The 72,089-nt window shown below is 38.1% G+C and overlaps 1 protein-coding gene and 3 pseudogenes across 1 annotated transcript; all 4 read left to right on the top strand.

The window, feature by feature from the left end:
• Positions 1–15,264: 15,264 nt before the first annotated feature.
• LOC142606019 (protein NRT1/ PTR FAMILY 2.6-like) lies at positions 15,265–18,944 on the top strand (annotated as a pseudogene).
• Positions 18,945–29,153: 10,209 nt separating this feature from the next.
• Positions 29,154–36,482, top strand: LOC142606757 (protein NRT1/ PTR FAMILY 2.3-like; annotated as a pseudogene).
• A 7,850-nt stretch (positions 36,483–44,332) lies between these two features.
• On the top strand, positions 44,333–49,774 carry LOC142606821 (protein NRT1/ PTR FAMILY 2.7-like). Its single transcript, XM_075778171.1, has 4 exons — positions 44,333–44,909; positions 45,132–45,349; positions 47,492–48,030; positions 48,784–49,774. The coding sequence occupies exons 1-4, from the start codon at positions 44,855–44,857 to the stop codon at positions 49,610–49,612; spliced, it is 1,641 nt and encodes a 546-aa protein (XP_075634286.1). The 5' UTR covers positions 44,333–44,854; the 3' UTR covers positions 49,613–49,774.
• Positions 49,679–51,623, top strand: LOC142606018 (protein NRT1/ PTR FAMILY 2.6-like; annotated as a pseudogene).
• Positions 51,624–72,089: the final 20,466 nt, after the last annotated feature.

Genomic DNA, 72,089 nt, shown 5'->3' with positions numbered 1-72,089 from the left:
GACACTTAACCAAGTTTCTGTTTGATTCTTAAGAACAATAGCCTCAAATGTTAATTTCCCCAAAGTAGGAGGTCCGAGGACCCGGCATAACTAAGGTTCTGTTTAACAAATGACAAGATATCAATTTCCACAAGGTTTATGGTCCGAGGACGACACTTAACCAAGTTTCTGTTTGATTCTTAAGGATTGTAACTGCATGCGTAAGAGGTACTCATAACTTTGAAATGTTAACTGACGAAAGTACATTTTATTAATAATAATACCTTTTAAGATTATTTACATTCCATGGGCGTGGTACAATTCTTTCATCTAGGTCGGTTAGCCGATATGACCCTATGCCTGCTACTGAAACAATGCGATAGGGGCCTTCCCAGTTGGGTCCTAGTTTACCCCAAGCTGGGTTCTTAGAGGTGCCCACAACTTTTCTTAGCACAAGATCACCAGGTGCAAGTGGCCTTAGCTTCACGTGGGCATCATATCCTCGTTTTAGCTTCTGTTGATAATAAGCCATTTGGACCATAGCTGCTTCGCGTCGTTCCTCGAGTAAATCAAGACCTTTCTCCAAGAGTCCATTGTTATTCTCCGGGCTAAAGGAGCTCGTCTTTAGGGTGGGAAAACCAGATTCCAGAGGTATCACCGCCTCAGCTCCATAAGTCATAGAGAATGGCGTTTCTCCCATGGACCTGCGCGGTGTGGTCCGATACGTCCATAGAACATGAGGGAGCTCTTCTACCCACCTGCCCTTCGCATCGTCCAACCTTTTCTTAAGCCCACTGACTATGACCTTGTTAACAGCCTCGGCTTGCCCATTTTCCTGAGGATAAGCTGGGGTGGAGTATCTGTTTATGATACCCATGTCACCACAATATTGCCTAAAGGCCTTGCTATCAAATTGAACGCCACTGTTGGAGATAAGTGTGTGTGGTATACCGAATCTAGTGACAATATTTTTCCAGACAAACTTCTTGGAATCAATATCCCTGATATTTGCTAAGGGCTCGACCTCAACCCATTTGGTGAAATAGTCTGTTCCCACAAGAAGCCATCTTTTATTTCCTAATGCTCTCGAAAATGGCCCCACTATGTCCAATCCCCATTTCGTAAAAGGCCAAGAACTGGAGAGAGGGTTAAGAACCCCACCAGGTTGATGAATATTAGGGGCGAACCTCTGGCATTGATCACATTTCCTGGCATAGTCTTGGGCCTCTCTCTGCATGTTGGGCCACCAATAACCCTGAGTTAGAGCTCTATGGGCTAAGGATCTTCCCCCAGTGTGGCTCCCACAAATTCCCTCATGCAATTCCTCCAGTAACGCTTCCGTTGATTCAGGGTGCACACACAATAAGTACGGTCCTGAAAAGGATCGTTTATACAGCTTCTGATCCTCGGATAGCCAAAAACGTGGCGCCTTTCGACGCACCTTCTCTGCTTCAGACTTGTCCTCAGGGAGGATGTCGTTCTTAAGAAAAGATACGACTGGGTCCATCCAACTAGGTCCAAACCTTATTAGATGGACGTGAGCCGCCCTGGCGGGGACAAGAGTTGGCTCCAGCAGATCCTCCACAAGGATAATCCTGGGCAAGTCCTGAGCCGAGGACGTTGCTAACGTAGCCAAGGAATCGGCATGAGTGTTCCCACTCCTAGGGATATGAGCCAAGACAAAGGAGTCAAACTCTGCTTGCTGACGCTTGACCTGGGCCAGATATTCTTGCATTCTTGTATCCTTGGCCTCCATAGTCCCCATGACCTGGCCGACCACTAACTGAGAGTTCGAGAACGCATGGACTTCCTTTCCACCCATCTTATGTAACATGTTCATGCCTACTAGAACTGCTTCGTATTCGACTTCATTATTAGTGGCCGAGAATGATAACCTTAGAGATTTTTCAAAGATAATTCCATCCAGGGATATCAGAACAAGTCCCACAGACCTCTCCGATTAGCCGCCCCATCCACATACATTTTTCCAAGGCGAAGGCCCCGCGGCCGTGATCACACCAATCGATTTTCCATCCATGCGTGCTTCTTTTGAGTCTCTTCGCCAATGGTTCAAGAAACTCGCCACCAAGTCAGCCGAGGACCCGGCCCTTCACCGAGGTGCGAGGTTTGTATTTAACGTCAAAAGCTCCTAAAATGGTTCCCCACTTGCTACCCTACCGAGTGTAGTCGGCGCCGCGTAACACCGCCGAGAGGCAATCGGGTCGAACCACCACAAGATGAGACTCGAAAATAATGAGGGAGCTTCGCGTGGCATGAACTATGGCCGAAGCGCTTTCTCCAAGAGCAAGTAGCGCACCTCGGCCTCATTCAAAGACTTGCTAACGTAATAGACCGGTCTTTGCACCCCACTTTCATTCCCCGATAAGGACCGGCCGACCGCGTGCACGGCCACCGCTGGATAAGCAAACAAGACCTCGTCCGCCTTGGGCGAGATAAAATAGGTGGCCGAGAAAGATATTGTTTAAGCCGCCGGAAAGCTAACACGCAAATTCTCGGTCCATTGAAACCCTTTCCACTTATTCAACAATTGGAAGAAAGGGACGACATCGGTCCGCCTGACCGAGAGATAAACCTATTCAATGCGGCAATCATCCCGTCAATTTCGGACTTCTTTTGGGTTGCGAGGAGGCTGCAAGTCCCGAATAGCTTTCACCTATGCCGTTTACCTCTATGCCTCTAAGTGATCATGTACCCCAAAACTTTCCGAGACCCAACGCCGAAAGAGCATTTTGAGGCATTAAGGCGCAGCTTGTGCTTTCTTAACACCCGAAAGGTGTCGAGGTTGTCTCTCACGTGCGAAGGTATCGTTTTGCTCTTTACCACCATATCGTCTACATACACCTCAATAGTCTTCCCCAACCGCTGTTCGAACATCCCGGTCATCATTCTTTGGTAAGAGTCTCCGCATTTTTTCAAACCAAATGGCATAACTTTATAATGATAGTTCTCGGTTGGAGTAATGAAAGCAGTCTTCTCTTGGTCCTCCCATGCCAAGGGAATCTGGTGGTAACCTTGGAAAGTGTCCAAAAAACTCATCCGAGGATGTCCGATGCTGGCATCCACCGCTGATCAATACGCATCGGGAACGAATCTTTGGGACAGCCTTGTTCCAGATCGCAAAGTCACACATACCCTCCACGTTCCATTCTTCTTTTAACAACGATCGTATTGGGCCAACCACTCGGGTAGAAAACTTCTTTGATAGCTCCTCTGAGTTTAAGCACCTCTTCCCTTCACAGCCTCGGAATGTTCTCTCGGAAGAGCGCCGAGGTGGCTGCCTTCTTGGAACAATAGCCGGGTTGACATTTAAATGATGACAAATGAAGCTCGGATCGACGCCCGGAGCTTCGTAAGGATCCCACGCAAAAACATCAATATTGTCCTTCGTAAATTCTAACAATTCGATCTTCTTCTTGGTGTGGCAAAAGTATGCCAACTGGAAGAACCTCTCTCGGATTATGGCTACTCGGAAACTTCTCTAACTCCTCGCAATGTGTCTCCTCTCCCCGTCACCATCCCGATGAACCAGGAGCCGTTAACTGCTATAAGTCTTTGGTGATTAAAGCCGAAGACTCGACTTCCGTCGATGCGAGTATGCACCGGCCCGGCTACCGAGGATTTCCTCAACACATTTCCCCGAGGGGAATTTAACTTTAACATGTAAGGTAAAGGAGACGGCTTCAAGCGCGTGCAAGCAAGGCTCTGCGAGGATGGCCGTATATGGAGAGTACGCGTCAACCACAATAAAATCGACCTCAACCGTGTCTGAGCCGGATTGATCGGGCAATCTGATGTGTCCCTTCGGCAGAACGGCTCTCACCTCAAAGATTAGTAGAGGCGATTCATAAGGAGTAAGATCTTCTAACTTCAACCTTAAACCCTTAAATAGATCAGGGTACATGATATCTGCACCGCTGCCCTGATCTATCATCACCTTCTTCACATCATAATTCCCTATCCTAAGCGTAACTACAAGGGCATCGCCGGGGCTGGATAGTCCCCGTTTTATCCTCCTCGAAAATCCCAAGACGGCAAATCGAGCTTCAACCTCTTCGGCCTGCAGCCGTATCCTCGACCCGAGAATGAGAAACTCGCCATCACCCTAGCGGGAGCCGAACCGGTCCCGCTGTGTGCAGCAAAAATAACATTAATTGTTCCTAAAGCCGGCCGAGATGAATTATTCCTCCGATTATTTGAACCGCATTGACCGCCCGCCCGCTAGGTTGGCACTGTGCTGCCACAGCTTTCCTTCAATCGACAAGCCGCTCCAAGTGGTTCCAAAGTGGTCCGACTTCTCGCAGTATGGCCCACATCCCGGTGGCACGGCAAAAGAGGTTCTCGATTCCTCTTCGCAGGTCTCCCGCCATCTTATCGTGCCATTTAAAGAAGGGTTCCTTACGAACTTTCTCCGCCTGATGTGGTTCCCGAATACGTTGTTCACGGCTCGAGGTGTTGCCGAGGCGACCGTCCGACGTAATCTCTCCTCGGCCTGCGTTATTGTGTATCCGTCCGACCCGAAATCCCTTCTCTCCCCAGGATAACCTTCTCCTTTCCCTTTCCTTGTTGGTCTTCCTCCACTCTCTTATACTCGTCAATACGGTCCATGAGGCGACGTACACTCGCGAACAGGCTTTTTAGTCAAAGACTTTCTCAGGTCGTGATCAGTAGGGAGGCCTACCTTAAAGGTATTAAGCACCACCTCATCAAAGTCGCCATCTATTTCATTAAACATCTCCCAGTAACGGTCGGAGTATGCTTTCAACGTCTCCCCTTCCCTCATGGTCATGGATAACAGCGAGTCCAATGGCCGAGGTACTCTGCCACACGTAATGAACCGCGAAGCGAATGCTCTAGTAAGCTCCCCAAACGAACTTATGGACCCCGATTTAAGGCCATTGAACCACCTCATAGCGACAGGTCCCAGGCTAGAGGGGAAAACTTTACACATCAGAGTCTCGTTGTGAGAGTGCATCGCCATCCTCTGGTTAAAGTGACTCACATGCTCCACCGGATCAGTCCGGCCATTATAGATGGTGAAAGTGGGCTGGGTAAACCTTCTGGGAAGCCTTCCTTTCTCAATCCTCCGTGTAAATGGAGATTTGGAGAGTTGGTGTAACGCCCTACTCATAGCATCGTTGCCTAAGCCCCTAGAATGAGGCTTCTTACGCCTGCGAGTTGGCTAGTGGTCCTTCTCACCGGAGGATGTTGCACTGGTGGGAGAGCACGACCTTGAGCTGTAGCCACCTCCCCTATCCTCCTCTGAGGAAGAATTAGATGAGGACGGTGAAAACCTACGCTTAGCACGGCGTAACCTTCTCTTCAAACGATTGATTTCCTTCTGCATGGATTTAGAACCCTCATCGTGGGTGGTGCTACCCCCCTCCTGAATATGGCTAGCCCCTGGGTATTCTGTATGGACACTTCCCTCACGATCCCTTCGATGTTCAAGACGTTCGAAATGATCTTCCGGCTGTGATCCCTGTGACTCTGCATGGTGAGCACCTAAGCCTGCCATAGTATCCCTACCTCTTCTAGACTAGATTCCCCACAGACGGCGCCAATTGTAAGTACACAATTGCACCTAGACCCAAAGACAATCAGGGGCTCAGGTCCAATGAGCCTTAAAAAATAAGATTTGTAGAGTGTGGGCTTTAAACCTATGTTAGAAATGCTGTGATCTTGATAACAGGCTTTTATAAGCAAACGCAAGTAAATAAAGAACGATAATGACAAATGGGTCTCCTCGGACTCAAGCCGAGAACTATTTCTTTATTATTTCTCTTTCTTCCTTCAAAATTACAAGTTCTTAATTTCTTTCTTAGTTTTCCGATCCCCCTTTTCTTTGGCCTTTACCCCCCTTTTATACTGCCTTCCCTGATACTTTTTGAACAGTGACTAGAAGTTTCCACCTCACTGTTCAGGGGTCACCTCCCCATTAATGCGGCCAGGGAGGTAGGTGCAGAGCCTTTAATGCGGAGGTGGCAGCCTTTATTCTTGATATTTTCTTTAATACTGGTGCATCTAGAAGATTCAGGATGTCCCCGTTTAACCACTGGTCTCTCCAGAGTTGTACTTTGACCTTCATAATAAAATTTTGAGTTCTCTTGGATCTGTCCGAGGTGAAACTCTCCCTCGGCTGTATCCCCGGACCCTCGGCGTATGGGCCGACTCATAGAGTTTGATCCTGGAGCAAGTCAGCCCTCCATGTTACAGCCCAAAGGCCTATATGCCCACTTGGACCCTTTTACTCCCCACAATATTAATATTAGTTGTGCTAAAATTATTTTCTAACAAATGACCTCTGCTTACTATTTTGTTGATATCTCTCAGAATATTTCGAATATGTGAATGAGGTTAATTTTCCCAGAACTAGATAGCTAGGGCTTCAACTTGAGTATAAGAACGAGACAATTTCGATCAGAATTGAGTAAAATATGATTTTTTTTTTTTAATTTGGCTCCGTAGGCTATTACAGTATTTACGGAAAAATCAAATTTTGCTTGCTCCTCACTCCTACCAATCTCTACATTTAATGCACTAGATTTTTCCAAAGTCTAAAAATAAGGTTTAGGTTCATGATTCTTTTTTATCCTTTGTCAACCCTCATTTAATGATCTTCTATTCATATTTTCTCCACTACTACTATATAAACCTTTCATCCCCTCCATTCCAAAGCACACAAAACCCCCCTCTCTTCTCCCCTCTCGAGTTCTAGTGAAGTAGAGTAGTCTTGTCATATCTTGGTCTTCTTGAGACTCAAGGTATTGAGTAAGATTCACTCTCCCTCTCCTAGTTCTTCTTTTCTCCTCCACCCTTAGGACTTCCATCAAGAGCCTCCTTCTCCTCCGTTTGGATCTTGCATGCAAGTATAATCTCTATCCTTAACTCGTTTTTCATGTTGCTATAATGGTAATTTAAGATTAGAGCATGCTAGTGTTTATTTAAATTCCTTGAATATGTTTGAATATTCTTAAATGTTCTTATGTGTTCTTCACATATTCTTGGTTGTTCATCACATGTTCATGAATAACACTAATTTTGATCTTAAATTCACATAAAAAACATTAAAAAAAAGTTTGTTTAATAATTCTTTCAAATCCTTGAATCTAGGATATCACCATCCACACACATTCACTAGAATTTATTTTTCAATCCAAATGAAATGCTTAATAAATTGGATTAGGGTTTATCACATGCACACACATTAAATTCAACATGCAAATTGATTGATAACATATTGGATTGTGTGATATGAATGTTGCCCATCATAGTTTAGAAGGCCGGTTTCACCAGGCAAGGTGGGTGCCTATCACCTTTCCACCTCGTAACATAGCCTCTGAGCTTAGATTAAGGGTTGATAGATCAATGCTTATCTTTGTAATTTTCAATTTCTAGATTATAACTAGGAAACAAAGTCATGTACTTTATCTTAGATTGTATTTAGGACCAAAACCATGTAATTTTCTATGATCAATGTAAATTCAATTTCAAATTAATAAAATGATGAATTCTTCAATTATGATTTTCTTATTTTTTCTAATAATTAAATAAGTGACGACTCCATTGTAAAACCCTTAATCTAAAGGAGAAAATATAATCAGTTGAACCTCCATTTTGAGAGGTAATAACACGACTCCACCCATTCACTTAGGTTTAGCCCAACACAAAAAAAGGGCCGGGGGCACGGTCTCTCACAATGTGTCTTGTATAGGAGGATTTTCATTGATTTGTTCATAATCAAACTCTGTCACTTCATTTTCATCTTGCTCATTTTCAATGATCATGTTATAGAGAATTATGCATGCTTTCATGATGTCTTGGAGTGTTTTAGGATAGAAAAATCTTACAAATCCAAGTACAATTGTGAATCTTGCTTGAAGCACTCCAAATGTACGCTCTACATCCTTCCTATTCACCTCTTGGGTTTTTGCAAATAATTGTCTTTTTTGTCTTTGTGTCCCATTGTATAGTCATTACTATTGATTGAGTAATTAATTACAGGAGCATGTCCTTATGCAAGCTCAGAAAACATAGGAGATTGCTGTAATAAATTAATGATACTATTTGACCCAGGTAACCCAAAAAACGCATGTCATATCTAAATATCATATGATGCCATTGCTTTCTAAATAATAGTTCGTTCACGAATATGATCACAATAATGACATTTCCATGTAGCTGAACAATTTTTCCATTTCCAATTCATGCAATCAATGCTCCCTAGCATCCTTGGAAATCTACGTCTTTGACCATGGGCTAACAATTTAGCAATGTCTTGGTTGTTTGGGGACCTCAACTATTCATTAGAGAAAATATCAACCATTGTTACAACAAATTAAAAAAAAAAAAAATTATTGTAGTGGTTTCTCCAATCTGCACACATTCGTCCATAAAATCAGCTATTACTCCATACGCAAGCATCTTAAGTAGTCAAAATTTTTGTTCCACTCTCCTTGCTCCACTACTCCATAAATAATATTTTGACACATGTCTACCTATTTAATTATATGCTAATTTTTTGCTTTTTTGTATTCCAAACATTCAGTTTCCTAAAAAAGATAAAATAAAAAACCAACACATGTTCATCAGCCACCATTAGCCATCCACAATCACCGCCACATCCACACCTCAGTGGGCTAGCCAGTTGCCAAAAAACCAAACCCAACACATCTTCATCAATCACCACCACTAAACAAACCATAAAAAATTTACCAGATACTCAACCCCAAAATGTTCATTAAATGTAGCCTTGATTGCCTTCGTCGAAGCCCAATGAGCTACCAATGACATTCATCAAAATGAAAACTTTTTCGGAGGTCTCAGTGTGGTCACACCATTTAAAGCCAGCCCATTATCTACCAATACATCACTCACATCTTCTCTAATCCGTTATTGTCCACTGAACAAACCTGAACCCAGGCATACCAATTAGGATTCTCTCACAATGGAACTTTATAGATCTGCTAAAGTCATTGGCTTTTCAATCTAATACTTTTTGTGTGGTTGTTTGGTGGTAGACCGGTGGTGGCGGGTTTAAGTTATTTATTTATTTTTGGAAACAAGAAAAGGAAAAAAAATTGGCATCTAATTAAATAGGTGGACATGTATCAAATTATTATTTGTGAAGCACAGAGTGGAGTAGGGTGAGTGAGACAGAAGATTTAGACACTCCTAAGTGTAGTTATCATCTTTTGAAGGGAAGATAAACCAAGTCTTTAGGATTTTTTTTTTTTTTTTTTATTAAAGTAGGGTTCATAAGCTTCTACCTTAAATTGGATAGAAAGAAAAAGAGAACGATTCGTCGAAAATCTCCTCCAAAATAAATTGGGAGGATCAATAGGTGAGTTGGCAAAATAGTTGAGATAAAGTCTTTTATGACTTGCCAAATGATTACATCTAATATAGTAATATACCGATGACATTTATGTTGTGATGTTGAACCCGTAAGAAGTTGCCTCATTATCTCATCCTTATATGAGTCATCAAAAGCAATTTATGAAAAAGAGAGTGACCCTTGGGGACAACCTTGAAGACAACATTGTTAGGAAATTATCACTATAGATAAAAGCAACATAAGCAAAACTAATTCTGTAATATATGTTTAGGGGGCAAAGAAACAAATTACTATATAAAATATGAGACAACCTTGAAGAAAACATTGTTAAGAAATTATCACTGTAGATGAAAGGAACATAAGTAAAATAAGTTCAAAACAAGACATAAATGTAGAAGATATGATATCAAACATAGGAAATACCCAAGTATTTTATATAAGCTAAAATATTGTGATTATATAAGTGCCATAAGATAACAAAATAACAAATTATTGCCATGACCTACTGCCAAAATAAGGTTGGAACAATACATCATTTACATGTGCCAAACCTAAGCCTAAAATAAGCCACTACCAAAATAAGGTCAAAACAAGATATCATCTATATATGGCAAACCCCAAGCTTAAAATAAGTTATTACCAAAATAAGGTACAAACAAGATATCATCTCCACGTGCCAAATCTAACTATTTACTATAATTTTTGTCTTGCAAGGATTTGATCCCAGAGATTTTCAAAAAAAAAAAAAAAAAATCTTTGTTTTTCAGACATGCAACTTGAATCCCATCATTATTCTTTCATCCTCTTTAGTAATTTTAAGATGAAGCCTTTCCTTTTCAATATTAATTCTTTGCTCAACCACTCGAACATTTTCCGCTTTGATATTAAGAGCCTCTTTTTCTTGTTCATGTGATTCCTGAATATATTGCAATTTCTTCGTCAAATATTCCCTAAAATCTTTCTGAACATTGTTTCTCTTTTGATTAGCCTTTTCGGCTTTTCTACCAATTAGTCTCTCAAGCACCATTGTGTCATCATCATTACTACTAACTTAATCTATTGAACTCAAAGTTTGAGGTAACCCTTTTAATCTTTCCTTAGGCATACTCCACTTTGGTTGGTTCTTCAACACAGGCTAACAATATTCAAATGGTAAAACTACATTTTTTGGATGATGCTTTATATAAAGCCTTTGCTTCGTCCAACTATTTAAAAAAAAAAAAAAGAACATAATTAGTATCTTCAAACTATTGCTAAATTAATATTGTGACACCATTGCAATATAATTTATACCTTCGTTTGGTTAGTCGCACCACTTTGATTTTGGGCTTCAACTTTAGCCATGAACCTAGCAAATTTACTTGTCTCCCTATTAATTGTTCCCCATTGACTTGATAGGGAGGAAAAAGAATGTATGGTTTCGAAGGTATTTTCCTTGCAAAAGTATTGCTAAACTTTCTCATGAAATATCTCTTACTTTTGCTCATTGCCATGCATGGCATCCATGCTAGTGGTAAGCCATGCAAAGACAAGGAGGTTGTCTTCAGCTACACTAAAGTTGCCACCTCGTTTTGTACTTTCGGTAAAGAATCTTGGATGGGCATTGAAGTATTTTGAGACCCACTTAAAAATGGTGCCACGAAATTGGAATCCCCTTATAAGATATTAGCAAATAGTGATGTGTCTTCTTGTGAATCCATCCCTTTTAAATAGGCAACGTAAATAATAACACAACCTACTTAAAGACACTCTACAAAGCACCCAAATCACCAAGAATATAAGATGATAAAATAAGAGAACCAACTTAATCGAGCATTTAGAGTTTCTCCCACAATTCCCAAATGTAAATAAGACAACCAAAAGCGAAGAGGTCACAATACAATTGGAACTTGGAAGAAATACATAGAGAATGGAGTTTATCAATGGTGTATGGAGTTTTAACAAAACTAGATTCAAGAATCCCCCGTAAACAACAAGAGGCCATGTTTAAGATAGCATTCTTAAAAAGAGCTATGTTAACATCACGAGCTCTAATTAACTTCCCATTTACTGAGTTGCAAGCTTTCCTATGTTTTAAGCCGACCTTGTGGGGTAAAAGAAAAATCTTACTGTAGTGCTGTCATTCTTAAGATTTGGTATTCAAATTATAGCTTGAAAACTTTAAAGATTGATAATGGGGGGAGTGTGTGAAAGCAATGTAAATGTTCTGGTAGGCTAATAAGAACTAGAACTAGATAAAGTGTGAAAATCAAGGTTCAAGTCTATATGATCTCTCTCTCAAAAGGTATATTTAGCGAAAAATAGAAACTTAGTGTGTTAATCATTACAGAATTAGGTCCCACGTATCCTTGGCCAAATGGGTCATGATTATTTTGCAACCTGATTTTGTCGTATTCGATTTTGTCTTAGCTACAGGTTTTAGATCAATTAAGGGAATTCGGTAATGTAGCGTTTGGTACGGGAGAATTCACATTACTCTTGGCATCCAGATTCCTAGAAATGTGATTCTTAGGAATCACATTCCTCGGAATATAGCTATTCCTATGTTTGGTTTCATTGAGAGATTCCTAAGAATGTGAGATAATAATTTTTGGTGTATTTCTAGGAATTTTAAATGAATTATTTATTTTTCCCATTATATCCTTAAATTTGAATGTGAACTACCAAGTCCTTTAAAAAAAAATCTTTCTCTAAATAAATAATGGAAAAAATACAGTATAAACTATTAATTAGTCCTTTAAAAAAAACATCTTCCTCTAAATAAATAATGAAAAACAAAATATAAACTATTAACAGTCTCCTTCGAACTTTTTTTTCCACACGTAATATCTAAATAAAACTTTGTTAAAAAATATATTAACAGAGTTGTTTATCTGTTTATATTGTTTTGGCGGGAAAAGATAAAGACAAGAGAGAAGATATTGATAATTTATTTTATATTTTATCTTAATTGCTTAAATGATAAGGAAAAAAGGGTTAAAATTGTCAATTTATAAAAAATACAATTTCTTTTAAGCTTGGAAATCTGGATTCCTACCTGTTTTAAAGGGAATCCACATTCATACTGAGAGGGGTTTAAGGGGGGAATCTAGATTCCCCTGGTATCTGATTCCCTAGCGTAATTTGCAACAAAACATGAGAATCTTTAAACATTCCTAGGAATCCTAAAACATTACCCTGTACCAAACGGCACAAATGGTTTAAAACTAAACATTCGGATTGATGCTAAACAAATCTATGCAATTACAATGAATTTCAATAACACAAATTCTGGCTAAACATTAATTCTACCTATCCCATACAAATAGGAATAAAATTAACCCCACTACTACAAGCCCCTTCATGAAAACCAATGCTCCTACAATTAGTCTAATAGACCCACAATCCTAAATACAGTATCAATCAACTAAAAGTTATGGATAGAGATACTAATGGTAATTGAAGATGAATATGTGGACAAACTTTCTAAATCAAATAATTGGTGACCACTCGAAGCGTCCAATCTCGTGACAGAGAGTGACAACCCACTGTGATGAAGTTGAAATACATAACCCCACTGACCCAAATGATTGATGACCGTAACGGTGAAAGACAGTCACATCACCAAGAGGACCTAAACAAAACCCCTAACACCGATGGAGTTTCGGTTTGTGATGACCCAAATGAAACCTTGACTCAAACCCAAAAACCCTTGAATCTTCTGTCCAAAGAGAGAGCAATCAAATGAAACCTTAACCCAAAACTAAAATCCTTGAATCTTCAGTCTTAAGAGAGAGTTATAGAGCGATAGAGTGAAGAGAAAATGAGTAGAGGGATAGTGTGATAAAGTGCTGGGTTGAGTGGCATGGAGAGCGAGAGTGATTAACAGAGGTATAAGAGAAAAAGAGAGAGTAGCTTGGTGAGTTTTGTTGAGAGAGAGGAGATGAGAAACTAAAGAGAGAGAAAGAGGTAGATATTTTAGGAGGATGGGAATGAAAAATATTATTTTATGTTTGGAACGTTGCTACAATATGTTCTAAATTTAGGATGGCATTATCGCTAAGTTGTAAATTTTTTTTTTCTTTGCAATTAGCCTCTTGGGTAATGCATCCATTTAGTGGTTTGATGCTAAAATTTAGCATATTTGGAGTTTCAACGTCCTAGATACAAATGCTCTAAGCCATGCTTGGATTTTTTTAAATGATTTTTTTTGACAAGGAATGAAGGTTTAGTACTACAGGAATCTGAAAATTATTCATATGGTTTTGTTGGCATATATCATTAAGTTGCATAAGTCAACTATCATTGGTGAAATAGAAGATGCATATATTGAATTCATAAGATATATAATTATTGCATCATGAGAATTTTGAACGAATTTTTTTGTTTTAAGAAATAGTACACTAAATGGATCATCGCTATGTCCATATAGCGTTTTATTATTAAATGAACTCTATTTTTTTAATAAGATAACCACTAACCCACTTGTATTTCCATAACGCTTAAACAATGATATTAGAAATTTTTAACTAAATGGGCCCTTGAATTCTCAAGTTTCATAATTTATTTGATGTAATGAACCCATTTTGGATAGGTTGTTGCAACAATGGTGTTCAAGGAAAATGGGTACATCTTTCAATTTTAAATTTTTTTAAAACGCAACTTCTTAAAAACGGTCCGGCCGAATATATGTTTTTTTTTTTTTTTTTTTGGGTCTAAAAATATGCATTTGCCCAGCTCAAACACCCAACCAAACGGGTTCACTAAGAGTATTCACATTCCAAAATTCTATCACATCCTATGTTACCATTCCAAAAAACTACTTTATCAATTACACCATACCATTTTACAATACTCTCAGTATCCCAACTTTTATTTTACAATACAACACATTAAAATAATATTTCTACACAATAAAATAATATATCTCAAAATCCAAATAAAAAAAAGCCCCAAAAGCTCTTGAGAGAGAGAGAGAGAGGAATTACACTGTAGCATTATTGCAATTTTTTTTGCAATAGTTTAGTTTTACAAGTTCGGATGCTAGGCTTGTTTGGTGCATTAATACTAAAATTCTCTTATATATAACATGTGCAATACCAATATGAATGTTCTAATAGTACAGTAGACATTTTATATGCTAAAACTTTATTCGATTAACGAAAGCTACACAAACACTCTCAATTGACGCAGGTTCCTCAATCATGCCGCACTTAAAACAAAAGGAGATGCTGGATTAGATGGTTCAATCGTAAAACCTTGGAGGATACTTGGCATCTCTCTGCCTCTCCGTTTGGATTTTGTTGAAAATTGCCAAGAACAGTGCGGATATCGGGCTTGTAGTTCAAAAGGAAAGAAGAATGAAGAAGACACAAAAACGATGTCGTTCTATGATAAGGATCCAAAGCTACATTACACGACGTCGTCTGACTAAAATGAATTTAAGTGAAGCACGTGTTGAAGAGAAAACGTTGTCGTTTTGGTTCTTTTCGAAGCACATAGGTTGCTCACGATTTATTTTATTTTATTTTGTAACAAACTTTCTCCACCTGTATTTATATAATTGGTCAAGTTAAAATTCTAGTTTTGCTGGATTAGGCGGATATGCTCTGTTCTAGATATAAATAGCAGTGCATTCCCATTTTGTTAATATTCATTATACTGAGCAGTTATAGTTTGTTTATTTTTGAGTGAGAGAGTATATTTAACAATATCATGGCCAAATCAAATTCTATCAAGGGCAAGCGTGCTTCATTTGCACCGATAAACTATAAGATTCCAAGACATTGATAATCACTCCTGATTTTCCCAGTTTAAGAAGTCCACGGTAGGTTAGTACTAGAGAAATCTGAAAATTATTAATGCAGTTTTGTTAATTACATATAACATTCACAAGTAGCATAAATCGACCATCACTTGGAACCAAAAGTTAGTCAGCAATATGGATGGTCATGGTAGAGAAACCCAATTATCGAGCTCCGGTAACAAACGTAGTGGTTGGATCACCTTTCCATTCATCATTGGTCAACCTCTCTCTCGCACTCTCTCTCCCTCCTGATATCGAACCTGATTGTATATCTAATTCAGGTGTTCAATTTGAGAAACATAAATGTTGCTAGATCTTGATTTTTAGATTTAGATTTTTATGTTTTTGTTATGGTTTTTGTTTTTTTAACGGTGAAAGTACAAAGATAGATTATGGAAGTTTAACAGAGTAAATCTAAAGTGGGCAAAGTGATAACTTTAAACCTCAGGTTGCCCACAGACAAAATAGTAACGGTTGCACTAATGAGGGCATTAGTGATGTGGTGTAGGTGATGGTGGTGGCGATAGTGGTGTAGGTGGTGTGATGATGTTGGTGATTGTGGTGTGGTGTGGAGTACCTAGAGGCGGTGATGATGGAGGTGTTGCAGGTGGTGTGTAGAATTGTGGGCCTTGTGGCTAAAGGCCCGCTTGAGACAATGATGATGGTGTTATACTAATTGATAGGATTGGAGTGCTTGTTGTAAAAGTCTTTAGTTTCCTTTCCATTTACGATTAACTACTCAATTTGTAAATTATTTTATACTATAGAGTGTTTTTTCAGCAAAAATATTTCATCGATATTTTTTATTTATTTGTTCAGACATAACTTTTTAAATTTGTAAATTATTTCATCAATTTGTAAATTATTTTATACTATAGAGTATTTATTTTTTCAAGATAATGTAAGTTGGAAATGAGGATTTGGCCTAGGTGCAATTATTAACTTCATTGGCTTGGCCTTTCTCTTATTGGGAAACCGTTTCTACATTCATGATAAGCCACAAGGGAGCCCATTCACAGGCATAGTTCGTGTTATTGTTGCCAGTATTTAGAAATGGACGGTGCAGCACTTATCCAAAATCGAAGATTACTATTACCAGGGACGGACCCAGGATTTCAAGTTAGGGAGGCCGGAGATAAGCAAAAAAATATTTCAAATACGCATCCATATAGTATTAATAAACTATCAACCAAATAAATACCCAAAAATCATTGTTTCTTAATATATTAAGATACAATTATCTACCAATAAAAATAAAAGACACAAAACACTATTGTTCCTTAATACAATCATCTATAAAAAGGGAACTCGATACTCTTTCAAATCTTTAAAATCATCTACGATTGAATTCAAACTAAATGTCGAAGTTATATCATTTTCAATGTATAATATTAAAGAGTTCGTCAAAAAATCATTTTACAGTTTGTTTTGAAGGTTAGTTTTGACTAATGTTCATTTCGGTGCTCATTTCGGTTTGTCTATTGAAATGGAATATTTCAGTATCAGATTGGTACTGGGTTGTCTCAGCAAACTGTTTCGGAGTTACCTTTTTTGTACTTTTTTTTAATTTATAATTTTATGTACTTATATTTCCTTTTCCTTATATATTATTGGTCAAAATCCATATAATTTATTGAGTCTTAAAACTATAAGTCCATATTTTAGCTAATATATCAATTTCAAGTCTAAAACTCTACCCAATAATTATAATAATCTTATTGATTCTCAAAAAAAAAAATATATATATATATATATATTAAAATAATTTTACTATTAAAATATTCTAAAATAATTACTATTAAAAAACCAAAATATAAAAGCTCAAGTTAAATATTAAAATAGTTTTATTATTTATATATTACGTGTGGACCCACATAAACAAAGCCTACAACTTTTTGTCAAGTCTCTTTGTCATTTCCAACACCTAGTCACGTGCTAGGTTCACAAAACAAGAAAGAAAATACAAAACAAGACAATGAAAATTCAAAATAGAATTGAAGAAGGACCAGCGGAGGAAAAGAAAGAAGAAGAAGAAGAAGAAGAAGAAGAAGAAAAAGAAGATGAAGCATTAGTAGTAGCGGTCTCGCCTCGGCCTCTCTATCTCTCTGTGACTCTGTCTCACCTCTCCTAAGTTTCCTTTCTTTTATTTTTTTATTTTTTTTATTTACATGGGTCATGGGCTCAATTTTCAACATATGTGTAAATATATGGGCTGTAAATATACTTCATGAGGGGGGCCGGTTGGGCTAGGAATTCATTAGGGGGCCTGAGCTAACAACTAAGGGGGCCAAGCTTCTTTTTTTTTTTCGAAAAATTTAAGCTGCTAAATTTTTTTTTTTGGGGGCCTAGGGGGCCTGCCCCCCTTAGGCCCCCACCTGGGTCCATCCCTGACTACTACAGACATACCAGAATCATATAAATAACTGCGACTGCAGCACCCGAAAAAAGCTTGAGGTAGGAAGTTGATTCGTTCCATATTTTTTTGGGATGAATTGAAATTTACTTATTGTTATTTGAAAACTTGGTCACTTTACAATCATTGACATTACATATAACTACCTCTAATACTTGACATGTGCAATAGGGGGAAAGAATCTTGTTCATGTATGTATACATCCAAGTCTAATAGTTTATAGATCTCACGTGAATATAGGGTTCATATACTCTGAAATGGAAGATGCATCTATTGAATTGAATGCATAAGACATATAATTATTGCAACATGAAAATTTTGAACGAAATTTAGTATTCTTAGTATTGAACACCATATCCATTAGTGTTCTATTTTTAATGAACTCTATTTTTTTCTTAATCTTCTTATGATGACCACTTGTATTTTGAAATATAAATTTGTATCCATATGGAGATCATTGAATTCTCACGTATGATAATTCATTTCAGATAATGATAGTCTGACAAACATTTTATAAGCCAAAATTTTATTCAACTAACAAAACTACTTAAACAAACTTTTGATGCAGGTTCCTTAATCGTGCCGCACTTAAAACAGATGGAGATATTGGATCGGATGGTTTAATAGCAAAACCTTGGAAAATATGCACAGTACAGCAAGTAGAAGATCTCAAATCCCTTTTTAGGATTTTCTTTCCCATTTTGGTCATCAAGTATATTTCTAGGTACCCCAATAGGAGTTCAAGCCAGTTTGATAGTAATCCAAGCTTTAACCATGGACCGACACCTTGGGCCTCATTTCCAAATTCCTGCTGGGTTTATCCTAGTCATAAGCCTAATCTCCACAGCCATTTTTCTGACAATCATTGATCGATTTTTATCTCCAATGTGGCAAAAGCAAACTCGTAGATCTCCTACTCCCATCCAATAAATAGGACTAGGCCATGTGCTAAACATTCTAAGTATGGCTACTTCAGCACTAGTGGAATCGAAGCGGCTCAAAATAGCCCGAGCCCACCATCTCCAAGGCCAGTCTGGGGCCATGGTGCCCATGTTGGCCTCGTGGCTAATTCCACAACTAGTTTAGGTTGGCATTGGAGGAGCATTTCATTTCCCAAGACAAGCTGCATTATCTTATCAAGAATTTCCTACTTCACTTAAAAGTACATCAACTGCGATGATTGCAATGATTATAGGGATTTCTTTTTATATGAGCACGGTTTTGATTGATCTTGTCCAAAGGATCTCTGGATGGTTGCCAAATAATATAAATAATGGGAGGCTAGATAATATGTATTGGTTGTTAGTTGTGGGGGTAGTGGTCAACTTCGGTTATTACTTGGTGTGTGCTTCCTTATACGAGTATCAAAATGTTGAAAGGGAGAAGAGAGCAATTCTGACACTAATAAGTGATTCTCATGGTGACCAATGATAAATGCTCACATGTACTTCTATAATAGTAGGCCTTGGGTATAGTATTTTTGACAAATGTTAACATGAACTATTTTGATTGATGCAGGAAAAAAGTAAGATCAATGACGAACCAAGATAAAAGTGATGTAGTTTCTATCATTACTCTCGTTTTATGATAGTTGAATGTCCGGTTTTATTGTAATAAAGGAAACATGATTGTATTTTACTTTTTTTGGGGGAGAATTTTTGCAACTAAAATAAATGAAAAAAAAAAAGTAAAACAAAACAAAACCCCCCAGTATTGTCCAAATCATCCCACTATCTAAACAAAAGAATTCTTGATTGAACGGAGGATTCTAAACCAGCAAATTACTTTGAGCACTATTCATCTACTTACCCCTGTAACAAAAAAAGAAAAGAAAAAAAGAAGCACATTTAAAAACTTTTTTTTAATTTTATTTTATGGGATAATGTAAAAGCTTGTGCTATATAAGATGGCTACTTAGAGAAGGTCCAATGAACTTAATCAACGTCAATTGGATCCAATTGACATATCTGAATATCTGATGTTTGCACCCTTAATGTCGAAGTAACTTTAATTACTGTTCAGTTGCTTTCTTTGATGACTGGATAAGTAAGAGCATCAGCATTGGTTTTTTCTAATTCTATCTTATTTTACCATCTAAAAAACTATTTTATCAATTATACCATAGCATTTTACAATACACCCAACATTTCAAAACTTTATTTTTTTCCCATTTTATTTAAATATTCTTTTTTAATCCTTTTTTTACTATTTTTCTTTTTCTCCTCCTTTTCCTCTCTTTCTCCCTCAACCTCTAGCATTGGCCTTAACCTTTAGCAAACCCATACCCAGCAAAATCACAACAAAAAATCACCCAAATCAAACAAGTACCAAAAATCCACCTGCCACCCTAGCAAAATTTGAACAAAAAATCACAATAAATCTATAAATCCATACCAAAATCACAACAAAAAATCACCACCAGCCACCCCAGCAAATCACAACAACAATCCCAAAACAAAAATTTGAAGAAAAACCCACCATCAGCAATCCATGCCGATCTTTAAAGTGATCGGACTTGCCACTGCTGCCGAACCCTAACAAACCACCAATCACCACCACCACGCCACACACCCACTGGAAAAATTCACTCTATCAAAAGCCCATTGGAACGAAACCCACGCAATCAAAACCCGATCTCCATATACGCCGATCAAAACTCCGATCTCCAGAGAACCCAAAATCCAAAATCAAAATCAAAATCACTCGACGATCACCGATCCAAATCAAAATCAAAATCCCAAAATCAAAACCAGAAACCCACCACTGACCCATGCCGCCATTGCCACCACTGCCGCCCCGCACCACTTGACCCACGGCCACATCAGTCACAAACCCACCACCGCCAGAAAACCACACAACTCACCGATCTCCACTACTAGAAACCCAACTCACTCGCCGATCTCCACCGCCAGAAACCACAAAAAATACCCATAAATAAGAGATCGACTGAGAGAGAAAAGCCTGAGATTTAAGGGATTTGGAGATGGGTGGGTGAATCGGCAGCGATGGCGAGAGAGAGAGGGGATGAGAGAGAAGAGAAAGGCTTGGTGTGAGTTTGAGTTTCAGCGATGGAGAGAGATGAGAGACCGTGGAGAGAAGGGCTGATATTTACAAATAAAATATTAATATATTTTTTACAATTGAGCTACAGTGTGATTCTACATTTAGAATCACATTGTAGCACAATTGCAAATTTTTTTGTAATACTCTCACTTTACAAGTTCTACTGGAGTGGCTCTTTTGGGCTTCAATTGTAAAATGGGCTTAAATATCCCATATACAGCATCCGTTGCGGATGCTCACAATCAATAATACCTTGACTGCTTCTCAAAAAACATAAATAAATAATAAATAAATAAAAAAGTACCTTGACTGCAAAATGCAAAGTCAAAAATAGCATCTCTCTGTCTCGCCGTTTTTGGATTTGGTGACTATGCCCATATTAAATTATCATTCTCCCCCTTCATAATTATACAATATATTCGTTCATCAAAATTAAAAAAAAAATAAAAAAATAAAAAATATTCATTTAACAATACCGTGTCCTAGTGGCAAAGTTAGGATATCAATTTAGGGGGGCAAAATTAAAAAACAATAAAAAAAAGCCTAAAGAAAATCAATCAATATTAATAATAAATAAATAAACAGCTGTAAACAACTATAACTATTATAACATTTTGTTGTGTCTCTAACATTACTTATTATTATTGTAAGTGCACAATTGCACCTGGACCCAAAGATTATTATGGGCTCAGGCCCAATGAGCCTTAAACAATGAAATTTGTAGAGTGTGGGCTTGAAATCTAGATTAAAGATACTGAGAACTTGATAACGGGCTATAGGGTGCAAACACTTGTAAACAATGAATGATAATTGCAGGTGGACCTCCTCGAGCGTGAGCCGAGGATTATTTCTGTATTATTTCTCTTTCTTTCTTAAAGATTAGAATTCTTAATTTCTTTCTTCGTTACAGACCGCCTCCCTTTTCCTTGGCGTTCATCCCCCTTAAATACTTCTTTTCCTGATGCTTTATCCACGTGTTGCTCAAACCCCCTCCTCCTTAGATATTTCTTCTCCTAGTGCCTTTGAATAGTGACCAGAAGTTTCAGTTCTACTGTTCAGGGGTCACTTCCCCATTAATGCGGTCAGGGAGGTAGGTACAGAGTCTTTAATGTGGAGGTGGCAGCCTTTGCTCATAATATTTTTCTAACACCGATGTATCTAGAAGGTTCAGGGTTTCCCCCTCTTAACCAACAGTCTTTCCAGAATTCTGCCTTGACTCTTGTAGTGAATCTCCGAGTTCTTTTGGATCTGTCCGAGGAGAAACTTACCCTCGGCTGCACCCTCGGACTCTCGGCATGTGGGCCAATTCGCAGTACTAACAAATTCTTAGTTCAAGAACAGATCGGCCCTCCTTGTTAGAGCCCAAAAGCCCAGATGCCCGCTTGGGTCCTTTTACTCCCCACAATTATTATATTATATTCTGTATAATATTAATATGGGGCCCATTGATTAAGTTGTTGTGGCTGATATGAAAGGGAAAAAAAAAAGGATTGGGGAGAAAATATAAAAGAGCAGTGGGAATGGTGTGGTGTGGTGAAATCATGTGTGATAGTGGCTTTCAAGAAGTGAAAGCTGGTGTCTTTTTCTTAGGTGAGAGCCTTATTGATTAAGTAGTATAGGTTTTTGGCTTTTTCCTTATGTGAGTGGTACAGATTGGTTATTGTGGCAATGCTTCTTTGTTCTTTTCTTTTCTCATGTCAGGAGGGACAAGACCTTAAAGAATTAAAGTTGTTTCATTTAAAAGTCATTTTTTGAGAAGCCAAGGGGGGACTTGCCCCCCCCCCCCTTTGGCTCCGCCCCTGCCGTGTCCTCATCAAATTCGATACGGGCAAGCGTGCTTCACTTGCTCGGATAAACTATAGTGTCTTTCTGTTCATGTGAGGTTGATTGACAAGAATATAATTAGTATTTAGATTGGTACATTAAATTAAAAGATACTGATAATCAATTTTCTTCGAGGATTGAAGGTTAAGTACAACAGGAATCTGAAAATTATTCATATGATTTTGTGGGCATATATCATTAATAAGTTCTATAAATCAACTATCACTGATAAAATAGAAAACACATATATTGAATATATAAAATATAATTATTGCATCATGAGAATTTTGAGCGAAATTTCTTGATCTTAGAAGTAGAACACTAAATGGACCAGCATTATGTCTATTTAGTGATTTATTTTTTAATGAAATTTCTGTTTTATATTTTCATAAAATAACCATTAATATTTTGAAATATGCAATCAGAAGCTTATGGAGATCATTTGAATTGTTAGTTTCAAAATTCATTTGATACAATGAACCCATTTGGATAGGTTTTTGCAAAAATGTGCATTCAATAAAATGTTGTGTTTCAGCGTTTAAAAATGGTGTTCAAGAAAAATAGGTACTTCTTTCAATTTTAAAACATTAGTTTTGCTTGATTTTTAAAACGCAACTTCTTATAAAGTCCCGCCAAGCATTTGTTTTTTCACATTTTAATTTGGTCTAAAAATATGCATTTGCCCAGGTCGATAGACATTTTATATGCCAAAATGTTATTCAATTAACAGAAGCTACACAAACACACTCAATTGATGAAGGTTCCTCAATTATGCTGCACTTAAAACAAAAGGAGATGATGGATTGGATGGTTCAATTGCAAAACCTTGGAGGATACTTGGCATCTCTCTGTCTCTACGTTTGAATTTTGTTGAAACTTGCCATGAACAGTGCAGATATCGGGCTTGAAGTTCAGAAGGAAAGAACAAAAAATATACAAAAACGTTGTCATTCTATGATTAGTGATGTCACAGAAGTCTGAGAAAAGCATACACGATGCTCTCTTGAAGGAACGGAAACTAAATTGTTAATTCTTGGTAATAAACCTCGAATCCACAAGGAGTTTTCCTTGAATCCACAAAGATATAAAAACTGGAATCTACCATAAGAAAATTTGACAAAAAGTCTTTATTTATTGATAATAGTCTAATTTGCCTTTGACGGCTACAAAATATATAAATACTGAAACATCTAAAAACCTTAATTCGCACTAATTAAGCTATTAAGTGACAAAATACCGAAATTTACCAAAAATGGAAAAATTGAGTTAAATGCAAAATTATAAACTACTAATTTTAAGGGTCATCTCAAAACAGACGGGACCTTATTCTGACTTTTAAACTAAAAGTTATTAAGGAAAAACAAATATTACTATAAATAACAAAAACACTATGTTGGCGACATTCATGATTGTCATGATTCTGGATTAGAACGCCGTTTCTCTTTGTTAACATATATAGTGTTGTGGGCTTTAGGCCCAACTAGTTTACTTGTTTAGCACTCTTACTTGTATAGCACTCTTACTTGTACTACACTCTTATTTACTTGTACTACACTCTTATTTACTTGTACTGCACTCATATGCCTCCTATATAAAGGCACTCATGTATATTCTTTCAGTGAGAAATACAATACTATTCAATTCAGTATTTCTAACATGGTATCAGAGCCACTGCTCTGACCTTTTCTTCAGCGATCTTGTCTTTATTGGTGTAACTCCATTCTTAATATTGCTTCATTGTCGTCACAACAATCGGCCTTTTCGCCGTTGAACCTTCGAGTCTTCCGTACATCGTCCTCGGTTCCGACCGTAGCCGCCGTTGGGGAGTTCGAACACTGCAAAGACCACTGCCTTTTCCGGCACCGCCGTGAATATTGCTCCGAAAAATTTTCCGAAGGTACCAAGAAGATCGTCTTGCTCAGATCTACCTGTTCGTGAAAACCTCACAGTCATCGGAGTCTCCACGCGCCCTCACGCGCCGCCCAAAGTTTCTGCACTGCAGGTCACTCGCCCACGCGCCGAACCGAGCCACCACGCGCCTCCACGCGCCGCCACGCGCCAGATTGATCCTGCTGACGTCAGCCCTAGCCACGTCAGCCTGCCACGTCATCTTGCCACGTCAGCCTGCCACGTCATCACTGACGTCACCTTTGATCGTTGACCGTTGACTTTTTTCCTGGAGTTGACTTTTTGTGGCCCAGGTTCTCCTTACTCAGTTTTTCGCGTAGATTTCATTTTTGCAATCCATTTTTGCATATTTTGCTTCTAAATGAAGAATAAGGACAGGTCTTCTTCCTTTTGCAACAATCGTCGCAGACAATCTAGTAAACGCTTTTGCAATTTTTGCAAACGTTTTGGCCATAATATTGAGACTTGCTTTCAGCGCAATAAATCAGCTGTTTCAGGTTCTTCTGCCACTATTGCTAACATTGAGAGTGTCCAACCAATGGCTCCCGTCTTTGCACAGTCTAAGTCTTTAGGTCGCACTTTCACCATGACCACAGATGACCTTAAAAACATCATCGCCAATGTCATTCGTATGGTTGGTAATGCATCTTATTCCTCTTCTCTCTCAGCTTTGTCCGGTATGTCTCCTTCCTCTTGGCTTATGGATTCTGCTTGTTGCAATCACATGACACCTCACTCGTCCTTATTTTCTGAACTTAAACCTGCACCACATCCTCTTACTATTCGCACAGCAAATGGTTCCACAATGTCTAGTCATAATATAGGTTCCGTTTCAACCTCCACCTTCTCCGTTTCTAGGGTCTTTAATGTTCCTGACCTTTCTTACAATTTGTTTTCTGTGGGACAATTAGCTGAGTTGGGTTATCGAATCATATTTGATTATTCCCGGGTGTATTGTGCAGATCCAAGGAACGGGACAGGAGCTAGGGACCGGTCCCGCAGTCGGGCGTATGTTTCCCATGGACAACCTTCGTCTTCCACTTGTTGCTCCTCGTTTCTATTGCCGCGGCTGCAGCTTCCTCTATTCCTTCTCTTGCTCTTTGGCATGCTCGACTTGGTCACACATCTTCTTCCCCGTGTACAACAATTGGCTTCCGCAGGTTTGCTAGGTTCGGTGTCTATGTAAAATTTTGATTGTGTTTCATGTCAATTAGGAAAACAACCAGCTTTGCCTTTCAATTCTAGTGAATCTATATCCACCGATATCTTCGACCTTATTCATTCGATGTTTGGGGACCTTCCTCTCGTCTCTAGTATTGGTGGATCTCGATATTTTGTTGTCTTTGTTGATGATTACTCTCGCTATAGCCGGATCTTTAATATGAAACATTGTTCGAATTATTGCAAGTGTATTCTAATTTTGCAAAAATGGTTGAAACTCAATTTTCTAAACGTATCAAAATTTTTCGATCCGATAATGCTCTTAAGTACACTCAATATGCTTTCCAAGCCGTTTTGCATTCCTATGGCAATCGTTCATCAACTAACTTGTCCGTGTACCTCTCAAGAAATGGTAGAGCCGAAACGAAAACTTCGTCATATTCTTGACACTGGTTCGTGCTCTTCTTCTCTCGCCAAAGTTCCCTGCTCCTTTTTGGGCGAAGTTCGCTCTTCATGCTCGTTCATACTATTAATCGCATTCCGATCTCCGTCATCCAAAATCAAACTCCATATGAGCGCATTTTGGGTCACCTCCAAACTATCACCACCTACACTCATTCGGCTCGCTTGTTTCGTTCTTCTTCGCCCACATGAGCATAACAAACTTGAGCCTAGGTCAAGACTTTGTTGTTTTCTTGGTTATGGCGAAACTCAAAAGGGGTATCGGTGTTATGATCCTATTTCTCATCGTCTTCGTGTCTCCCACAATGTTGTCTTTTGGGAACATCGCCTCTTTGTCGAGCTCTCTCACTTCCGTGCTTCTTTTTCTTCCTCTTCTGTCTTAGATCTATTTCCAGATGAGACGCAAATTCCTTCTGTAGCTGCTCCTGACCCTCCTATAGCTGATCCTGATCCTCTTGTAGCTGCTCCTGATTCTCCTATTAACTTCTCTGTTCAACCACCAGAAATCCTTGATCCCTTTCCTAGTTCCCCTTTTAATGAACAAGTGGAAGATGAACAGGTCGAAGACGAGTTACCCAACCTTGATCCTGGTTCCCCTGCTCCTGCTCCGCCTGAAGATCATGTACAAGACATTCCACCTCGTCACTCAACTTGGGTAAGGTCCATTCCTGGACATTTACTTGACTATCATTGTTACACTGCCCTTGCTACATTGCACGAGCCTCACACCTATCGTGAGGCTTCCACTGACCCTTTATGGTAGATTGCAATGAAAGAGGAACTTGATGCATTATCTAAAAACCATACTTGGGACTTGGTCACTCTCCCCCCTGGGAAATCTGTGGTTGGTTGTAAGTGGATCTACAAGATTAAGACTCGCTCTGATGGGTCCATTGAGCGCTACAAAGCTCGTCTTGTTGCAAAAGGTTTTACACAGGAGTATGTGATTGATTATGAAGAGACCTTTGCTCCGGTTGCTCGTATCTCATCTGTTCGTGCCCTCTTAGCTGTTGCTGCTGCCAGTAAATGGGATCTTTTCCAGATGGATGTCAAAAATGCATTCTTTAATGGGTATTTGAGTGAAGAAGTTTATATGCAACTTCCTCCTGGTCTCTCTGTTGAATCAAACAAGGTTTGTCACCTTCGACATGCACTTTATGGCCTTAAACAAGCTCCACGTGCTTGGTTTGCCAAGTTCAGCTCTACCATCTCTCGTTTGGGTTACATGGCCAGTCATTATGATTCTGCCTTATTTCTTCGTCGCACTGACAAAAGCATTATTTTACTTCTCCTGTATGTGGATGATATGATCATAACTGGTGATGACCTCAGTGGCATTCAAGAACTCAAAGATTTTCTCAGTCAGCAGTTTGAGATGAAAGATCTTGGACATCTCAGCTACTTCTTGGGTCTTGAAATCACTCATTCTACAGATGGACTTTACATTACTCAAGCCAAGTATGCCTCTGAACTCTTGTCTAGAGCTGGACTCATCGATAGCAAGATCGTTGGACACTCCGGTCGAGCTTAATGCGCATCCGACTCCCTCGGAGAGGAAATCATTGTCTAATCCCTCTCTTTACGTACGCTTAGTTGGCGACTAGTTTATCTCAATCGTTACTCGTCCAGGACATTTCCTATGCCGTTCACTGTGTGAGCCAATATCCGTCTGCTTCACGATCGACTCACTATGCCGCCGTTGTTCTACGCATTCTTCGGTACCTAAAGGGCACTCTCTTCCATGGTCTTTTCTACTCGCTCGGTCTCCTCTGTTCTCCGTGCATTTTCTAATGCTGATTAGGCGAGAGATCCCACCGATCGCGTGTGTCCACCACTGGTTATTGCTTTCTTCTTGGTTCTTCTCTGATTTCTTGGCGAAGCAAGAAACAAACTTATGTGGCCCGTTCTAGTACTGAAGCAGAATATCGTGCCCTTGTTGATACCACATCTGAGCTTCTTTGGCTACGATGACTTCTCAAAGACTTAGGTGTGTCGACATCCTTTGCTACTCCTCTTTATTGTGACAACAAAAGTGCCATTCATATTGCTCACAATGATGTCTTCCATGAACGAACTAAACACATCAAGATCGATTGTCATTTTATCCGTTATCATCTTGTCCATGGTGCTCTCAAGCTAATCTCAGTCTCCTCTACAGATCAACTTGCAAATATCTTCACCAAGTCACATCCTAAGGGACGCCTTCGTACTTTGGTTGACAACCTCAAGTTGGTCTCACATCCACCTTGAGTTTGAGGGGGGCTGTTAACATATATAGTGTTGTGGGCTTTAGGCCCAACTAGTTTACTTGTTTAGCACTCTTACTTGTATAGCACTCTTACTTGTATTACACTCATATTTACTTGTACTGCACTCATATGCCTCCTATATAAAGGCACTCATGTATATTCTTTCAGTGAGAAATACAATACTATTCAATTCAGTATTTCTAACACTCTTCAACCTACTAAATTTTATGCAATTCCAACACTGTCACCCCAATGAGCTCTACTACCACCCCCTTTGATCTTGGGTTTTCACTTCCTATGCCCATGTTGCTCCAGGAAGGCATGTTCCGTCTGTTCTACATCAATAATGATCCATAGCTACATGACACGACGTCGTCAAACTTAAAATAATTTAAGTTGTCGTTTGGTTTTTTTTTTAATGCACATAAATTGCACACGATTTTTTTATTTTATCTTGTAACAAACTTTCTTCACGTGTATGTGTATATAATTGGTCAAGTTAAAATTCTGTTTTTGCTAGATTAAACGGTTATGCTCGGTTCTAGATATAAATACTAGAGTAAGTTGTAATTATTGGTTACACTCATTTCGTTAATATTCAATAAACTGAGCAGTTAGAGTTTGTTTCTTTTTTGAGTGAGAGAATATATTTAACAATATCGAGGCCAAATCAAATTCTATTAAAGGCAAGCGTGCTTCATTTGCACCGATAAACTATAAGTGCCTTTCAATTCATGTGAAGTTAAGTGGCAAGAATATATGGTTAGTATGTACACTGGAATACTAAATTCCAAGACACTGATAATCACTCTAGATTTTCCAAGTCTATGAAATCCACGGTAGGTTAGTCCTAGAGGAATCTGAAAATTATTCACACGGTTTTTTAAATTAGCATATAACATTCACATGTAGCATAAAACGACCATCACTTGGAACCAAAAGTTAACCTGCAATATGGATGGTAGAGAAGCCCAATTATTGAGCTCTGCTTCCAAACACGGTGGTTGGATCACCTTCCCCTTCATCATAGGTCTCTCTCTCTCTCTAACATACACAGAATTTGTTGGATCAATATGCTTCTTATTTCTATTTATATCAAGCAGGGGTGGTGACAAGCTTCACACTTAGAGGCGGGGGATGGATATCGAACCTGACCGTATATCTGATTCAGGTGTTCAATGTGAAAAACATAAATGCTGCTCAGATTTCAAATATAGTGAATGTTTGCACCAATTTGCTTCCGGTCATTGGAGCAATTGTTGCTAACTCTTTCCTAGGTTCTTTCTCTGTTGCTGCAATTTCTGCCTGTATCTCTTTGCTGGTAATAGTCTTTACTTTGTTGCAACTTGCAAGATGCATGTTTGGTGTGTGTATAGTTTGCTTGCTAGACTCTCTACTGTGTGTCTATCTCAGGTTATATTTAATTTTTTAATATAATTAATTGATAGATATTATTCTCTCGACTGTGGTTAGATTATATGCTTTATGTGTTTTTGCAAGCCTATTGTTACTCTGACAAATGAGTTCTAAATTGGGTAGATGTAAAAATTCATCCCCTTCTATCTTTTCCAAGTAATGAGGAAGTGATTTGTAAAGTGGTGATTTACAACTATGTTTTATGTTGGCTTTATTCCATGATAAAAGGTGTTGTAATTGCAATATATTATTTCTTTGTATTTTGTGGGATTTTATTGCATTGGGTATAGTACTAACTTGGTGAAGAATTGAGCATGCAATGAAGATCAGTGCAGTTTCGCGACTAACTTGCAAGAATCTCGCAAGTAAAGGTTCCTGCTAAAAGGCCACATGAAAAGCACATGCTAGAAGCTGAAAAGTTAGGTGTTAAGTTGCATTTCACAAGTACTTCACGAGAAAGACCATCTCACGAGCTACCTGAGAAACTTTCTACCTGGAGGATTTCAAGTGTGACTTTCTTATCCTTCATTCATACTACATATAGCCTCATTACCCACAAAAGTAAAAGAAGCAATTCAAAGAGAAAACCCTAGATAGGTTTCTACAACACAACACACTCACCTTTTAGAGAGGGAGCTACTCATCCTTAAGTGAGAATTCCTTTGTAGTCTATTTTCCTTTCCCTCTCCCATTGTTATACCTTGAGAGAAGATTTGTACCCAAACACAACTCTTACCTATTTAGAGTGTAGAGAGTGTTTTGGAGCTTGGGAAGTTTTGAAAACTGGTCAAAAGAAGCCGATAAGGTTTGGCAGATGCAATTGGGCGATATTGCAGGATCCAAAAAATTAGTAAAAACAAGATTCTGAAAAGTCCGTTAGTAGCAGGAGCTTGGAAGGCTCAAGTACATTGGATAGATAATTCTTGGAGGGTTTTTTTTTTATATCTGTGTACTCCAACTTATTCACTAGTAGATCGATTTGGACTTTGAGGGTCGCAGAGGGTTTTTGTTGAGTTCTTCGGTTTTCTCTTCGATAACACATTTTGGTGTTATCTTGTGTTTGTATCTCTCTTCCCTTACTCTTTGTGCTTTACATTTATTGTTTATTGTTCATGTTTATGTACTAGAGTAGTTCTGGTTTATTATGCTTCATTTATTCTTGTTCCGCATTTAGATAAGTTAGAGTAAAAGCAATTAAGCTATAATTTAATATTAGGAGTCTAAACAAGCATTAATGTTCCACACTAATTGAGTTTTCATGATTGAACTTTAATATTTTTTTAATTTCCTAAAACAATATTGAAGAATGCGATCTTATTGCTTCATTTCATTATTGCAAAAGTCTCTACAATTATCTACTCAATTTGTAAGGTGGAGTGTTTTGTTTGGCAATAAAATTTTCTTTTATATTTTTACCTAATTTGTTTATAAATAGCTTCTTAATTGCTCATCTTATCTAAATATAATTCAACTATTTTTTATCCATTTTCAACAAATAAACAAATAAGTTTAAGCAAAAAATAAAAATAAAAATAAATAAAATAAAACCTATGTCCAAAGGAACCTACATCAGTAACATCCAAACCATTTTCCTTTGTAGGGCATAATTCTCTTAACCTTGACTGCAACACTTGATCATTTGAGACCTCAGCCATGCGATAATGGATCAAGCTTGTGCACACCACCCTCAAAACTCCAATATGCGATCCTATACACAAGTTTAGCCCTAGCATGTATTGGATCCGTAGGTACACGATTTACCATAGCAACTATGGGAGCAAATCAATTTAATAATCCCAAGGATCAAGGGATTTTATTTAACTGGTTTTTCTTCACTTTCTATATTGCCGCTGTGGTAAGCAGCACGGCCATTATCTACATTTAGGGTAACGTAAGTTGGAAATTGGGATTTGGCCTGTGTATGATTGCTAACTTCATTGGCTTGGTCTTTATCTTATTGGGAAACCGTTTCTACCTTCATGACAAGTCACAAGGGAGCCCATTCACAATTATAGTTCGTGTCATTGTTGCCACAATCCAGAAATGGAAGGTGCCCCACTCATCCAAAATCGAAGATTACTACTACAGACATGATGGAATCTCAAAAATAGCTGCAACTGCAATTGCAACACCTAAAAAGAGTTTTATGTAGGAAGTTGAGTCTTTCTTTGATTTCTGGGATTAATTGAAATTGAGTTATTAACATTTGCAAACTTGGTCAGTTTACGATCATCAATATATATTACATAAAACTACCACCAATACTTGACATGTGCCATCTTAGGAGAATGTATTTCTTTTTTCTTTTTTTCTTTTTTTTTGGTTTCCCACAGTGTTTCCTCAAAGTTTTCAACTAGAAACTAATCACTGTTCGCGCCGGATAGGCCCACGGAGGGGTAAAGCGCTAGCTCAGGAAATTCTTTTCAAAGTGCAGGTAGCAGGACTCAATCTAAGGAGCACACCCAGTCGAGCCCAGTACAAGCACCTTGAGAATGAGAGCCCAACCAACTCAGCCAACTCCCTTGGGTTTAGGAGAATGTATTTCATGCATCTAATATATACATCGATTTCTAATAGTTTCTAATATATACATACTATGAAATGGAAGATGCAACTATTGAATACATAAGACATAATTATTGCAACATGGGAATTTTGAATGAAATTTAGTGTTCTTTGTATTGAACACTATGTCCATTTAGTGTTCTTTTTTTAAATGAACTCTCTCTATTTTCTTTTTTCTTTTTTTAATGACAATCATTAATATCTTGAAATAGATAATGACCATTAATAGTTTGAAACATACAATTGTAAGCATATGGAGATCTTTTTTTTTTTTTTTGGAAGAGGAAAACATGCTCATAATTCATTAAATGGAAATAGAGTCAATATACAAAACTTGCACTACAAGTGGAGGGGATTCCCATCCAGATAACATCATGTGACACATTCTTGGCATGCCTAGCTAACATGTGGGCTACTGTATTGGCGCTCCTTTTAGCAAAATGCACTTGTGACCATCTAAACTCATTAAGCAGACAGAGCATGTCTTGAATAATATGGCCTACTCGAGATGATAGACTTCTCTTCAGCTCCAAAGCAGCCATGACTGATTGATTGTCTCCTTCAACCACCATCTCCATAAAGCCACACTCCAACGCAAACTCCACCGCTTGCCGACACACAATAATTTTTGCTTCCTCGCTTCAATACATCAGTGGTCCTTTTCTTGAAAAAGCAGCCATAACTTCTCCACGTTCATTCCAAATTATTGCACCAAACCTAGAGGCTTCTTCATCCTTGAATATCGTAGCATCGAAGTTTAGTTTGAACCGGTTCAAGGGTGGTGGTCTCCAACTGATCAGGTTCAAGTTTGGGGGTCTTGTGACTAGGCGGGATTGAGCACTCCTAAATTCCTCCATGCATGCAAATGCTTTCCATGGATCATAGCATTTATTTGGTTCCATATTATCCAAGCCTGAATTAGAAACAATTCTAACTTATCAATGGTGAGCCTAGCAATCAACTCATTCCATAATTGTAGCATATCATCCTAGCCCACATGGCACTTCTGCAATCTAGCCGAGCAACCAGCCCAAATGTCTTGCGCCACACCACAGTTTCGAAATGCGTGGATTTTAGTTTCCGGATCCGTCTTACAAGCTTCACACCTGTTGTCAGCAATATTCCACTTCTTAGACAGATTTACCCGTGTTGGCAAAATGTTATGACAAGCCCGCTAGCCAAAAAACTTAATCTTGTTTGGCACCTTTAGCTTCCACAGAGTTTTCCACACCCCTCATTCCACAACTCCCCTGGAGCTTTCAGTCCAATCAAATTTCCTACATGCCTTTCTTGCCTCACAATACCCAAACCTCACAGAATACTCACCCAATTTCTCACCAATCCAGACCACTGTATCAAATATAACTCTGTAGCTCAAAGGTACACACAATATGGCTTCAGCATCAACACGATAAAAATTCCACCAAATAAATTCTCGATCCTAGCCTCTTGAATCCTAGTCTATCAACTCAGAAACCGTCATATCTTCTTATATGTTTAGTGCTGAATGAAGTACTCTGTTTGTAGGGTGGTTAGGGATCCAAGCATTATTAACAACCCGTATGTATCTTCCATTGCCTACCTTCCAGCATGACCTTTGCAAAATAGGTTTGGCTGCCATAATGATCTTCCACGTGTAGGAACTATTAGGCGAATCAGAGGCCTCCAAAAAATGGCTTCGCAGAAAATACCAAGTTTTCAGGCATTGGAAAGCAGTGATTCCTGGTCTTGCATCAACCTCCATCCCTATTTTGCAAGAATTGCTAAATTGAATTGATGTAGATCCTTGAAACTCATCCCTCCTTCTAGTTTTGGTCTAGTTAGTTTATCCCAGCCTAGCCAATGAATGTTCCTCTCATTTCCAACCTGCCCCCACTAAAATCGAGCACACATGGATTGAAGTTCCTCTTATAATTTAACAAGCAACTGAATACAGCCATAGTGTACGTGGGAATCGATTGTGCCATTGCTTTGATTAGAATCTCCTTTCCTACCCTTAAGAGAATTTTTCCTTTCCACCCTTGTAGCTTTTTCCACACTCTATCTTTGAGAAAAGAAAAGGTATGATATTTACTCTGCCCCACCAAAGTTGGCAACCCTAGATAGGACTCAAACCTCTCCACTTCACTCACTCCAAGCATGGCTTTGATTATCTCCCTTTTCTGGGGTGATGTATTGCTACTGAAATACACTGAAGATTTCTCCATATTTATGCATTGAACGGATGCTTCCGCATATAATTTCAGAATCTCCAAGGCTTCCTGTGTCTCTTTTTTAGAGGCTTGGCAAAATAAAAGTGAGTCATTAGCAAACAGGAGGTGTGAGGTTTTCGGGGCTCTCCTACAAATAGAAGCACCATGGATATGTCCCTCCATTTCTGCTTTCTGCAAAAGAGATGTGAAACCTTCAACACATAAAAGAAATAGATAAGGTGACAAAAGATCTCCCTGCCGGAGACCTCTAGTGGGGGTAATCATACCACATGGTTTGCCATTAATTAAAGCTGAAAAAGAAGTTGAGGAAATACAACTCATCACTCTGTCAACCCAAACTCCTAGGGAACCCAACTTCAGCATAATTCGCCTTAAAATACTCTATTCTACCCTGTTATAAGCTTTGCTGACATCCAACTTTAAAGCTAAAGTCCATGTTTTACCTTTTTTCCGGCCATGCATCATATGTAAAGCTTCATAGGATATAAGAACATTGTCTATGATCAATCTCCCTGGAACAAAGGCACTCTGTATTGGGGCAATAATTTGAGGTAAGATCTGTTTCAACTTGTTTGCTAAAACCATTACAATAATTTTATAGATAACATTACAGAGGCTAATGGGTCTAAAATCCAACATCTTAACAGGATTTTTAATTTTTGGGATGAGTACAATATGGGTATGATTTATTGCAGGCAACATATGACCATTATTAAGAAACTCAAGGATAGCAAACACAACAGTATCACCAACAATATGCCAAAATTTCTGGTAAAAAATGGCATTCATACCATCAAGTCCAGACACCTTTGCGAGTCTCATTTGGAATAAAGCTGCTTTTATTTCATCTACATTGAACTCATTGGTCAAAGTTTGTTGCATATCTAATGTCACCTTATGTGATACAGCTTCAAGGCACTCCTCAATTCTTGTACATTGGCCCATGGAGAATATATTGTTGAAGTACTATATTGCCACACTTGCCACCTCTTCCATATCCTCTACCCAACAACCCTGTGGGTCCATAATTCCTTGGATAAGGTTTCTCTGCCTGTGTTGGGATGCCTTTAGATTAAAAAATTTTGAGTTTTTATCACCATGTTTAATCCAATTAACCCTTGATCTCTAAGTCCAATAAATTTTTTTGTTTTCTAAGCCATTCATAATTGATTTGACATAATAATAGTATGACAGACATTTTCTAAGGCAAAACTTTATATGACTAACATCACTACTCAAACACGCTCTTAACGTAGGTTCCTTAATCGCGCTGCACTTAAAACAGGAGGAGATGTTGGATCTGATGGTTTGATCACAAAACCTTTGAGGATATGCACTGTACAACAAGTAGAAGATCTCAAAACCCTTATTAAGATTTTTCCATTATGGTCATCAAATATATTCTTAGATACCCCAATAGGAGTCTTAACTAGTTTGACAATACTCCAAGCTTTAACCATGGACCGCCACCTTGGACCTCATTCCTGCTGGGTCTACCCTAGTCGCATGTCTAATCACCACAGCCATTTTTATTACCATTATTGATCGATTCTTATGTCCAATGTCTCAAAAGTTGACTCATAAGTCTCCTACACCCCTCCAACAAATAGGATTAGGCCACGTGCTAAACATTCTAAGTATGACAATTTCAGCACTAATGGAATCAAAGCGGCTCAAAATAACTCATGCCCACCGTCTCCAAGGCCAGCTCGGGTCCATAGTGCCCATGCTAACCTTGTGGTTAATTCCACAACTAGTTGTGCTTGGCATTGGAGAAGCGTTTCATTTCCAAAGACAAGTGGCATTATATTATCAAGAATTTCCTACCTCACTAAAAAGCACAGCAACTGCGATGATTGCAATTATTGTCGGGATTTCTTTTTATATGAGCACCGCTTTGACTGATGTTGTCCGAAGGGTCACTGGATGGTTACCAAATGATATAAATAATGGGAGGCTAGATAATATGTATTGGTTGTTAGTTGTGGTGGGAGTAATCAACTTCGGTTGCTACTTGGTTTGCGCTTCTTTGTGTAAATATCAAAACGTTGCAAAGGGTGAAGATAGTAATTATGGTACTAATAAGTGATCCTTGTGGTGAACAATGCTAGAGGCTGGAATGTATTTCTGTTGCCGCTTTATGTCAAGTTTTCGTTTGAACAATAATGGAGATTGTATTGATCTTTTGTCTTCAATTTGTTGACTGAAAAAAAATTATCAACTGCATAAATGAAGAAAAGTAATAGGGAGAGAAAATAAAACCTTCCAAGTATTGTCCAAATCATCCTATGTTCTTGAATGAAAAGGTGGATACTGATCCTACAAATTACTTTCAGGACCTGGGCATCCTCACCTCTATCAAAATAGTGCATGCCAAACAGCCAAAGCTTGTGCTATAAAAATTATAAGGTGGCCGCTAATTAGCATAACACACGGTGCCCTCTTGTTGCACTTTTAATTGGGGATTATTTTATTTGTGAGTTTTAACTTTTAATTACAGTATTTTTCAAAAGGTTGGGTGAATTGACAATAAGTGTATGTTTGGATATAGGTTTATTCCTCCATGTTTGCGCCCCGTGCGTTTTGTGTGGGTCCTGTACACTGTTCACAAGACCCGCAAACTACTTTTTTTTTTTTTTTCAAAAAACAACTTTAAAACTGGGTTTCATGGCACTATTCACGCATTTAAAAATTATTTTGCTACAAAATTTTCAGTTTTTAGCAATAAGCGGTGTCCAAACACACCCTAAATTGGTATTTTTAATTTTTGTGTTTTTCAACACCTTGAAGTTATTTAGGAGTTTGCAGATTAGTGTTGAGTCTGATATTTAGAGTACTGAGTTCAAATAAAATTCTGTACTCCAAGTGCCGAATTTGCAATATATGCTTGGTTGGCAAGTTTGGGAAATTTTGCATGATGTGGCTGGTCTAGATAATGGTGTGCTTTAAGTTAAAACACCCATTAACCCTCACTCTGCTTATAGAGGTTATCCTCGTTTTGTGGTTAATCTGTTCTAGAAAACCTATAATTGTAATTAAAAAAAAAAAAAAAGATTTATAAGATACTTTGGTCACATATCATTGTCATGTGTTGGCATCAAAATATATCCGCAATGCAGTATATTGACAATTGCTACTGGGTGAGAGAAAATCAGGCTTGTTTTATGCACCCATTTCTTGAGTTAGATTCCTAGGAATCCGAAAAAGATCGAATCGAAATGCCTCTGGGTGGAATAGCGGATCAAATTATGTAGCGTGACAAACTCAGTTTTGAATTTGCTTCGATGCATAGTTCATTGATCCTGCATCCTCATTTTTCCATTTTGCTATTGGGTTGATTGTCCGTGGATTGATATTGTATTGACTTGGGATCATATATCTAAATATTTAAACTATTATTTGTTATTAAAAAAAAAAAAAAAGGCGGTGTTTGGTTATGTTGTTTAAATAACATAACACATATTTCCATAACACTTTTTCACCCACATGTATTTCCACAACATTTAAACAATGTTACTAAAACAACATTACAGTACCTAAATCTCCGAAAAAAAAATTTATTTTTTAGAAATATAGTTCTCTCACTTTATTAGTATCGAGTCATGTACATTTAATTCAACCCATCAAATGTCAGGTTCCTATAAAATGGATGGACTCGATTCCCTGCTTGAAAAAGGATACTTATTAGGACCCTTCGAGATATCACCTCAATGTCAAGTCCAATTTTCCAAAAAACCCCAACGCCTAAGTCTATGTTCTTGCATTTCTTGGCTTATTCTTATTTCTTAGTAGCCATGTTGTTTATCTTATTTACTTAAGTTTTATTCCCTACTTCTAGTCACAATTGATATAAGTGCAACATATAAGCATGATACTAAATTAAGACGCCTTTAACGACTCATATTTTTACAAGGGTTTAGAGTGCCCTTAACTTTAAGTTCTGGTCAAAGTCTCGATTAGTATTTTGACTCAACCTGACTTTGCTTTGATTTCTAATTTTTTTTTAAGGGACAATTATGAGTTTTAAACTCTTTTTAAATTTTAATTAATTATCAAATTTTGAAAATAGATAAATTACTGAATAACTAGAAAATACCTAATTATGCATTTGATTTATACATGCATTATGGTACATCCTTTTTTTAGGGTTTAAACCAATGGTGTTATGACCCCAATCAATTGCCAATATTTTTTTTAGGAACCAATTACAAGAAATACTGATTAAAACAATGGCGCAGGCAATCCCTACATATACTATGGGCATCTTTAAACTCCCAAAATCCTTGTGTGATGATATTAATTCAACTCTTGCAAAATACTGGTGGGGGTAGACAAAGGATGAGAAAAATATTCATTGGATCAATTGGAATAAACTTTGCAGGTCAAAGAACAACGGTGGGATGGGTTTTAGAGATATCCATGCTTTCAATTTAGCTATGCTAGCTAAACAAGCTTGGATATTGATAAAACACACTCATTCACTATTTTATAAGGTGTAAATCTTGAGAGAATAATGGACCTGATCATGAGATGTATGTTGCTTTGATATATCAAGAGTGAGATCTATAAGTTACGGTCAAAACCTTAGTATGTTGGGCAACAACATTTAGTGTTGATGGAACATGTATTCTCAAGATGGAATTCATAGTCTTTTAATGGAGATACAAAATATTCCATTGAGATAAGTTTAATGGGTTTGGTTATTCAGAGAGTTGGGCCCAACCACTTTAGTAAAGAGTTACTAAAGTATATATTTATGGAATTGGATTTCATAAATATATAATGAATAACATAAATGATTAAACCAGGTACTCAAGGATAAGATGTAGCAATTTACAAAGTAGCAGTCTACATTCATGACTTTGTAGTACTACGAATATTTTAATGAAGGAGTTGCATGTACAATAAAGTCTTAGGATATATTTTATAGATAAGACCTAGAGTGCAACTATATTTATATAGTGGTATTAAATATAGTTAATGGTAACTTTGGACTTGTCAAGAGTTGACAGAAAAGCCCAAAGCCCATTGGAGCTAGTGTCTTATTGGTCCCTTTTGGTCCTACTCCAAGCCATACACCTAAGTCCAATTGGAATGGTCCAAAATGCTAGCCCAATTAGATAAACAGTTATATATATATATATATATATATATATATATATATATATATATATATATATATATAAGGAGAGAAACATACAGAATTTTCATTTAGTTTTTCAATGAGGGTTTTCATAAGACCTTTTCATAAGTGTTTTCATACAAGGAATGAAATGGTTTGTATGTGAGTGTTGGACACTCTCCTATTCTCTCTTTGATGAAAACTGATTGAGAGACCACACATCTTGGGCATTAAGTGGAATTGGAGTGAAGATTAAAAGTATTCCCAAGTACTTCTGATCTTCGGTTTTGAATTTCACCGCACCAAGGTACGCTTTCTTGTTCTCTAATTCTGAAACTTACATAGTACATGTTATCAATTGCGAGTGAAGTAGATCCGTTAATTTTCCACTGCGCATATTTTGTATGAGATACAAACAAGTATTTTCCTGTATTTTTCAACAAACTCAACTGGTAAAGTCTCTGATGGTTGTATAAGAGATCTGGAGTTCAATCCCAGTCTACACCAAAAACTTATTGGTGTCTTGGTCTGATGATAAAGAAGTGGACGTCATAGGTTGAAACTCTCTCAAAAAAAATTGTAAAATGTTTTATATTTAAAGATGTGATAAAACATTGTACAAAATTTTTGTAAAGGATTTTAGTCCCATGGAAAATATTTTACAAATTATATCAGTTATTTTTTTTATATAATTTACGTTTTTGTGCTGATATAATTTTTACAAATTATAATTTATACTGATAAGTTTTTGTAACTTACATAATAACTCTAATTTTCGTTTTAACTCTCTTAATTCAATTATAAATTCAGTTAAGAAGCTAATTTATACTAATATAACTTACGTAATAACTCTAATTTACGTTTAACTCTAATACAAGTTACATTTTATTACCATTAAAATTTGATGTTGTATGATCTTAACTAACGACATTATGCTCGACAATAATTAAAAGTTGTTAGAGTCATATTTTGTATATATTGGAATATTTGAGTTAAAATGCACTTTTGATGTAATTGAATCATAGTTTAGAATGTCTCTAAAGTAATCAAGTGGTGTCAATTAGAGACAAATCAGAACTCGCTCAAGAGTTGCTCAATTTAGTGTTACAATTTTTATCTCGAGTGATTTCTTGCAGTAGCTAGAGGTATGTAGTCAACTTGCAAAAACCGATCTGATCAAACCCAACCCACTGGGGTGGATCGGTTTTTAGGGCTTGGTAGGTTAGGTTAGGGTGTGAATTTTTTATTTTTTATTTTTTTTACTGTGGGTTGGGTTGGGTTTAGGTAATAAAATTCACAAATCTGCCTAACAAAACCTGACTCACCTATATTTAATATATATTTAAAAATATATTATACAATTTTGTTATTTACCTTTTTTTCCCTTCTTCCTAAATAAAACCCAAACCCTAAGTTCTCCTCATTTCAATCTCCTTCTTATCTCATGTTTCTCTCTTTGCCGCCACTCTCACTCCTATTCTAAGCCCTAAATTAATAAAATCCAAAACCTAAGTTCTCCTCATATGGTTTGTGTTGATTTGGTATTATGCTCATGATTAGTTGGTTGTAATTTTGTTCTTATTTGTGGTGGTGTTGTTTTAATGCCCAATTTAATAATAATAGTAATGAAAAAAAATAGTCCAACCCAATCCACGTGTGGTGGTGGGTTGGGTTGAATTTGTTTTTATTAACCTACCATGGTGGGTTGGGTTGAAAAAACCCCTCCAACCCAACCCATAAACAGCCCTAGTAATAGCCAATCTATCAAGGTTACTTAAACATCAACAACAAGCTCAATAGCAACTAATCAATCAAGCTTCGATTAAGTAGAATTCCAAGATGACTTAAATCCTATTTTTCAAAGTCGACATCATACACAACATAGACACACATCATTGAGAAGTTTTTGTGACCTTTGTGCTCCTAGGTTTTTGTACTAAGCTACTTTTGGTTCATCCATTGAAGTGTGTTGCCGTTAAGAACTTTGCACCAACAATCTAAGTCAATAATAAGTTGTTGTAAAGTCAATCACGTTGATAAAAGATTTGTACAATTGTTAGCTACGTTTATAGGAGATCCAAGATAATCAAAGAAAACGATTCTCATTCAAATTCCATCAGGGATTCAGGATTGGAGTTGAACTAGTGTCAGTAAGTTTTACTGAAATAAATTTGGGATTGGATAGTCTCTTGCACTTCAAACCTCTATTTTTTATTAGTGGATTCTTCAAAAGTAGTGACCTATATTATCACTAACTAGGGTTTTGCCTGTGAGGAGTTTCCCCATCATAACTATATCGTTATGTTGAATTTAAGGCGAAAAATCTATTTTAGTCCCTACATTTTCACGCGATTTCCACTTTGGTCCTTAAATTTTTTTTTCATCGATTTTAGTCCCTACCCTGGAAAACGTGTCTCATTTTAGTCCCTGACGTTACATCAGAGACAAAAATTACACAGCTAACAAACGGAAAAAAATTAAAAATATTAAAATAATGTCCATTGTGTCGACGTGGCTTTCCAAGCCTCTAAATTAAAAAAAAAAAAAATTAATTTATTAGTTTTAACTAAATAAAAAAATTAAAACCAAAAAATTAAATTCAAGAACAAGAACAACAAATTCAAAACCCAAAAAATTAAATTCAAACCCAGATTCAAACCCCACACCACCAAAACACTCCAGAATCCACCATACCCACGGCTACATCACACCCAATCAAAACAACCACACCCAAACCCAGAAATTTGAATCTAAAACAACCACACCCAAACCCACACCCAAACCCAGAAATTTAAATTTTAAGAAAAACCTTAAATCTAATTAATTTAAAATTTTCTTTTCTTAATATTCATGTTCTTTCAACTTGCTCTTCATGTTCTTCACAGACCAAACCCAGCAACCAAACACCAACCCAAACCCATATCAGAAGAACGCAAACAAAAACAAGAAGAAAAAATTAAATTAAATACTAACAAGAAATTTTCTTCATGTTCTTCCCAACTCCAAGAAGCAACCAAACCAATTTTATTAAACAAAAAGGCAGAATCAGAAACAGAAACACATGGCTTATAATTTTCCAAATCTACACCAAACCCACTTCTACTCCTAACGAATTCAGATCACAAACCAACCTACGTTTTTTCGTAATGTCAGATCTGACGTTTTCGGAGCCGCAATCCCACATCGATCACTTCGACCATCTTCCCGACTCTATCCTCCTCTCGATCTTCAACAGGATCGGCGATGTCAAGTCCTTGGGTTGGTGTTGCGTTCTTTCGTGCCGCTTCCACTCCCTCGTCCCTCGGGTCGACTGTGTTATCTCCGACGACGACTCTTCGTCTTCTTCTCTTTCCGCCCCGGCTATCTCCTCTTCCTCTGACAAGTCTCGCAACCCGTTCTCGAACCTCTTCCAGTTCGTTTTCGGTGGAATCGTCAAGCCTCGTCAGCTCTTTACCCAATGTGAGACAAGTGTGAAGTAAAGGTTCAAAGGGTCGTAAAGGAGGGCCTTGGCGATGAGCCTACGCGCGGCGGAGATGAGTGAAGGTGGCGACGCGCGTGAAGTTTTCTTGGCCTCGGGGATGAACTTGTTTTCGAAAACGCTGATGGGGGGAGTTATTGTGGTGGAAGGGTCGGCGTGGATGTAGATGTTGAAGAAGTGTGTTAGATCTGGGTTTGACGATGAAGAAGTGGGTTAGATCTGTGTGTTTAAGTTTTTTATTTTTATTTCAATTTTTTCCTTTTTTTCATTTAGTTAAAATTTATAAATTAATTTTTTGTTTTTAAAAAATGTCGTGGCATTTGTGGGTATTATTTTAATATTTTTAATTTTTTCTGTTTACCAGGTGTGCAATTTCCGTGGCAAAGACTAAAACGAGATGCGTTTTCCAGGATAGGGACTAAAATCGGTAGGAAAAAAAAGTTATGGACCAAAATGGGAATCGCATGAAAATGCAGGGACTAAAATGGGTTTTTCGCCTAAATTTAATTTTCGTTGCATATAGTTTTTGCAGTATGGTTATTCCCATCACATTGTAATTGAACTTCACATGAAATTTGGAGTAATTAATTCACTAGGCTCATTTCTTAATCCAAAAATAAAAGGACATAATTTACCCTTGTACTATTAGTTATGTTAGGGTGAATTATTAGAAAGTTTATATACACAACAAAATTGACAAATATATTTACAAGCAGATAATAAATGGTAAGTAAAATAATGATATTAGTGGTGAATTAAAATAAAAATTAGTAAAAACTTGCTAACATAATTATTGTAAAAAAATGTTACGAAGTTTTCTCGTTAGTGTATAATTACTTGTGAATTATAGAGGGGAGAATTAAAGTGGTCGTTGCTGCATCAATTTTAATGCAGGTTGTCGGCAGCTGGTGCAACAAAAGGTAAAAACAAAGCTTTTTTTTTTTTATTGAATGGGTAAAAACAAAGCTGAATTCAGCTCGCTCACCAACTGTCATTCCACATCATCTGATCATCAGGCAAAAAAAAAAGTAAAAACTAAGCCCAATTCTGCACTCACCAACCTTCATTCCACGTCACCATTGAATACAGGTGAATGGGTAGTATATGTTATACAACCATACTTTCTAGTGAAACTCCTAAAACCAATCAACGCATAGTAAATACAAACTCATTGGCATTATCCGATTAAAATTAAGGAACAAATCCTCTCTCTTACTTATTTTCATAATTAAATTATTATACAATAAAAAATAAACCTCCCGAAAGCAGCATGGCTTGCCACTTCAATTATCGTTGTCCATTAAGGCAAGGTCACTTCAATTCAATACAAATTTAATAGAGGCTGTTCCCTCTGGAATAAATTTAGTGAAGCAGATGTCTTCCATCCAGCAACGATGTTTTTCTGATTTGAGTGATTGAAAGATACTATGGACAACTAATAATAAATTTTTAGCCTTTCTTTAATCAGCATCAGATTCTCACAACAACTGACCTATCACCGATATTAACTGGTTTTGACTTTTTTGATACATCGAGTTGTATGATATTATCACTCTCTCCTTTTTTGCTTCGCCATTGATTTGGACTATTGCAGCAATCAAGCTCTGCTATCACCGCATGCCTACTGAACTCAACAGCAGGATATAATACTAGTTAAAATTTCTGTGTCACATATTCTTAATCAACAAAACCAAGCCACATGTTGAGTGGTGGGGACCCATATGGACCTACTTTTTGACATTATATCTAAGCTTCTAAGCAAGTTGTTATGTGCAACATTTAGTATCACAATGGCAGCAAATGAATCCAAGAGTCCAGCTACGCCATAGAAGGGAGACACTCCTCCAATGAAAAAGGACAAATGTCAGATACTCACAGCAAACGTGGTGGTTGGATCACCTTCTCCTTCATCACTGGTCTGTCTCTCAGTCACAACTTTATTGCTCAAAAATGTGTTTGCATGTTTGTCTTTAAATAGCTGAGAAATGTATTTGGAACAACATTTGCAAAATGTTGATCTTCCTAGTATCTGTTTCCCATGTTCAGTTCAATTTATATGAGACAAACATGTCTCCAATTTCTGGTCTTGTATTTTTCTTAGAACATTTAAGAACAGAACCACATATGCCAAAATCCAGGGACACTGACTGGCTTGACACTTGCCGCCGGAGGATGGGGAACGAACTTCATTGTATATCTGATTGAAAAATTCCATTTCAAGAGCATAGTCGCTACTCAAATAGGAAACATTGTTAATGGCTCCACCAGTCTACTTCCAGTCCTAGCAGCAATCATTGCAGACTCCATGTTAGGCTGTTACTCTGTCATCTGGATTTCTTCTTCTTTCTCTTTCCTGGTAATGTTCTTAATCTATTTTGCTATTAAAAGTATCGGAAAATCGTATTACACTCATTATTGCACACTCTATATATACTCCCATTTAAGAGCGTGTGACTATTAGATACTACTTATACACAAAGTACAAACTCACTGGATGCCTCGTGAAATTTATTTTAATTGAAAAACGGATTACAAAACAAACACTATTGTAGTAGTCTAGTAAACAGTGTGTGCACTAAAAAAATATTTGTTGAATTTTCATGATTCCAGCACTACCTTTTATTTGATTTGTTATCATTCATTTCTAGACTACTAATATATAATCATAATGTTTTGACTAGAAGATTAGTTAAAATGCATATATGCTTACATGGGAAACAAATAATTCCAACCACCTCATCATGTTAGCCTTATCCTCAATTCTCAAATAACCAAGAATGTTCTTATTCTGTTTTGATATTAAAGGTATTGGAAAATCGCATTACACTCATTATTGCACACTCTGTATATACTCCCATTTAAGAGCGTGTGACTGTTAGATACTACTTATACACAAAGTACAAACTCACTGGGTGCCTCGTGAAATTTATTTTAATTGAAAAACAGATTACGAAACAAACACTATTGTAGTAGCCTAGTAAATAGTGTGTGCACTAAAAAAATATTTGTTGAATTTTCATGATTCCAGCACTACCTTTTATTTGATTTGTTATCATTCATTTCTAGACTACTAATATATAATCATAATGTTTTGACTAGAAGATTAGTTAAAATGCATCTATGCTTACATGGGAAACAAATAATTCCAGCCACCTCATCATGTTAGCCTTATCCTCAATTCTCAAATAACCAAGAATGTTCTTAATCTATTTTGCTATTAAAGGTATCGAAAAATTGTATTACACTCATTATTGCACACTCTGTATATACTCCCATTTAAGAGCGTGTGACTGTTAGATACTACTTATACACAAAGTACAAACTCACTGGGTGCCTCGTGAAATTTATTTTAATTGAAAAACGGATTACGAAACAAGCACTATTGTAGTAGCCTAGTAAACAGTGTGTGCACTAAAAAAATATTTGTTGAATTTTCATGATTCCAGCACAACCTTTTATTTGATTTATAATCATTCATTTCTAGACTACTAACATATAATCATAATGTTTTGACTAGAAGATTAGTTAAAATGCATCTATGCTTACATGGGAAACAAATAATTCCAGCCACCTCATCATGTTAGCCTTATCCTCAATTCTCAAATAACCAAGAATGTTTTTAATCTGTTTTGCTATTAAAGGTATCAGAAAATCGTATTACACTCATTATTGCACACTCTGTATATACTCCCATTTAAGAGCGTGTGACTGTTAGATACTAATTATACACAAAGTACAAACTCACTGGGTGCCTCGTGAAATTTATTTTAATTGAAAAATGGATTACGAAACAAGCACTATTAAAGTAGCCTAGTAAACAGTGTGTGCACTAAAAAAATATTTGTTGAATTTTCATGATTCCAGCACTACCTTTTATTTGATTTGTTATCATTCATTTCTAGACTACTAACATATACTCATAATGTTTTGACTAGAAGATTAGTTAAAATGCATCTATGCTTACATGGGAAACAAATAATTCCAGCCACCTCATCATGTTAGCCTTATCCTCAATTCTCAAATAACCAAGAATGTTCTTAATCTATTTTGCTATAAAAGGTATCGAAAAATCGTATTACACTCATTATTGCACACTCTGTATATACTCCCATTTAAAAGCGTGTGACTGTTAGATACTACTTATACACAAAATACAAACTCACTGGGTGCCTCGTGAAATTTATTTCAATTGAAAAACGGATTACGAAACAAGCACTATTGTAGTAGCCTAGTAAACAGTGTATGCACTAAAAAAATATTTGTTGAATTTTCATGATTCCAGCACTACCTTTTATTTGATTTGTTATCATTCATTTCTAGACTACTAATATATAATCATAATGTTTTGACTAGAAGATTAGTTAAAATGCATCTATGCTTACATGGGAAACAAATAATTCCAGCCACCTCATCATGTTAGCCTTATCCTCAATTCTCAAATAACCAAGAATGTTCTGAAGTTATTCCTAATTAAAGTTGACACTACCGACACTTGCAGGGCATACAGCTTTTAGCCTTGACAGCAGCGCTCAAATCCTTGAGGCCACAAACATGTGTAAATGGACCAAGCTTGTGCCCAATGCCAACAAAAATCCAATTTGCTGTTCTATATATGGGTATAGTTCTAGCATCAATTGGGCAAGGTGGCACACGCTTTAATATAGCTGCAATGGGAGCAAACCAATTTGACAATACAAAAGATCAAGCGATATTCTTTAACTGGTATGTGGTCATATTGTATGCCTCTGCCGTGTTAGGTTCAACAGTAATCGTCTATATTGAGGACAGTTTTAGTTGGGCCTTGGGGTTCGGCATATGTGTTGTGGTTACTCGCATAGGCTTAGCCATTTTCCTGTTGGGAAATCGTTACTATCGACATATTAAGCCTCAAGGAAGCCCCTTTACAAGCTTAGCTCGTGTTATTGTTGCTGCGACTAGGAAAAGAAAGATCCCAATTTCATCAAAAAGTGGGGATTACTACAGTGAGCAACTTGGGAAAGTGGAGAAGGTGGTTGCAGTGCCCTCCGAAAGTTTCAGGTAAAAATTGTAATTACATAAATCTCAAACTTCCTAAGTTAAAAACCGTTGTAAGAGATCACAAATAAAACAAAAACAGAAAAATTAGCTTGGCGCCCACTAAATACACATATCTAAAATTTAAACTTAGAACCCCATAAAAAAAATAAAAAAAAATTTAAAAAGTCACAAGATGTTGGAAATATAGCTATGAAAAACAAGTTTTTGTTTAACAATATAAACCTTAAATTTTTTTTTTTTTTGGGAGAGAAGATATAAACCCTAAAAATTAGTAATGAAAAAATAAATAGATAGAGTAAAAAAGATTGAATTAAACTATAGCAATATAACAATTTCTTCAAGTTGGAGAGGACTTACGGGTTGCTCCAATAGTCATTGTGCATGCCCAATGGGCAGCACATTAAATGCCCCCAACAGGCTGAACAAAATTGGACTAGATGGAAAGAAAGGGAAAAAAAGATACAGCCCAAAAGAGATACAAACAAACCTACACCTGACCCAATCCAAGCCCAACACAAACACCCAACCCATTATCTTTCAGGTAATCACTTAAGTTGTGCTATGGTTTATAAACAAACAAAACTCATTTCTAACCAATGTGAGACACAAAGCGACGGTTTAGTGTTTGAAAGTTGAAACACACACTCCAATACAAGAATCATACTAATTGCTTTTTATGAAAAATTGGAAATTTTTTATTTTGATTAATTATTATGACCTAAGAAAACTTGATAATGCCATTACCCAAAGCAGGTTCCTAAACCGCGCAGCATTGAAAACCGAAGGAGACACCAACTCCATTGCAAAACCATGGAGGCTGTGCTTAGTACAACAAGCTGAGGACCTCAAATCTTTGATTAGAATATGCCCAATACTGTCAAGTGGCATTTTCTTGAGCACCCCTATAGGGGTCCTAACGAGCTTGACAGTCCTACAAGCTCTAACTGTGGATCGCCACCTTGGACCACATTTTAAAATCCCAGCAGGAACCATGGTAGTGTTTACACTAGCCTCCACAGCCATCTCTCTCACTCTCATCGACCGGATCCTCTATCCTATTTGGCAGAAGTTGTCTCATCAGTCTCCTATGCCTCTCCAACGGATAGCACTTGGTCACGTGTTCAATGCCTTAGGCATGATTGTGGCAGCACTTGTTGAATCTAAGCGGCTTAAAATAACTAAAACACACCACCTTACAAATGAAACAAATTCCACCATTCCCATGTCAGTATTGTGGTTGGTGCCACAGATGGCTGTGGTAGGCATAGGAGAAGCATTCCATTATCCAGGACAGGTCACCCTCTACTACCAAGAATTTCCAACATCACTCCGAAGTACATCAACTGCAATGTGTGCAATGATTATAGGAATTGCATACTATATGAGTAATGCTGTGATAGGTCTAACTCAGAGGACTACAGGATGGTTACCAGATAATATAAATAATGGAAGGCTAGACAATGTGTATTGGATGTTACTTGTGGTAGGGGTTATCAACTTTGGTTATTATCTAATATGTGCTAGGTTTTATAGATATCAGAATGTGGGAAAGGAGAATAAGAGTTATATCTCTGATCAATAAGTGATGGTAACTGTGAGTACAATAACTAGCGTGCCATAATTATTATGTATTTCTATTATATCCATGATGGTTTTTAGGTAAAAATCTACATTACAATTCTGTAAAACAAATAGTTGGGTTGTCATTTATATATTTTTCCTTTCATAGATCTCAAATTCTATTTTGTCAGTAACAGAGAATAGCAAAGAGAAAAACTTCATGCCTCTGGCTATGATAATTATAACTGGACACACAGAACACCTGCTGCAGCATGTGTACCTAACTTGTAAGAGAGGAACGTGATTTATGTCACATACATATATTTGATATGTTCTCCATAGGACTATTTACAACTAAGGGCGTATATCCTATTGAAAATCCAGGTTAGTTTGAAGCCAGAAAATCAAATTGGTAAAACAAAGGACTTAAAAATGAACTTGTTAAGACAGCACTACAATTCCCAATTAATATAGTTTACGATCATCAATATTACATAAAACTACCACAAATACTTGACATCTACCATCTTAGGAGAATGTATTTCATGCATCTAATATATACATTTGTTTTTGATAGTTTGTGAAACTCACATGATTATAGAATTCATATACTGTGATATGGAGGATGCATCTATTGAATACGTATAATTATTGCAACATAGGAATTTTGAATGAAATTTAGTGTTCTTAGTATTGAACAATATGTCCATTTAGTGTTCTATTTGTAATGAACTCTCTCTCTCTCTCTCTCTCTCTCTCTCTCTCTTTTCTTTTTGTTTTTTTTAATGACAATCATTAATATCTTGAAATAGATGATGACCATTAATAGTTATAAACATACAATTGTAAGCATATGGAGATCATTTGAATTCTCAAAGTTTCATAATTGATTTGACATAATAATGGTATGACAGACATCTTCTAAGCCAAAACTTTATTTGACAAACATCACTACTCAAACACGCTCTTAGAGTCCGTTTGGATAGAACTTATTGCTGAAAACTGAAAACTGAAAACTGAAAACACTGTACAAAAATAATTTTTTAATGTGTAAAAATTATTGTTCATCCCAAAAAGTACTGTTTATTGGCCTAAAATCACTGTTCATGGCCAATGAACAGTGACACATGCGCATGGAAAAAAAAAAAATGGCCAAACGTGGACGCAACTGTGCTATCCAAATGCCCTCTTAATGTAGGTTCCTCAATCGTGTTGCACTTAAAACAGAAGGAGATGTTGGATCTGATGGTTTGATCGCAAAACCTTGGAGGATATGCACAGTACAAGTAGAAGATCTCAAAACCCTTATTAGGATTTACCCATTATGGTCATCAAATATTTTCTTAGGTACCCCAATAGGAGTCTTGTCTAGTTTGACAATACACCAAGCTTTAACCATGGACCGCCACCATGGACCTCATTTCGAAATTCCTGCTGGATTTATCCTAGTCGTATGTCTAATCACCACAGCCATTTTTATTACCATTATTGATCGATTCTTATGTCATGTGGCAAAAGTTGACTCATAAATCTCCTACACCCCTCCAACATATAGGATTACACCACGTGCTAAACATTCTAAGTATGGCAATTTCAGCACTAGTGGGATCGAAGCGGCTCAAAATAGCTCATGCCCACCATCTCCAAGGCCAGCTCGGGTCCATTGTGCCCATGCTAGCCTTGTGGCTAATTCCACAACTAGTTGTGCTTGGCATTGGAGAAGCATTTCATTTCCAAAGACAAGTTGCATTATATTATCAAGAATTTCCTACCACACTAAAAAGCACAGCAACTGCGATGATTGAAATAATTATCGGGATTTCTTTTTATATTAGCACCGCATATTGATTGATGTTGTCCAAAGGGTCACTGGATGGTTCCCAAATAATATAAATAATGGGAGGCTAGATAATATGTATTGGTTGTTACTTGTGGTGGGAGTGATCAACTTTGGTTACTAGGTTTGCGCTTCTTTGTATAAGTATCAAAACGTTGAAAAGAGTGAAGATGGTAATTCTGGTACTAATAAGTGATCCTCATGGTGAACAATGCTAGAGGCTTGAATGTATTTCTGTAGCCGCTTTATGTCAAGTTTTCGTTGGAACAATAATGGAGATTGTATTGATATTTTGTCTTCAATTTTTTTACCCAAAAAAAAATTATCAACTGCATAAATGAAGAAAAGTAATAGGGAGATAAAATAAAACCTTCAAGTATTGTCCAAATCATCCTATATTCTTGAATGAAAAGGTGGATACTGATCCTAAAAATTACTTTCAGGACCTAGGCGGCTGGGCTTCCTCATCTCTTTACACCTCTATCAAAATAGTGGATGCCAAACAGCCAAAGCTTGTGCTATAAAAATTATAAGGTGGCCGCTAATTAGCATAACACACTGTACCCTCTTGTTGCACTTTTAATTGGGGATTATTTTATTTGGTAGTTTTAAGTTTTAATTACAGTATTTTTCAAAAGGTTGGGTGAATTGACAGTAAATTGGTATTTTTAATTTTTATGTTTTTGGACACTTTGAAGTTATTTAGGAGTTTGCAGATTAGTGTTGAGTCGGAGTACTGAATACAAATAAAATTATATACTTCAAGTGCCGAATTTGCAATATATGCTTGGTTTGGTTGGCAATTTTGGGAAATTTTGCATGATGTGGCTGGTCTGATAATGGTGTGTTTTAAGTTAAAACACCCATTAACCCTCACTCTGCTTATAGAGGTTATCATCGTTATGTGGTTAATCTGTTCTAGAAAACCTATAATTCTAATAAAATAAAATAAAAAAGATTTATAATATACTTTGGTCACATATCATTGTCGTTTGTTGGCATCAAAATATATCCGCAATGCAGTATATTGACAATTGCTACAGGGTGAAAGAAAATCTGGCTTGTTTTATGCACCCATTTCTTGAGTTAGATTCCTAGGAATCCGAAAAAGATCGAATCGAAATGCCACTGGGTGGAATAGCGGATCAAATTATGCAGCGTGACAAACTCAGTTTTGAAATTTGCTTTGATGCATGGTTCATTGACCCGGCATCCTCATTTTTCCATTTTGCTATTGGGTTGATTGTCTGTGGATTGATATTTTATTGACTTGGGATCATATATGGTTTCAAAAAAAAAAAAGACTTGGGATCATATATCTAAATATTTAAACAATTATTTGTTATTAAAATAAAATAAAAAACGATAATCTCCGAAAAAGTTTATTTTTTAAGAATATATTTCTCTCACTTTATTAGTATCGACTATCAAGTCATGTACATTTAATTCAGCCCATCAAATGTCAGGTTCCTATAAAATGGATGGACTCGATTCCCTACTTTAAAAAGGATACTTATTAGGACCCCTCGAGATATCACCTCGATGTCGAGTCCAATTTTCCAAAAACCCCAACGCCTAAGTCTATGTTTTTGCATTTCTTCCTTGGCTTATTCTTATTTCTTAGTAGCCATGTTCTTTATTTTATTTACCTTAGTTTTATTCCCTACTTCCAGTCACAATTGATATAAGAGCAACATATAAGCATGATACTAAATTAACACGCCTTTAACGACTCATATTTTTATAAGGGTTTAGAGTGACCAGAACTTAAAGTGTCGATTAGTATTTTTACTCAATCTGATTTTGCTTTGATTTCTAATTATTTTAAGGGATAATTATGAGTGTTAAACTCTTTTTAAATTTTAATAAATTATCAAAAAAAAAATTTTGATACAAGGTAGAATTCTATTTTAGTCTAATCTAGGTGTATATGTGTGTGAAACTCCTTCCTAGAAACTTGAACCCCAGCTTTTGTCCTCCTACATCCTACAAGCACTTATACTTATAGAGTGACCATTGCACTAAAAGTATGCAGTGGTTAAATTATCAAATTTTGAAAATAAATAATTTACTAAATAATTGGAAAATACCTAATTATGCATTTGATTTATACATGCATTATGCTACATCCTTTTTTTAGGGTTTAAACCAATGGTGTTATGACCCTAATCAATTGCCAATATTTTTTTTGAGGAACCAATTACATTTAATAATTTACAATTGTATTCATCTAACTCTATTTTTAAGTTACATTTTATTACCATTAAAATTTGATGTTGTATGATATTAATTAATGACATTATGCTCGACAACAATTTAAAGTTGTTAGAGTCATATTTTGTATATGTTGGAACATCTGAGTTAAAACGCATTTATGATGTAATTGAATCTTAGTTTAGAATGTCTCTAAAGTATTCGAGTGGTGTCAATTAGAGACAAATCAAAACAAGCTCAAGAACTGCTCAATTCAGTGTTACAATTTTTCTCTTGATTGATTGCTCGTAGCAGCTAAGGGAGTGCAATCAAGCTACTTTTGGTTCATCCATTGAAGTGTGTTGATGTGAAGAACTTTGCACCAACAATCTAAGTCAATTATAAGTTGTTGTAGGAAGGCAGTCACGTTGATAAAAGATTTGTACAATTGTTAGCTACGTTTATAGGAGACCCAAGCTAATAAAAGAAATCGATTCTCAGTCAAAGTCCATCAAGGATTCAGGATTGGAGTTAAACTAGTGTTAGTAAGTTAGATTTGTAAGAATTTGAGATTGGGTAATCTCTTGTACTTCCAACCTCTATTTTTTATTAGTGGATTCTTTAGAAGTGGTGACCTATATTATCACTCAATGGGATTTTACCTATGAGGAGTTTCCCCATCATAACTATATCGTTATGTTAAATTTAATTTTCATTGCACTTAGTTTTTGCAGTACGGTTATTCCCATCACATTGTAATTGAACTTCACATGAAATTGGAGTAATTAAGTCACTGGGCTCATTATCTTAATCCAAAAAACAAAATTTCATAATTTACCCTTGTACTATCAGTGTTGTTAGGGTGAATTATGAGAAAGTTTATGCACATAACAAATTTGACCCAAAAAAAAATGTTTACATGCAGATAGCAAGTGATAAGTAAAAAAGTGATATTAGTAGTGAATCAAAATAAAAACTAATAAAAACTTGCTAACATAACTATTGTAAAAAAAATGTTGTGAAGTCTTTTTGTAGGTGTACTTGTGAATTATAGGATGGGGGAATTAGAGTATGTTTGGTAATGTTGTTTAAACACTACAACACGTATTTCTACAACACTTTTTCACTCACACATATTTCCACAACACTTAGGATATGTTTGGTTGGGGTGAAAATAGGGAAGATGGAAAATAGAAAGTGAAAAATGGCATTTTTCATCGTTTGGTTCAGGCGAGAAAACAAGAGAGACAAAAAATATGGAGGAAAATAATCCCTTCGCCTTCAGGCCCACATTTTTTATCCTCCCAATTTGGGAGGAAAATTGAAAGGAAAATATGCTGAATGATGTAATTTACACAAATACTCTCAGTTCACCTTACCAAACACCCCCTTAGTATTTGAAAGTTGAAACACACACACACTCCAACACAAGAATCATACTAATTGCTTTTTAAGAAAAACTGGAAAAATTTTATTTTGATTAATTATTTTGAGCTAAGAAAACTTGATAATGCCATTACTCAAAGCAGGCCTAAACCGCTCAGCATTGAAAACTGAAGGAGACACCAACTCAGACAATTGCATTGCAAAACCATGGAGGCTATGCTTAGTACAACAAGCTGAGGACCTCAAATCTTTGATTAGAATATGCCCAATACTGTCAAATGGCATTTTCTTGAGCACCCTTATAGGGTCCTAATGAGCTTGACAGTCCTACAAGCTCTAACTATGGATCGCCACCTTGGACCACATTTCAAAATCCCAGCAGGATCCATGATAGTGTTTATACTAGCCTCTACAACCATCTCTCTTACTCTCATCGACCGGATCCTCTATCCTATTTGGCAAAAGTTTTCTCATCAGTCTCCTACGCCTCTCCAATGGATAGCACTTGGTCACGTGTTCAATGCCATAGGCATGATCGTGGCAGCACTTGTTGAGTCTAAGCGGCTTAAAATAACTAAAACACACCACCTTACAAATGAAACAAATTCCACCATTCCCATGTCAGTATTGGGGTTGGTGCCACAGATGGCTGTGGTAGGCATAGGAGAAGCATTCCATTATCCAAGACAAGTCACACTCTACTACCAAGAATTTCCAACATCATTCTGAAGTACATCAATTGCAATGTATGCAATGATTATGGGAATTGCATGCTATATGAGTAATGGTGTGATAGGCCTAACTCAGAGGACTACAGGATGGTTACCAGATAATATAAATAATGGAAGGCTAGACAATGTGTATTGGATGTTCCTTGTGGTAGGGGTTATCAACTTTGGTTATTATCTAATCCGTGCTAGGTTTTACAGATATCAGAATGTGAGAAAGGAGAATGAGAATTATATCTCCAATCGATAAGTGAGGGTAACTGTGAGTGCAATAACTAGTGTGCCATAATTATTATGTATTTCTATTGTATTCATGATGGTTTTTATGTTAATATACAATTCTGTAAAACAAATAATTGGGTTGTCATTTTTACATTTTTCCTTTCCTAGATCTCAAATTCTATTTTGTCAGTAACAGAGAATAGCAGGGAGAAAAACGTCATGTCTCTGCCTATGATAATTATAACTAGACACAAACAACACCTGCTACAGAATGTGTACCCGACTTGTAAGGGAAGAACATGGTTTATGTCACATACATATATTTGATCTGTTCTCCATAGGATTATTTACAACTAAGGGCATATATCCTATTGAAAATTCAGGTTAGTTTGAAGACAGAAAATCAAATTGGTAAAACAAAGGACTTAAAAATGAACCACTACAATTCCCACTGGATAAATTTCACAAGAATCTGTAATACCATTTGCAAGTTACAAATCCCATATCTAAAACCACAGAGACAGGACTGCCCCCGACATAAAAAGGACTTAACACTTATGTAATTGCTTGCTAGACATGATTTTCAATGTTCTTGTCTCAATGAAAATTAAAGAAACACAATCGTAAAATTCACTATTTATATCAACATGTAAAATATATGGACACTTATTTTCCACTATCTCCTCAATACAGCAGAAAAAAGAATTTGAATTGTGTTCAAGAAAGCTAAAAACAAAACTACCGTGTGCATATGGTATTTGAATCTCTACGATAGGAAGAATTTTAATGAATAGAACTGCTCTGCTTATCGTATAACTTAACTATCGTTTTTTCAATCCAAGCGTCTTGCCCGAATTTGTTTTCCATTAACTGTGAATAAAGCTGTTTCTTTACCTCCAAGAATACGCTGAATATCTGAAGAAGAGCGAACGACCACATTTGCAAACAGCGGCGGCGCCATATTTGGCTGAGGTTTCATTAAGATGGACTCTATACAGTTCCCAAATCTCCTACATTCAAGAAAACAGAAAGGGAATCAATAAAAGTTACAAAAGGTTGCAATAAATAGTACTTATTATTGCATGTCTGTGTGTTTGTTAGTACCTTGTAATGTATTCTTGAAGTTCTTCACTTGTAACATAGTGACCCCTAGAGAAGTTCATTAACAAAAATCTACCCTAAGTGTGAAAACTAGGCACTACAGGAGACAGACTAGTACTACTAGTAGCAGCTTGAGGCACTGATGGTTGAACTTGAACCGAGTTTGTGAAATTTGGTGCGACTGAAACTGAAGGGCCTTCAAGAACCTGATATGAAGGGAAACCTTTACGCCTGTTTGAGAACTGGGGTTGAATGAATCCACTTTGAGGCCACGAAGATTGCACCATTGTCGGAACTATATCGCTAAAGGCTATATCACACATATACGTTTTGATTTCCTCAATCTCGCTTATCAATGTTTCCCTCACCGGATAAAAATCCTGAAAGGAAAATCTTGGCTTAACAAGACTAAGCATCAACGGCAAATCTTTATCAACATCATAAGAAGGTGCTTGAGACAAGTAGAGTAGGAACGTCATTGTCTCGTGTGCTAATGCATGGAGCTTTTGATCTGGTAAAGGTAGGATCATAAAGACAAAGTCTTTAACGCCTTGTATTTCAAGACGAATCCAAAAGGCCACAACTTTCTTGGATTGGTTAGGTTCTAAACGCAGGTCAATCACTAACCGAGCATATATTCGGCGATCAATATCGTGAAAAGCTTTAAGTTCGTCAATGGTATTACAGGGAGAAGACATTGTGGTGGAATGGTTTTTTCACTTTTTCTTGGGGGGCAAGAAGGTTGTTTGATTCTTGGGGACTTGAATATGGACCTTTGGAAAATGAAATAATGATCTGAGTGAGGAAGAATGCCTTCTCTTGCGGCTTTATGTACTTCTCTTAGAAAGAGAGAGAAGACACCGCCTACTTGTCAAACGAAGAAAAGATAAGACCATAAATAAAAACATTAAAGTAAATAAATTGTTTTTTATTTTTTATTTTTTGTGTTGCGAATTGGATTGGGTTTAGTTTAGTAGATTCATAAGTTCGTTTAATCTAATCCATCTATTTCGTTTTTGTTAGTTATTCTTTTGCTCCTCTCCCTAATATAAAACAAAACTCTAATTCCCTATATATATTTTCTCTTTTTGGTTTCAACTCAGTACTTTATATTTTTCTCCAAAAAAAAAAAAAACTCAATACTTTATATAAAAAATTAAAAAGTTGCAATTCATTCTCTTACTTCACTGATTAAAATTTTGAAATGGCAGAGGATAGCAAATAGTTGTAATAATGTTGCTATTCTATTTTGTTTCTTAACTACGTTGGGATAATACTATTTTGTATGATTATTTGTGTTGGTTTAATAATTTGTCTGCGGTGTTATGCTTAGAATTTTTAGAAGACTATAGGAGAAACAAACACTTCTAATACTATTGTTTGTTGCTGTTCTAATGCTCAAAGTTAAAGTTAAAAAAATAAAAATAAAAATAAAAAATAAAATAAAATAAAATAAAAAGTTCAACCCAATCAAACCCAACCCATGTGGGTTAGATTAGGTTAGGTTGAACCCTGTAATAGGTTGGGTTGAGATTTCTTCTTGACACCTTTAAGGACTCAAAAGTTTAAGGCCCAAACCCACTTAGAATAGTAAGGCCTACACCACCAAATTACGCCCAGACAGATAAAATTTGTTAAGAGAGGTGGGGAAAACAAGCCAGGTTCAAGTAAGAATGGAATAAAAGGAATTGAAAAACAGATAGTATTGATGGTTTTTCTCAAGTTTGCCCGAGGACAATTTCTTACACTAGGATATATATTCCTTTTTCTTTCTTTCTTTCTATTGCTCTTGTTCTAATCTCTTTTCCTTGATTTTTTCCGAATCCTTTCATCAGGAAGTTCTCTTTCCTTTATATACTCCTATACTTCTTGCATCTTAACCCTCCATCTACATCCCTCTAGGTTCCCCTTAGGAAACCTATCCCATTAGACTCATGTTGAAGGTGATAGAAGGAGCTGTTTTGCTGTGAATCCACTATTCAAGTGTAATTTCCTCATCAATGCAGCTAATAAAGCTGTTGCAAGACATTTAATGCGGAGGTAGTATGTGAGCTTTTACAGGAAACTTCTTTCAAATATCTTGTCCTTCTCCTTGAATGCTATTTTCTCCACTTGAGCTTCCAGGAGATACTTCGTCCCTTTCCACCTTCTTTGCGGGCAAACCCACTCCTCGAGTTTAAGGTGCTTTCACCTAATGTACGAATAATGGTCGTAGCATTCTTAGTCTTCCTCGATCCTTGAATCCCCACACAGCCCATGGTGAATTAGATTGAAAAAAAACCTCTCAACCCAACTCTACCTTTGCAAACCTTTGAGTGCAATATTTTGCTTTTCTCTTTCTGGTTTTTTGATGGGCATAATAGTGCAATTATATAAGTTAACGTTTTCCATTCGCTAATTAATTATGATTAGAATAAGGTTAAAATGTAAAACTGGCCCTCTAACTTTCTTTAGATTTCATTTCAATCCTCTAACTTTACTTTCATTCATTTCAGTCCTCTAAGATTTAGATGATTTATTCAATAAAGGTTTTTCCATTAACTTTTGTTAAAAAATTTTGGAAAAAAAAATCTGGAAAATATTTTTCAATGATTAATTGAATTTTTTTAATTTAAAAAATTTGAAGAAAAATTTATAAAATTGAAAAATTAACTATAACATATAACAAAAGTTGATGCAAAACCCTTAATTGAATAAACTTAAAAGTTAGAGGACTAAAATGAACAAAAGTAAAATAAGAGGACTGAAATGAAATCTAAAAAAACTTAAAGGGTCAGTTTTGGATTTTATCCTTAGAATAATATTAGTTTTCATGAAACTCATCAGAATTATTATATATTAATCAAAACATATCATACAACAACTATATAAAAAAAATCAATATATATATATATAGAGGTAAAAGTATAGAACAAAATCAATTTGATTTTGACAAGTTATAAATTATATCAAGTTGTATGATATTACCATTCTCTTCTTTTTGCGTTACCATTGATTTGGACTGTTGCAACAATTAAGTTTTGTTATTTCCATGCGCCTAGTGAAATCCAGCCAGTTCTACCACTAGGCCAATTAGTAGCCTCTTAAGGCCCCCAAGTGAAATAAAACCCCTATATTTCTATACCTGTAACAATACTAGTTAGGCTCCAAATATTTGTCAATAGATTTTAAAAAAAATTAGTAATGCAATAAACACAACAAAATATTACAATAATTTCACAACATTCCTAAATTAAAATGTCAACTCAACGTGGGCTCACCGCTCACCATAGTCTTTAATTTAAATTTTTTTTGCTATGCTACTTTAGAAATGTTGTGAAATTTTTGTTTTTCTAACATTACTCAAAAGAAATTGTTTAGAGTTATGTTATGTCCACAAAATTTTCACAAAAAATTCTTGATAACGATGTATTACTGATAAGTAAAAAGTGATATCAGTGGTGTGTCCAAATTAAAAACAATAATAGATTACCACCTAAGATTTGTTGTGAAACTTTTTGTAAAAAGTACGGTAGATATGGCATTACTCAATTAATTATAAAAAATAAAAATAAAATCAAAGGAAAAAAAAATAAATAGAATCAAAGTGTCGATACTCACAGCAAAACGTGGTATTTGGATCACCTTACCCCTTCATCACTGGTCTGTATCGCACGCACAACGCTGTTGCTCAAATATGTGTTGCATGTTTGTGATGAAAACAGCAGAGAAATGTATTTGGAACAACATTTGGAACAACATTTGCAAAATGTTGATTATCCTGGGTATCTGTTTCCCATGTTCAGTTAATTTATATGAGAAAAATATGTCTCCAATTTATTGTCTTGTATTTTTCTTAGAAACATTTCCGCCGTTTGAGGACAGTTTGGTTGGTGCAACAGTAATCTTTCTATATTGAGGACAGTTTTAGTTGGGCCTGGGGTTTCAGCATATGTTTTGTGGTTACTCTCATAGCCATAGGCTTAGTCATTTTCCTATGGGAAATCGTTAGTATCGGCACTTTAATTTACAAGCTTAGCTCGTGTTATCATTGCTGCCATTAGGAAGAGAAAGATCCCAATATCAGCTAAAAGTGAGGAATACTACAGTCAGCACATTGGGAAAATGGAGAAGGTAGCTGCAGTGCCTACTAAAATTAAGTTTCATGTAAACATTTTGGTGACAAATTCTCAAACCATGGAGTCTGTGCCCAGCGCAACAAGCTGAGCCTGAGGACCTAAAATCTTTGATTAGAATATTCCCAATACCATCAAGTAGCATTTTCTTTAGCATTTCTATAAGGGGTCCTAATGAGCTTAACAAGGTTACAAGCTCTAACCATAGATCACCACTGAAGGGGATAAAAAATAGAAGATGAATATTCCCATAAAACTTGAAGGGACGGAGATCATGAAGACGGTTAAAACTTGAAGGGACGCGACTATGACGGTTAACTTTTGCTGAGTATCTGTCATGTATGAATTAATTGTAGATTCCAGGTGGCATGCAATTTGATATGCTTCAGATGAACTTTCGCTTTATCCCCACGCAAACGTGCACGCTTGGACTTCTTGCGACACATGTTTGAGAAGACTCCTATATGGAAAGGAACTTGAGAAGGAAGTTGTATCCTAAAAGAAAGGTAATTCCATCCAATATAAATACCCCATAAACCCTAAATATGAAGGTACGCATAATATTCTTAACTCTGGCACTCTAGGGTTAAAGGAACAAAATTCTAACTTGACCTTCGGAGGGTTTTTGGCCGGCACCACACCAGTGCTCTCTCTAGGTCCATTCTTTTCTTTTTGCAGGTGTTGCTTCGGCTTGAGGGGTGCTTGCAACTCACTGGTGATTTTTTTGGCATCATCAGTTGGCGCTGTCTGTGGGAAAGACCGAGGAAGAAAATCTTCTGATTAATTTAGCCTCGCTCTATTCCTGAGACAAAGAGTTGCATGGCACTCACCCGATCGATGGCAACGAACAACAATCAAGGCGACGAACTGCGCACCACCGCTCTGGAAAGGCAGGTCCAAACGCTTGCGGCGACGGTTGAGCGCCTAACTAAGCAGAATCATGATTTGGAAGAACAGTTGCGGCAAAGGACCGCACACCCGAGTGCACCCCAGGAAGACCAGGAGGGCTCTAGTCCGGAAGGAAGGAACGCGGAAAGACCTGAGGGCAGCAACGCTCCGACTAGACCCGAGCGACAAGAAACCAATCAACCACTTGCCTTAGACGCTGTGCCGACTCACATAGCCACCGAGATGCAAGAGATGAGGGAACGCATGGATGTGATGATGAACGCCCTTAGAGGACGGGTATCCAGCAACTTGGACAACCTAGTCCATAGAACGGATTCACCATTCACGGCGTTGGTGAATTCATGCCCCATTCCTGCAAAGTTTCGCATGCCCCATGTGGAAAACTATGACGGATCCAAAGACCCGTTGGATCACCTGGAGTCTTTCAGAACCCTAATGCATCTTCAGGGTGTACCAAACGAGATCATGTGCAGGGCTTTCCTCACCACCTTAAAAGGGCCTGCAAGGGATTGGTACAGTAGGTTGACGCCTAATTCCATTAGCACTTTTAAGGAACTAGGCGCACTGTTTGTATCGCATTTTATTGGAAGTCATCGACACAAGAGGTCTATTGCATGTATACTGGGTATTAAACAACGCGAAGACGAGACATTGAGGTCTTATATAGCCCGCTTCAACAAGGAATCTCTCTTAATTGACGAGGCAGATGACAAGATACTTGTGGCAGCATTCACGAATGGGTTACAAGAGGGTAAGTTCTTGTTTTCTCTCTGCAAGAATGACCCAAAGACTATGTCCGATGTATATTACAGGGCGACGAAGTATATGAACACGGAGGATGCTTTGCTGGCCAGAGACGACTATAAGCCAAGGAAAAGGGAAAGACAGGAAGATATGAAACCAGATAATGGTCGAAAAATGGCGAAAACCAGAGATCGGCGAGAAGGCCGGGGATCCAAACCACCTTCGAGGAGGTTTACAAGTTTCACCCCTCTCACAGCACCAATCGACCAAGTGTTAATGCAAATCAAAGATGAAGGAAGCTTGACGTTCCCGGGCAAGCTGAAGGGATATCCAAACAAGAAGCCAAGAGATAGATATTGCTGTTTTCATCGTGACCACGGCCATGATACAACGGACTGTTATGACCTGAAGCAACAGATCGAAGCCCTTATCAGACAAGGAAGGTTGCAGAGGTTTGTGAGGAAGGAGAGAACAGATCAAACCCAGGAGCAGAATCCTAGACGGGAAAATGAACGTCCCAGACCACCGGTAGCAGACATACGGATGATAATAGGGGGCAGTACTTCAACGATGTCGTCAAAAAAGGCCAGAAAGACCTATTTACGGACGGTACAAAGTGTCCAGTCAACGGGCTCTTCTCTAGAAAGAATACGACGGAGCGGCTCCAGTATCGAGTTTTCTGAAGAAGAGGCCCGCCGTCTTCACCACCCCCATGACGACGCGCTCGTGGTTAGTATACAGGTAGGAGACTTCAACGTCCACCGAGTTCTAGTGGACAACGGGAGCTCAGCAGACATCCTTTACTACCCCGCGTTCCAGCAAATGGGGATTGCAAAAGAGCGCTTGATCCCGGCATGCACGCCCCTCGTTGGCTTTGGGGGAACCCGAGTCCATCCTTTAGGATCCGTCAAATTGGCGGTGACAGTAGGAGACTACCCACAACAAATAACCAAGGATGTTTCCTTTCTAGTGGTTGATTGCTCCTCAGCGTATAATGCCATACTCGAACGACCCACTCTCAACGCATGGAAGGCCATCACCTCAACCTACCATCTGATGATCAAGTTTCCCACGGAACACGGAGTTGGAGAGCTGCGCGGAAACCAGGTGACTGCACGGGAATGTTACGTGGCCATGATGGAGATGGATGACCATGTACAGGCAATGAACATCGAAGAACCGAGAACAGTGGCAGAACCCGTGGAGAAATTGGAAGAGGTACAACTAGATGATTCGAGGCCTGACCGGACCACCAGGATAGGGACCTCGGTCGAACAAACGGTTCGACATGCGCTCCTACTATTCCTTAAAGAGAACCAAGACGTGTTTGCATGGAGCCATGACGACATGCCGGGAATAGATCCGCATCATAGTTCATAACCGAACGTATCACCTTCCTTCCCTCCAAGTCGACAAAAGAAGCGTGTGTTTGCCCTCGAGCGGGATCAAGCCGCAGCGGGGAAGTGCAGGCTACGAGAAGCGAACTTCATACGAGAGGTGTACTACACGGGCTGGGCCGGCAAATGTGGTAATGGTCAAAAAGTCAAATGGGAAGTGGAGAATGTGCGTTGACTTCACGGACCTCGAATAAAGCGTGCCCTAAAGACGGCTACCCGCTCCCGCGCATTGACGCATTAAGGGACTCCATCGGCAAGACATACGAGTTATTGAGCTTCATGGACGCCTTCTCGGGTATAATCGATTAAGTTGAGAGAAACGTATCAAGAGAAGACATCATTTGTGACGAGCCAAGGGCTTTTTTGCTACAAGGTGATGCCATTCGGGCTCAAGAATGCAGGAGCCACATACCAACGATTAATGAACAAAATGTTCGCGCACCAAATTGGCCGGAACGTCCAAGTCTACGTAAATGACATGTTGGTGAAAAGCGTAAAGGTGTCGGACCATCTGAGGGACCTCCAGGAGACTTTCAACACTCTTCGAATGTACAAAATGAAGCTTAATCCAAGCAAATGCGCATTCGGAGTAACCGCTGGAAAATTCCTTGGATTCATGGTGTCCCATCGGGGCATTGAAGTCAACCCCGAGAAAGTGAAAGCAATTGTGGAGCTATCTCCTCCAAGGACGGTGAAGGAAGTACAAAGCTTGACAGGGAAGATAGCAACCCTAAACAGATTCGTATCAAGAGCAACGGACAAGTGTCTACCTTTCTTCAGAACACTAAAAAGATCTTTCGAGTGGACGGACGAATGCCAAAGGGCATTTGAGGAGTTGAAAGCTTATCTCTCTGCCCCGCCGTTGCTTAGTCCGTCTACGCCGAGGGAGGAATTGTTCCTGTACCTTGCCGTCTCATCAGCAGCGGTAAGTGCAGCTCTCATCCGAGAGGAAGGGAAGATACAAAAGCCCGTATACTTTGTAAGCCGGGCGCTAAGAGGCGCAGAGGAGAGATACCCACGGATGGAGAAACTCGCCTTCGCACTCTTAACTGCAGCTCAAAAACTGAAGCCCTATTTCCAAGCACATACAATAATAGTCATAACGGATCAGCCCTTGCGGAGAGCAATGAACAATCCTGAAACTGCCGGACGGATGGCTTTGTGGGCTATCGAGCTAAGTGAGTACGATATCCAATACCAGCCACGAACAGCTGTGAAAGGACAAATACTGGCAGACTTCATCGCGGAATTCACTACACCTGACGGGCAGGGGGCAAAAGAGACGCCCACATGGAGAATTCACATAGACGGATCCTCCAATAAGCATGCAAGAGGAGTCGGAGTTGTACTCCACACCCCGGAAGGAGATAAGGTTAAATGCATGATCCGTCTGGAGTTCCCCACTACAAATAACGAAGCGGAGTATGAAGCCCTGGTGGCAGGATTGGAACTTGCGATAGCGGCTGGGGCTAGGAAGGCAGTAGTCTACTCCGATTCTCAAATCGTAGCCAGCCAAGTTAATGGGAGCTATGATTGCAGGAATGAGCGAATGAGAAGGTACCTCGGAGAAGTGAAGGGTCTAACGAGTGACCTCCAATTCACGATAGCTCAAATCCCAAGAGAAGAGAATCAAGAAGCGGATCGACTCGCCAAGGCTGCTTCGGCCGAACCTATGATCGTCCCAGAGCAGGTACTGTCCTTTGTCCAACATTCATCGCTGCTAGATAACTTTCAAGTGCAGGAATTAACCACTAAAGACGATTGGACGGTTCCAATTGTGGCGTACCTCAAGGACGGCAAGCTACCGGACGGGAAGGAAGACGCAAGGAAATTAAAGGTCAGGGCTGCCAGATTCACATTGATAAAAGGCGTTCTCTACAAAAGAGGATTCTCCCGACCATATCTGAGATGCCTTGGCCATGACGAAGCAGACTATGTAATGAGGGAAGTTCATGAAGGAATTTGTGGAAACTACTCCAGATCAAGGTCTCTGGTGCACAAGCTACTCCGAGCAGGGTACTATTGGCCGACAATGCAGAAGGATGCCCACATGTACGTTAGAGCCTGCGATAAGTGTCAGCGGTTTGGTAATCTTATAAGACAGCCAACGGAGGAACTTACACCCATGACGGCCCCATGGCCGTTCGCACAATGGGGGTTAGACATCATGGGTCCATTTCCAATAGCGGCAAGACAATTGAAGTTCTTGGTGGTTGGTATCGACTACTTCACCAAGTGGGTGGAAGCAGAAGCTCTTGCTACTATCACGGAGAAAAACATTCGCAACTTTGTATGGAGAAGTATTATTTGCCGATATGGGATCCCGAGAGTGCTCGTGTCGGACAACGGGAAGCAATTCGACAACGATGCGTTCCGAGACTTTTGTTCACAGCTGGGAATCAAGAATCACTACTCGTCGCCTGCTCATCCATAGGCCAACGGACAAGTTGAAGTCACGAACCGGTCCTTGTTAAAGATCATCAAGACCCGGCTCGAGGGGGCAAAAGGTATATGGCCAGACGAACTACCAAGTGTGCTATGGGCGTACAGAACAACGGCAAGAACACCAACAAGAGAGACACCGTTCCGATTGGCGTTCGGTTCTGAGGCCCTCATACCGGCAGAAATGGGATTGACGAGCTACCGCGTGGAAAACTATGACGAGAGCAAGAATGTTGAAGCATTACGTCTAGGGCTTGATCTTGTAGACGAAATCAGGGCAACAGCAGCCCAAAGACTGGCGCGGTACCAAGACATGATGGCAAAACATTACAACTCCAAGGTTCGGCACCGGGACTTCAAGGTTGGGGATCTCGTGTTACGAAAAGTGCTTGGCGCTACGAAGGATGCGTCCCTAGGAAACTTGGGTCCTAACTGGGAAGGCCCGTACAGAATCATCTCATGGCGCAGGAAAGGAACGTACTACTTGGAGACATTAGACGGAAGGAAGTTGGGCCATCCCTGGAACACGGAGCACTTGAAGAAGTACTACCAGTAGTGCAGCAGTCACAAGACGATACCTACTGCCTTATTTTTCAGTTTAATTTTAGACAGTCATTTAGCTTTTACTTTTTAGAACTCAAGTTTTCTTTTCCATTAACAATTTGGTTTGTTGAACTTATTAAAGGAATTTTAATTTAGAAAATACGAAATGCATGCTGATGAAAATCTACAAGTCCATAGAGTGGACGGATCGCCCAAAAAGAATTTACAAGTCCACAAAATGGACGGATCATCCAAAGGATGAAAAACCTACAAGTCCACAAAGTGGACGGATCATCCAAAGGATAAAAAACCTACAAGTCCACAAAGTGGACGGATCATCCAAAGGATGAAAAATCTACAAGTCCACAAAGTGGACGGATCATCCAAAGGATGAAAAATCTACAAGTCCATAGAGTGGACGGATCGCCCAAAAAGAATTTACAAGTCCACAAAATGGACGGATCATCCAAATGATGAAAAACCTACAAGTCCACAAAGTGGACAGATCATCCAAAGGATGAAAAATCTACAAGTCCACAAAGTAGACGGATCACCCAGAAGGTGAAAGTCTAAGTCCACAAAGGGGACGGATCATCCCAAGGATGAAATTCTACCGATCCACGTGGTGGACGGATCATCTAAAGGATGAAAACCTAACTCCACAAAGTAGACGGACAATATAAAAGATTAGAAAAACCTAGTTCACAAAGTGGACGGGTAGCAAAACTATATCTGAAAGTCCAAACAAAGGACGGACGTCCAAAACTTTTCACTGGAGACATGTTACCAAAATAAGATAAACATGCGACGGATAATAATCAAAGCAAACAGGCAATAGAGGATTCCATAAGTCAAAATATAACAATTACAAGCGACGGTTCAACATGATTGTTTACAACGGTAAGAAGTTTTACAAGTACTACGCATTCTTTTGCAAGTTATCAATTTGACTGTCGTCTGGCTGACTTGGAGGATGGGCTTGACCTTCATCAACTGGAGCCGTGACGGGCAACACTTCATCAGTACTCTCTGACCTGACGGATTGCACAAGTGTTTGCCCTTGAGCATCGATTGAAACATGGGAAACGTCCAAATCAGGATACGACGACTTAACCTGACGGATGGCATCGTCGAATCCGTCAGCGAAAGAACTCCCAAGCTCCGTCAGAAGGAGTTCAGAATCACGATATTCCCGAATGGCTATCTCTTTTACGTTGTCAAGTTTGGACATTGTCTCCGTCAACTGCTTCTCCTTGTCCTTCAGAATTTCTCGCAGATGCCCATTCTCCTTTTCCACCTCCCCTCTAACTTGCTCCGAGTATTTGAGCTTTCTGTCCACATTGATCTTGTAGGTCTTCAGCTCGTGCAGCTCATCCTCCACCGTCTGGTTCTTCTTTCTAAGACGGTCCATGGTTGTCTCATGATTGAGACAACGGCCAGATAAGCCTTTCATCATCAACATGGCCTGGAAGTAAAATGCAATGTTATGGTAATGACGGGTAGAAAAGAACTAAGCAAAACTAGTAGACGGATTCAAAGTTACCTGTCCAAGGGTGAAAAGGCCCATCTCACCCATCGCCTCCGTTGTGTGGTTGCCGAGGTCCGCGTAATCGTTAGATGTCCACATGGACGATATCTTTTCAAGGGCATAGCTGGAGTCTTCCCGAAAGAGAACGGGTGGTTTCTCAGCAGTAGGGACGGGACCCTTCATCAAGCCTTTGCCTTTTCCATGCTTGACGGGTATTTTCTCGGCTCCCAATGCCACGACGGGCTCTGGTGTGGCCTTTTGTTTCTTTGGAGGACGATCAATTTTTTCTGGTTGATTCCGCTTTGACGGAATGATTTGGGCCGTCTCCTTTGCTTGGCCCCCTCCCCGTTTTTCTTCGCAGCTTGTTGTTTGATGAAGGCCCTTCTCTTGGCAGCGTCCATCTCTGTAAATCAAATACGAATGAGAAAGCCAAAGGTAAAAACACTTCAAAAAGATGGAGATGGTCGCGACGGACTTACGTTTTCGTATTCTGTTATCGTAGTGACGGGCGGAAGATGAAGGTTCGGGTCCGTCACAATACCAGTGTAGCGTGTCAAGGGTGACGAGCTGTGCCCACGTCCTCTCTTGTAGTTTAGTCTTGTTGAAAATTTTTTCTAGAAAACTCCACTGTTCTAGGTTAACTTGTGGACGGTCTTGAGCTGTGAGAAAGACGGTTACACCTTAGAACATAAAAAGTTTTCAAAGATTTAGCTGACGGAAACAAAGAAATGACATACCCAACGGAGGCATTATGCCCCATGTAGTGTCGATGGGCAAATGTGTTCTACCCCTTGGACGACACATCCATTCGTCCCCCTCTAAAAAGAAATACCGACTCTTCCAGTCTTTATTTGAGTCCGGTGTGTCACTGAAGAGCCTCAACAATTTGCTTCTAGCAGCAAAACTGTACATACCTTTTGACTTAACGATCTCTGTTGGACGATAACAGTGGAAGAATTCTTCCACCGTCAGACATTGCTCCGTATAAAATTTCTACCCCAATGAACACCCTCCAGGCGTTTGCGGAGATTTGAGTGACGGATAGGCCAAGGTACTGAAGAAGACGACGGTGGAGAGAACTTAAGGGAAATCTAAGCCCCGCCTTTAAGGCTTGCTCATAGATCCCAACACCGTTGACTCCCTTGTAGTAACATTTTTCTGACGGTTGGGGAAGGCGTAGACGGATGTTTTCTGGTATTTGGTACTTGTTTCTAAGTGTTCTGAGATGGGATTCAGTGATTGTGGACCTAAAGTCGTTTACCGTCCAAAGGGGCAGCATAACGAACTCTCTCAGACCGTCCGGTCCAATCGTAGATTGAACGGGGGGATCCACACCGTCTAAATCACTACTCGATGACTCTGAGCTATCCGTCTCCAGACCTTCGTCTTGGGAAGAAAAGGTACTGGACGGACTCCTTTCTTCGCTTGAGACGTCAGGATCTCTTGGACCTGATGGTAATCTTTCATCGTAGCCCGCCCCGTCGCGGACAAACGATTGATTACTCGACGCACTAGACATGACCTACATTTGTGACGGTATAACCTAAGACACTGACGGGTCTAAAGTGTACGTATATATAACAAAAACCGTAAGATAAACAAAAATGACGGGAGAAGGATCTGGAGTACATACCGGATTGAGATGACTCCCGATGCAAGATGACGGTAGCGTTCTGCTCACAAACTTTTGATAAGAGGAGAGAATGAAGGGAGAAATGGCAAGTTTTTATAGAGTGATGGGCACGGAATACGAAGCGTCGCCTCGTTTTGGGGGAACTGCCAATCTGTAACAACCACGTGTCCTTCGTCAAAAGTACAGGCCACGTATCTTCCGTCATGGTACACTATGACCGTCCCATCTCAATACTTTGCTTTGAATCATTCCATGAATCCGTCAAGTTCAAAAGATGGATCCAAGGACTGAAGGGGGCAACTGAAGGGGATAAAAATAGAAGATGAATATTCCCATAAAACTTGAAGGGACGGAGATCATGAAGACGGTTAAAACTTGAAGGGACGCGACTATGACGGTTAACTTTTGCTGAGTATCCGTCATGTATGAATTAATTGTAGATTCCAGGTGGCATGCAATTTGATATGCTTCAGATGAACTTTCGCTTTATCCCCACGCAAACGTGCACGCTTGGACTTCTTGCTACACACGTTTGAGAAGACTCCTATATGGAAAGGAACTTGAGAAGGAAGTTGTATCCTAAAAGAAAGGTAATTTCATCCAATATAAATACCCCAGAAACCCTAAATATGAAGGTACGCATAATATTCTTAACTCTGGCACTCTAGGGTTAAAGGAACAAAATTCTAACTTGACCTTCGGAGGGTTTTTGGCCGGCACCACACCAGTGCTCTCTCTAGGTCCATTCTTTTCTTTTTGCAGGTGTTGCTTCGGCTTGAGGGGTGCTTGCAACTCACTGGTGATTTTTTCGGCATCGTCAACCACCTTGGACCACATTTCAAAATCCCAGCAGGAACCATGCATGATAGTCTTTACATTAGTCTCCACAGCCATATCTCTCACTCACATCGACCAGATCATCTATCCTATATATTTGGCAGAAGCAGTCTCATTGGTCTCCTAGGCCTCTCCAACAATAGCACTTAGCCACGTGTTCAATGCCTTAGGCATTGTTGTGGCAGCACTCGTTGAGTCTAGGCTTCTTAAAATAACTAAAACACACGAACTTACAGATGAAACAAATTCCACCATTCGTCCCATGACAGTATCGTGGCTGGTGTGACCGTTAGCTGTGGTAGGATTGGAGAAGCGTTTCATTATCCAAGACAAGTCAAAACTACTACCAAGAATTTCCAACATCACTTCGAAGCACATCAACTGCAATGTATGCAATGATTATGGGAATTGCATATGATATAAGCAATATTCTGATAGGTCTAACTCAGAGGACTACAGGATGGTTACCAGATAATATAAATAATAGAAGGCTAGACTTCATTGGATCTTCTGGTAGGGATTATCAACATTTATTATTCTGTGCTAGGTTTTACATGCTTAAGAATATGGGAAAGGAGAATGAGAATTATATCTCCAATCGATAAGTGAGGGTAACTGTGAGTGCAATAATTGTTACGCATTTCTATTGTATCCGTGATGAAGTTTCTAGAAAAAATTTACATTCCAGTTCTGTAAAACAAATAATTGGGTTGTCAGTTTTACATTTTTCCTTTCCTAGATCTCAAATTCTATTTTGTAGAGAGAATAGCAGAGAGATAAACTTCATGTCTCTATGGCTATAGATAAATATAACTGGACACGCACAACACCTGCTGCAGTGTGTACTCGGCTAGTTATTTCAATGAACGGTGACATATAAGAAA

The sequence above is a fragment of the Castanea sativa genome, chromosome 8, assembly GCF_040712315.1.
Source record: "Castanea sativa cultivar Marrone di Chiusa Pesio chromosome 8, ASM4071231v1".
Classification (NCBI taxonomy): domain Eukaryota; kingdom Viridiplantae; phylum Streptophyta; class Magnoliopsida; order Fagales; family Fagaceae; genus Castanea; species Castanea sativa.
This window is presented reverse-complemented; position numbering and strand designations above follow the sequence as displayed.

Excerpts from the sequence above, each read along its gene's own strand:
- LOC142606821 (XM_075778171.1), top strand. The coding sequence starts at position 44,855 with ATGTCAGATACTCACAGCAAACGTGGTGGTTGGATCACCTTCTCCTTC. Across the intron at positions 45,350-47,491 it reads CTTCTTCTTTCTCTTTCCTG|GGCATACAGCTTTTAGCCTT; the intron begins GTAATGTTCTTA and ends CGACACTTGCAG. Across the intron at positions 48,031-48,783 it reads GTGCCCTCCGAAAGTTTCAG|GTTCCTAAACCGCGCAGCAT; the intron begins GTAAAAATTGTA and ends TACCCAAAGCAG.